Source organism: Phragmites australis, chromosome 1, assembly GCF_958298935.1.
Source record: "Phragmites australis chromosome 1, lpPhrAust1.1, whole genome shotgun sequence".
Taxonomy (NCBI): domain Eukaryota; kingdom Viridiplantae; phylum Streptophyta; class Magnoliopsida; order Poales; family Poaceae; genus Phragmites; species Phragmites australis.
Genome location: NC_084921.1, coordinates 8,726,696 through 8,797,696, shown reverse-complemented (window position 1 = coordinate 8,797,696; position 71,001 = coordinate 8,726,696). Strand labels below are relative to the sequence as shown.

The 71,001-nt window shown below is 39.6% G+C and overlaps 4 protein-coding genes, 1 non-coding gene and 2 pseudogenes across 11 annotated transcripts; 1 reads left to right on the top strand and 6 right to left on the bottom strand.

Moving 5' to 3' along the window:
- Positions 1-16,282: 16,282 nt before the first annotated feature.
- On the top strand, positions 16,283-21,642 carry LOC133908086 (acetyl-CoA acetyltransferase 2-like). The gene is made up of 13 exons (XM_062350232.1): positions 16,283-16,857; positions 17,013-17,186; positions 17,310-17,415; positions 17,512-17,650; positions 17,740-17,817; positions 17,919-17,984; positions 18,166-18,248; positions 19,758-19,857; positions 20,130-20,240; positions 20,326-20,367; positions 20,458-20,544; positions 21,013-21,098; positions 21,375-21,642. Exons 1-13 carry the CDS (start codon positions 16,689-16,691, stop codon positions 21,406-21,408), a joined length of 1,275 nt encoding a protein of 424 aa, XP_062206216.1. The 5' UTR covers positions 16,283-16,688; the 3' UTR covers positions 21,409-21,642.
- Positions 21,643-23,697: 2,055 nt separating this feature from the next.
- On the bottom strand, positions 23,698-27,725 carry LOC133907457 (proline-rich receptor-like protein kinase PERK8). The gene is made up of 8 exons (XM_062349542.1): positions 25,925-27,725; positions 25,445-25,819; positions 25,250-25,336; positions 25,091-25,161; positions 24,933-25,009; positions 24,712-24,859; positions 24,201-24,362; positions 23,698-24,130 (listed from the first exon to the last, which is right to left on the bottom strand). Exons 1-8 carry the CDS (start codon positions 26,889-26,891, stop codon positions 23,918-23,920), a joined length of 2,100 nt encoding a protein of 699 aa, XP_062205526.1. The 5' UTR covers positions 26,892-27,725; the 3' UTR covers positions 23,698-23,917.
- A 6,682-nt stretch (positions 27,726-34,407) lies between these two features.
- On the bottom strand, positions 34,408-43,294 carry LOC133907309 (phosphoenolpyruvate carboxylase 4). Of its 2 annotated transcripts, none has more exons than XM_062349360.1 (19): positions 43,103-43,294; positions 42,738-42,901; positions 41,456-41,570; positions 41,276-41,353; positions 41,044-41,112; positions 40,871-40,949; positions 40,718-40,794; positions 40,528-40,623; positions 40,235-40,376; positions 39,860-39,988; positions 38,962-39,032; positions 38,387-38,623; positions 37,896-38,021; positions 37,528-37,629; positions 37,281-37,427; positions 36,591-36,689; positions 36,229-36,317; positions 35,745-35,871; positions 34,408-35,655 (listed from the first exon to the last, which is right to left on the bottom strand). In XM_062349360.1, the coding sequence occupies exons 1-19, from the start codon at positions 43,256-43,258 to the stop codon at positions 34,621-34,623; spliced, it is 3,138 nt and encodes a 1,045-aa protein (XP_062205344.1). In that variant the 5' UTR covers positions 43,259-43,294; the 3' UTR covers positions 34,408-34,620. The 2 variants fall into 2 exon arrangements, with proteins under 2 accessions (XP_062205344.1, XP_062205417.1); XM_062349433.1 differs by having other exon boundaries at positions 38,971-39,032.
- Positions 43,295-44,466: 1,172 nt separating this feature from the next.
- Positions 44,467-47,375, bottom strand: LOC133907551 (uncharacterized). 6 transcript variants are annotated; one of them, XM_062349922.1, is made up of 3 exons: positions 46,686-47,375; positions 46,317-46,492; positions 44,467-45,969 (listed from the first exon to the last, which is right to left on the bottom strand). In XM_062349922.1, exon 3 carries the CDS (start codon positions 45,917-45,919, stop codon positions 44,672-44,674), a length of 1,248 nt encoding a protein of 415 aa, XP_062205906.1. In that variant the 5' UTR covers positions 45,920-45,969; positions 46,317-46,492; positions 46,686-47,375; the 3' UTR covers positions 44,467-44,671. The 6 variants fall into 6 exon arrangements, with proteins under 6 accessions (XP_062205906.1, XP_062205839.1, XP_062205769.1 ...); XM_062349855.1 differs by having other exon boundaries at positions 46,317-46,499; positions 46,686-47,374; XM_062349785.1 differs by having other exon boundaries at positions 46,648-47,373.
- Positions 47,376-59,812: 12,437 nt separating this feature from the next.
- Positions 59,813-59,884, bottom strand: TRNAT-UGU (transfer RNA threonine (anticodon UGU)). The gene has a single exon. It is a non-coding gene; the product is annotated as a tRNA-Thr (tRNA).
- Positions 59,885-60,431: 547 nt separating this feature from the next.
- On the bottom strand, positions 60,432-61,667 carry LOC133930875 (DEAD-box ATP-dependent RNA helicase 47A-like; annotated as a pseudogene).
- A 661-nt stretch (positions 61,668-62,328) lies between these two features.
- LOC133930868 (F-box/LRR-repeat protein 4-like) lies at positions 62,329-67,234 on the bottom strand (annotated as a pseudogene).
- Between the last annotated feature and the right edge of the window lie 3,767 nt (positions 67,235-71,001).

The following is a 71,001-nucleotide window of genomic DNA, read 5'->3' as shown; positions in this document are numbered from 1 at the left end:
TGATTCTGACGAAAATGAATTAAAGCTGAGAAACTTGTTGAGAGACGCTTTTCAGAAAAGCTATATGCTGAAAAGTTTTAAAAAATATATTATAGAAGCCAACAACCTATTTCAAAAATAACATTTTTAGACAAGCTAAAAAAACAGTTTTTTTAAAAAAACTAAAAACAAAAGCACAAACAAACAAATTCTTACATTACTTTTGTAGATGCAAGATAGCTAGTTCAGCAAGACCACAAGGGCAGAACAATCACCTTTAGTTATTGGTGACCTTTGATCTTTGCCTCATGATAGTCCAAGGTTGGTGCAGATAACCAGCACAGGCCCCAACTATATGCAGTACCGTGTACACTGTGGTCAAGATTGAAAAGATCGTGTACCATACGTAGGATGCAAGATTAGCCTTCATCTAAAAAAATAGGATGCAAGATTAGCTCATCGATCATACTACAGACTAGTACTGATCGCATACATATATTCGTGTGAACGGTTTGTCGGTCGCATGCGCATCCTCGATTCTGACTGCTGGCCGGCTTGGGGCGTGATTAGTGCACGGTTGCTGCAGCGGATCTCCACGGAGGGGACAGACAGACGGTGACTAGAGACCAGCACCATTCGCTAGCTACCTTCTCCGTCTCCAACTAGTTAAGTTGCTTGCATTTTACGATTATGCCAGCGCATATATAAGGATATAAGTGAGTACTCGATAAATAGTTTTAGATCATTACTGAGTTTCTTTTTCTTTTTAACTTAATTGGACATGAGCGAATTTTTAAATTATTTTTTTAATTTTGGATCAACCTAACAATAAAAAAAATACAAAATTTACATCCCTACACACGTGCACACATTACTACACGTACGCACTCCCACATCATATGCTGAAAACCGAAGATGTCTGTGGTAGAGACACATAAGGATTAAACCTAGTGAACAGAAGGTATAAACACCTCCGTTAACCATCCAAATTAAGGTATGAACTAAAATGGTTATTTAATTTCCAGCTCAGGTTACCAACACAAGCTGGCTAAGCGTGTTAGGTCTCTTTGTGGTTTGGTGAAGTAAGGTAACATGTCACTGCTCCCTGCTCGCTTGATCTTCACTCAAGCACTGCACATCGCAAAAGGAATTTCTCATTTAGCTTTTTATGCATATGATGATAATTCCCATCCTCTCATCTCTTTTATGGTAAGGTGACATCTTCTTATGGCCGGCCAGTCGAAGATAACATTTGAACAGTATGATAATTTAACTTTGGGAGTTGCTAATTTTCAATTGAGTGAAAATAAAGAACTAATTCACATGTGAAAAATATTTTTTTATAGTAGAGATATATATAATTTTCTGGTGTATATCAGACAAAAATTCCTGACTGAGTACAGATCAAAAGACAGACTCACGATCGAACGATCGGATGAACAATGCGTCGAGTAAAATAAAACTTTAATTTCAATGGATTGAAATGTAGTAAATTCGTTTAACTTTTGGAAAAATAAAACGTCACATATTAATTACTAGTTAGTTCACGAGTCATGGTTGTTGCTTAGTGCTTTCCTGCCACGTGGCACCTGAGATTGATGGTTCTGGAAACTTCTTAGGCTTTGCAAGCTCTATGGACTGGAGTATGTGTAATTAAGAAGACTCGAAAGGAAGCAAGAGAGACAAACTTTTATTTTTATATTTTTAAATAAAACATGTAATTATATATGTCTGTTTAAAAATTTACAAATCTAGATAAAAATATGACTTGTATAATGAGAAAAGGAATCAAAATCCGAGATTTGCAATTTTTAAAACAAGTGTATGTATTTGCAATTTTTATTTAAAAAATTTATAAAAAATTGAAGAGAGACTGTAATTTGGAAGAGTTCATATCAAAGCCCAGCCCAAACAATTGTACATGGGCTAGCCTGGTCTGGGCTGGAAATCACAATGGTCCAATGTGACTTTTTTATTTTATATTTTTCTAACATTAATATTTAAATAATATTAACACCAGCAGTATGTTCGAGGCTTCAAACTCATAGTGGTAACTAAACACGAAGGTTGTACTTGTTGCGAGACTTAACCTAACACCTTACGGCACAACCTATATCGATTTTTTAAAATAAACAAGAATTTTCTTCTTTTTTATTAACATTAAGAAAAAAGAATATCCACATATAATCAAACTATCGTATGCCTTGGAAGTAGTATGAGGTGCTCGGAAATGGTGGAAGTAATTGAATAGGAGGATCACTATGGCTATAGCTCTTGGTAGAGTTACTAAAGAAGAAATTGATCTATTTGATATTATGGACGACTGGGTGGTTCTTAAACTAGAACCCAAAGGAAAAGGATAGGTGCAGAGATTAAATAGAAGCTGTTCTAAAGAATCGAGGTAATTATGTTGTGTTGGTAGTTAAACTCTCTCTAAATTAGAGAAAGATGGGCTTTATACATCTAATACACACCTATAAATATTGAAATAGCAAACGATTAATCACAGAACCCATATCATAATATAGGTTATTTATTTATTTTTTTAAGAATGAAATTAGGAATGATTATGAAATAGAAATTTCTGAATTTTTTTAAATTGTGGCTGGGATCGCTAACTAATAGAATAGTACTAATAACTAATACTAATATATAGAAATAGATATCTAGAAATAGAAATGAACTAATATATATGCTTAACTAAATGATATTCTTAAATAGGATTATAGAATTTATTGAACTTTATTTTTTTCTCTAATTCATAAATCTATTTTTCTAATAGAATCTATTCCAATTTCTATATTAAATTGGATTTCAGATATTTTCAATTTGATATGGCTCAAACGAATAATCTAATGCATAGAAAAGAATAATATATATGAATAATCTAATACATAGAAAATAATAATATATATGAATAATAAAGAGAAAATTCCAATCTCTTAGCATTTTCATTCGATCATTATATACCATTATATACATTTTTTGAGATATTTTGTTTTTTATTATTTGTTAATAATTTAAGGATTAATATTTCACTAAAGAGAAGATAGAATCATAGCAAATAAAATTTCTAATTCAGATTTTTTTTTAAAAAAAGAATGAATATCAAGCGTTATAGTATGGTTTTGAATACTCTAAAAAAGGAAGGAGGGGTGAGGTGGAGAGAAAACTTTTGGATATATTGATTCTGATTGAATTACAAATATATCAACGATAGAATCAATTCAATTCTAAATTGCAATAAGCGGGGTCTCTCAAAAAGAGACGAGCTGCTAGACTACGTCGAATAATGAATTCAATGCTTGCCGAGATCCTCATCCCTAAAGGTACTTGACAATACTATTATTGGAGTGGATACACAACTCACATCATAGCTACTATCTTAACACCAAAGAAGAGTTCGACCCAATGCTTTATTTCTGTCTTAGTGAATCCCGAAGTGATGAGTAAAAATAAAGTTCTATACATAAGAAAAAATTTGACTTTCTTACACGAAGCTATTTACAACAAATCGCACATTTTCCATTTATACTCTTTTCTTATTCTTAGAAAAAATTTATGTTCTTTTTTTTAAGGATGTCGCGTGAACATCTCGCGGTATTTTTAGGCATGAAAGATTTACATGTTTTTTTTCCTTTTACTTTTTTTATAGTCTGTTCACGTATTATTTTTTCCCCTCTATGGGGTGGAAGATTTATATAAATAGACATCTGATGTTTTCTGAAAGGCCTCCAGCCCTTTCAGGGGACGGTAAGCATGTCATGGTGGCATAGGTACCTCTTACCGCCCTCTCAGAGAGCAGTTAGACCCTACACTCCCCTTACCGCCCTCTGAGAGGGCGGTTAGCCCCCTATCACCCTCTCAAGGGTGGTTAGGCCAGTTTTATTATAAAAATAATAAAAATCCTAGAAGTTATCTAAGATAAAATAACAAAAATCTCAAAAAAAATATTAAAGTGAAGATAGAATAAATACATGTAAGTGAAATGAAAAAACTACATTGAAGGTTACATAGAATGTGTACATGAGATGAGTTCATGGAATTTGAACATTACTAATAGCATGTAGGATATATCTAAGATACATACACAACATAGGTAATAGATTAAAAATGATATATCCACCTTGAATTCAACAAGTACAATATTTAGTAGCATAAATATTACGGATGAAATGACCCTTGAAGTTGTATGTGCCTTATCTCCTGTTCCATCCAATCATAATCATATTCTAAGGATTTTGGCCTACATGGTGCCAGTATATACGGAAAATAATCAAAGTTAGGATCCCAGTCATCTGCCTCATCGTCAGAGAATTCGCAACGACGTGGAGTTCTCGAAGGAGTAAGCACGAAGTCATCATCATCAGAACCAACCCCATCGGTTGTGACGGAAGTGGTAGAAGCGCGTCCTCTTGTGATTGTTGTCGAACAACTACCTCTTTTACGGCGGCTCGAACCATCACCTCTTTCACAATGGCGTGAAGGTCTCGAATGACACTTCTGCGTCTCCAGTTATGTCCATGTAGGTAGTCGTCACCGAAGAGTAGATGCAGCCCTAAAAAAATCTCGATGGGTTTGTTCAGCAACTCTTCATCATGAGGGAATACCTAATATAAAAAAGAGCATACGAAAATATAAACGTATCTTAGAAGTGCAACATAACAATTAACTAGGATATGTAATAATGATGAACGTACCTTAATGTGCTCCTCGTACTGCTGAGGGTACACAAATGTCGTGTGTGCTTGCTTGCTAAAACACTTTGCTATGTCGGCTAGTTCGCACACCCTAATATATCTTCGACAGCACTCTAACAAGTGTATCTTTAGGTCCATGGAGGTCACATAGCTTACCGTTTTCCACCATTCCTCCATGGTGAAACAAGGATAGCGGGTCATGTATGCCATTTCGACAATATTTTGTTTAGGTTCTCCTCCTTTAACACATCGTCACCTTTTGCCTGGGTCTCACTCATAGTCTGTAGGGCTATCATTAGGAATTTGGATGTCCACGAGAAATGTCTGCTTGAGGAGACAACCATGGTTTGGTATTAGGTATCAGATGGTAGTAGTGTTTTGGAAAACTGCGATGTCATGACCTTCTCGTTGTCTTGGCCTCACCTTTTATAAGCTAATATCAATGGTGTATGCACCAAGTGTAGTTATGTAATTTAGAGTCGGTGCATGCATTGGATATCTTCCTTACTAAATGTTGTGCTTGTTGAATTTAAGATGGTTATATTATTTTTAATCCATTACCAAAGTGAAAGTGTATCTAGCCCTTAAGTGTAGTTTTGATAATTAATGATAATACCTATAGACTAACAATATTATTGAAAATTATTGGTAGATTGTTCCATAGGTGATGCATGGAGAAGAGATATGCATCAAGATAAATGAGCTCTAAGTGATGACAATATCTATGGGCTAACAATTATGTTGAGAATTGTTATTAGGATTATTTCATAGGAGATGCATAAGAAATGAAGCATGGATTTGTTGAAGAATGCTATGAGATAAAAAGAAATGCATCGTTGTCATTGAGTTCTTAGTGATGCTCATGAGATGAATGAGAAGCTCAAGAAGATTGATAATAAGCAAAAATGCTAAGTTACTTATGGAGATTAAGTAACTAAATGTATGACATTATCAATTAGGTTTTATGGACTAACCCATGTGCTTTGTGCTTGAGGGTGAGTTGGGGTTAGATTCTACAAGAAGGCATGAGTTGAATTGAGATATTCAATATACCAAGTCGGAAGAGCAAGATCAAGACAAGTTTAGTGGACAACTTGTGTGATTGATGCTTACAGTTCATACCTAAGTGGTGAACCGAATGAAGATGATGAAAAGAGAGAAGTCTTCCATGCTTGGTGCATGAGAAGCAATCAAGTAAACTTCATCAAACTTTCGGAAGATCAAGTGAATATCAAAATGAAAGTGAGGATGATCATCGTCATCAGGAGAAGAGGAGTTGATGATAAGCCTTGAAGAGCTATGAGAAGCATCAGGGCTTGGATGATGTGTTCATCAAGTCTGATGGGATTGCTCAAGACAATGGTATAACTAAAATATGTTTCTAGTTTTACCAGTCTCAAGGATTTTGGTGGGAGACTAGGTTATAGGATCGATGGCCTTACTATAAAGAGGGACTGTCGAAAGTGTTGCACGATTATTGTTTCGAGTGCTCAAACCATGTGCTTAGTGCGGGATGGGTTTGTGTTGAGAGTTTGTTTTAGGAGTCCAGGGTATCTAAAAAGATGTTTTAGATCTAGCCCTTTGTGTTGTCGGCCTTAGTGGCGAAAAGTGGTTGTATCCAAGCCTTAGTGTTATTTGGTATGTTCCATGTAGTTCCTAGTTTAATCTTGGGGGATTAAGCTTTGGACAATGGGTGAAAGTGTCTGAATCAGTATTCAGAGTGTTCCTAGCTTTGATCAAATGTGTTTGAGATCATTAATTCAATAGGAATATGTATCCCTCTGAATAAGCTTTCTGTAGAATCTGAAATCGTCGAAATCAGACTTCGGAATCAAAAGTTATCGTCGTTTTCAGAGTGTTAGCTGTACTAAAATCGGAAGTTCCGATGTCAGTCGGAAATTCCTATGTTTTAGGAATCTGGTGCTCTCGGATTTAGAGTTAGCTTTTAATTGAAAGTTCTGATCTGGGGGATCAGAAGTTCGAATATGTACTGAGAATAGACTGTAATGGCTAGTTTTTGACTGTTGGTTTCTTGAGATCGGAAGTTCCAATTTGGAGGATCAGAAGTTCCGATCTGTGCAGTATGAGTGGGGTATTTATACCCTTTGGCCTCATTTTTTTGGGCTAGTTGCTTAAAGGGCTTTGTGCTGCTCTTGTGAGGTGTTTTGAACTTGGTGTTCCACCTTAAGTGCTCTCCTTCTCTCTCTAACAAGATTTGGTAAAAATCAAGCCTTGGTGGCTTAGTGAGTAGAGAGACAGGTGTGTAATGGGTGTGGTGCTTTGGTAGCCTACGGATTACCGCATAGGTTGTGTGTGTTTGGGAACTCGGTTTGATCATGCACGAGTTTGGAGTTTGTTACCCTTGAAGACCACCGTCTCCTAGATGGCTCGATGGTGGATTGCCGGTGATCTCCTCAAGTGAAGATTGTGAGGAGGCCCAGAAGTGATTGTGGAACTCACTATATCCTGAGTGGAGTAAGAGTTAGCCATCGTGAAGGCGATGAGTGCATGTGTGCAACCTCATGAGAAAAATGATTGAAAAAGATCCGGCTCAAGTGTAATCGAGCTTCCTCAATAGAGACGTAAGATATCAGTGGATATCCGAACTTCGGTAACAAATCATTTGCTTCTGTATTTACTTGCTCTTGTACTTTACTTTAATATCCATGCTTGTATACTTGTTTGTATATGTATAGAGTTAATTTTACAATTCTGAAATCTACTGTTTTGAACTGATCAAAACTTCCGATTTGAAAAATCGGAACTCCTGATGAACAGTAAAATTGGAACTTCTGATGAATAGTAATTTCAGAATTTTAGATTAGAGTTATCTTGCTTGATTTGAATAATTTTTGTCTCACCCTAGGATTGTAAGCTTCGTATTAGTTTATGGTGTTTGTGCACTAATTAAACCTAGTATATTTTGGTTTTTCACTTGTGAAAAATCCGTTAGTTTATTTTCGTTGTAAGTTTAGGCCAAATAGTAAAAGAAGCAAACTTTTGTTAAAACACCTATCACCTCTCTCTAGGCGACATCATTGTATTTTTTATTGGTATCAGAGTCAAATCTCTCCTTTATAGCTTTACCACCTAAGAGTAAAAATATCGACTAGTGGATTAGTGCATATAGAAACACTCCTATTAGATGGCTTAAATTATTTTGAGTGGAGTACTCGTATGCTTCATAATTTTAGGACTATGGATCATCAAAATAGAGCGAGTTGTAGATATGAGCATGTCTCCTCCTAGTGATAAACTCATATCATTTGATGAGGAAGAGAAATGCATACATCTCAATACTCAAGCTACTAATGCTTTACTTAATACTTTGAGTGAAGATGTATTTAAAACGATCATGTCACTTGAAGGTGCCCATCTCATTTGGACAATGCTTAAAGAAAGATACGACAAGCCTAAATAGGATGAAGAAAGTCTTCTTCCTGATATGTCATTTGGAGAGTGCTCTACTTCATTATCACATCATGAAGAGCACCAAATAACCTTCTCTTTTGTTCAAGAGGATTTCACTTTGTCATCCACCTCACCAATTGGTAAAAATCCGAGCAAGGTAATAATATGGTGAGTGAGATTAGTATGTGTCAAATTATCTCTTTGGACTTTAATAACAATTGCAATGAAATTTCTATACCAACTAGTGTTTTTAGCCCTTGCATATCATCTAGTGCAAAAATATATATTTATCCTGATGATATGGTTCTTTGTTCTCATAGCGATGCATCTATTTCCATTAGTACTTGAAATATTAACATTTTAAAGAAAATAGAAGTCTATGAGAAGCAAAGCCCTAGTGGAGAGGCCACAAAAAAAATCAAGAAGAAGGCTCCACCTAGGAGAAGATCGAAGACAAACAAGATGTGGTATACATGTCATCAATATGGACATTATAGCATCGATTGTCTTCAACTTAGAAGTGAAGCATCCACTTCCTCAAGATGCTCATCCCCTTACTCCGATGCACAAATATGTCTTATAGCAAAAGGTAAAAAGAAAGTAATAAGCGAGGTTGATTTTGGTAATGCTAGTAGTGGCGCTAATGATAGTGATGAGTTTGGATTTGATCTTTTGGACAAAAGGTATATACCTAAAATGATCAAAGTCATGAGTATAATAGAAGGCCAAGAGGAAAACCTTGAGAGGCAAGAGGAATTTAGAAGAACTTAAGGCCTTAAATAAGAAATATGAAAAACTTAAAGAATCTCATAGTTCATTATCTAATCTTTATGGGGATCTTAAAGTTAAGCATAATTCTTTAATTGATAAATTAGATGTTATGCCCCTAGTGGATTTAGATATGTAATGTCCTAATTGCAATACTTTATCTAAGGATAAATCCACTATTTCTCCTATTGATGATATTTATGCTATTAACTCTATTTCTCATATAGCATCTTTAGAGAAGGAAAATGTTGATCTAAGGGCTCAAATTGAAAAGCTAACTAGCAAGTATGTGGAACTACAAGAAAATCTTGATGAACTTTTGTGCACTCATAAAAATATTGTAGCTTCTCATACCATGCTATAAATTGCTCATGGGGTAATGATCATAACGGTAAAATCCTATAAAGCTCACATGGACAATAACACACATTCTTTGTATAATGTATATTTTACATGTGCTAGTTCTAGCAATTCATTTAATGTCAGTTCTATATCACATGATGAATTGTCTATTATTCCTTGTTGCTCTAACATTAATATATCCTCTAGTTCCACTTGTGAGTTTAATTTTGTAGAGGAAATAAAGGAGCTCAAGGATCAAGTCACTTCTTTAAAGAAAGATGTGATTATGTGCTTCAAAGGGAAGACCACTCTAGATGAGATGCTTAAAGACTGAAGGCATCCACAAGATAAAATTGGACTTTGATTCAATTCTAACAAGAAAAACAAGTCCAACAATACCAAGAAGAATGATCAAGATCAAAAGAAGATCACCGCAGTCATCACTTGCTTCAAGTGCAAGAAAGTGGGTCATCATGTTAAAGAGTGCCCTTTGAAAAAGAAGAACAACAACAAGAAGAGGAAGAAAAAGAGAATCTTCATCAAGAAACAACAAGACAAGAAGTCTATGAAGGAAGAAGCTCCTTAATCATCAAGAGATTAAGGAAATTCTCATCAAGATGACCAATATCAAAATAAAAGGCTTCAAGCTATTTCAAGATCACATAAGCAAAGGGGTCAAATAAATGGTCATCAAGATGAGAAGTCTCAAGTAAAAAGGCTTGGTGGTAAAATATACTACACATGCCGCAAGAAGGGACATTTATCTTCATCATGTCCCCAAGGTATTCATTCTAAGCCTCCCATTGTCAATAAAAATATTCGTTTAGAAATGATGAAATTGGCAATGTCTTTGCTAAATTTATTGGTACTCAATGTGGCATGAAAAATAAAGAGGTCATTTGGGTAACCAAGCCTATTGTGACTAATATCTTAGCACACAATAATATTGGGGACAAAAAATCTCAAAATTGATCAATAGGTGAAATGGAGAACATTAGAAATTTGACAATTTGTTTAAAGATTTATCTAACTGATTAAAGAACCAAGTTATGTGAAATTATATTTATTATCTATCCAATGTCACTCTATGAAGGTAACTTTTTATCACAATACCTTAAATTCATATTTTTCATCATTGTGTTAGATTCATTATTCTACATAGTTTCTGGAACTTTTCATGTATCAGAATATCCGATCTTTGGATCGAAACATCCGATCTGTTTCGGGCCATAGAATACCTAATGTTTTATACACATCAGAACATCCGATATCAAAATCGGAATATTCGACTAGTCTCGAGTAGCTCTATACTTCTAGTAATTTACATATATAGGAATATCCAGTTTAAGTATCGGAACATCCGATGTTGTCTTTTGAGCGGCTCTGAATATGATATTTTATACAAATCGGAACATCTGATTTAAAATCGGAATTTCCGATGTGCCAAGAAACATTAAAGGTTCCTAGCCCTTTTGCATGTGTAGGTTTTGTATCTATGCTACACTTTAGAGTTTATGCTTATCCTAGTATGTGTAGACTTTATTGCAATCTTTTCATGCTTACTCTTTTCATATCCATGCATTATTGCTTGCTAGTGTGCTATAATTTATTTCTAGCACACCTAGTATTTCTTACCGACTAGTATATTTAGGTCATATAACTAGTATAGGTAGAATGCATTACACATTCATGTGTTAAGTATGGTTCTGGAGCCTTATTTGATTTCAAACGTTTTATTAAATTCTGTGTGGCTCTTTGGAGAAAATAATGGATTATCACATAATAGGGGAGTATTATGTTTTGTGCATCTCAAATACCTATAACATATGAATATTTGAGCAATACCATTTAGAATTGACATAATTGTTTATCTAGCATCTATATGGTATGTTAAGCTCATATAAAGCTTAATATCGCAAAATATCCATTAATTGATCCATATTTGATTTTAAATTGAAACTTGAGATTTGTGGTACTTCTTTAGTGATCTATTTGATCTCAAGATCTTATTTGAATCACCTTCTCATTCGGATCAAATCAACTATTATTTTTATGTGTTTACTTGTCATAGTTGATTTTGTGAAGAATGCTTTTGAAACACGATGCTTAATTTCTAAACATTCTTCACATGCTTCTTTGAAAGAAAGCTGAGCTATGCCATTTTAAAAATACCATCTTGTGATATTCGTATATACCATTGCGTTCTTACAATTAATAGTGATACAAGTGATAATATTTATTGATCATCTTTCTTTCAATTTTTGCTTGTAATGATTTTTTGTGAAAGATTTTCTTTAACTCCAAAATGTAAGGAAATGAGTTTATGAAAGCTTGCTATCTCAATGTTTGAATCATTATCTATATATTTTCTTGAGGTAAGTTTTTGAGCAAATATGCAATTTGTTTGCTCTATGCTTATTATCTTTACTTAGTTCATTTGTTGGATTTTGTGAAGTGATCGTTTGTTGATCTTTTATCTTAGATGTAATTTGGACACCATTTATAATATTTATCTCTAAATTGGTATCTTTATGGCTTATTTGCTATTTTGTCTAAATTGTATCTTTATTGGATCTTGAAAGTGATAAGCATTCTTGTTAAATTTAATTGTTAATATCCATAGAAAGTTTATTTTCTTTGATCCAACATATGTAGTAAACATCTCTCAAGAGCTCTAAATGGCTAAAAGTTGCATAGAGTTTTCATTTGACTTCAATTGATATATGCTTTCAATGTTTTCAATCTATCAATTGATACAAATTTCAATTTGTTTCAATTTCATGTTAATATGCACTGTTTAGTTGAGAGTTTGCTCTATGTGTTGAGATTTTTACTAACCGCTTTGGACCTAATGAGTTTGTAGACCAAATTGTACTTGAATGATTTTAGGTACAATGAGATGCATTAGATGCTTTGGTTAATCATAATGAAGGTTCTTTCAAAAGGAAGATCTTTTTAATTGGAATTCGTGAAAAAGGTCTCCATCCTGTAATAATTATTTATAAAGAAGATCCTCTCATTCAACTTCAATTGGAATCATAAAGAAGTATCATATCAAAGTAAAGACAGGTAAGGATGAATAATGATCTACATCAATCCAATTCTATCTCGGTAACTCGTTCTAAATTCATGCAACCTATACAAGATTCAACCTTACATCATAGCTTTAAAATAACTTGCGAAAATTTATTTTTCATGCATGTGTCTAAAAACTCCTTTATTATAAATATGAGCAATTTGAAGTATCATATTTTTATGTGAACTCTATAATCATGTTTATGGTTCATCCAATCTCAAATATATAAAAGAATTCATTTCAAATGCTTAGTTGCTCCTATATACAATATTGATAAAAAAAATAGCAAACTATTTTGCTTGAGGTTTTTAGTCTGTTTTAAATGGCTTTATTGAACATGTAAGCTTATGAGATATTGACACTTTGTGATAAACAAGATATTCGTTATAATATCAACTATTTTGCTATGTTTAACTTGGAGCCTAATCCAAAACATAAGTACATTCTCTTGAAGGTATCCAATTGATATGTTTTGGATATTTATTTTGGACTCGTACTTAACTTGCCTTCAATTGTTATTTCAATTGATATCTATTTCAATTGGCATATCTTTGATTTGAAAATCCAAATTATACTTAATTGCAAGGTATATCCAATACATCATCTTGTTGACGGGGATTTTTAATTGGTATATCTTGTAGATATTCATTTGATATCTTTTATAATTTTAAATTGGTATCTTTTGAATTCTATTTGATATCTTCTTAAATTGGTATCTCTTTGAAATCTCCTTTAGCATCTCTTTAAACCCCCTTGATCTATTGTATAGCATGATCTCCTCACATAGTTTATAATTGGATAAGTGCATTTGGTTTCACTCAAATTATAAGAAATACACATATCATGAGGAGTTTACACTATATATGGTCATACACTAGCCTTCGATGATTCCTTTTGTGGGATAGAGCTAATGTGTTTTGAAGGAAAATTTATCTTTTTGGCAAAGTCCTCCAATTTTTTTGCCAAGTTGACGTTAATTGGGGGAGAATTCGTTTCGATGATTCTATTTTAGTATTGATATCAATTGGATAAGAATTTGGATTATATGTTATATTTTGTAAGAGAGTTTTGCTTATGGGGGAGAATTTGTAATAGATGTTATGTTTATAAAGAGGATGTCAAATGGGGGAGTGTTTAAAAACAAAACCATGCAACTCTTTTTTGGAAGTTGTTTGCTTCACATTGCATATTCATTTTTGATATATATATTGTCATGCTTGCTTCATATGTATAAAGAAAACTCCATCTAAAATTTAAGATAGATAATATATGCAATCATATTGAAGATTCATTCACACATGCATAGATTGTGGGGAAGTTTACTATATACATATGTTGTTTTTTACTAACATCAAAACTTTTGTGGTGTTTGATGCTAGTAAAGCTAGATTTAGTAACATCAAATATCTGTGTGATGATTGATGTTTCCAAAACATGTTTTTTTTATACATTTGATTTTTAGATTAGATGTATAGTAAGAACTTTTAATTTTAAAATATAACCATCTAGTGAGATTGTTATCAATTACTAAAATGAGGGAGATTGAAAGTGCATCTAGCCCTTAAGTGTGGTTTTGGTAATTAATGACAATACCTATAAACTAACAAATATTGTTGAGAATTGTTGGTAGGTTGTTCCATAGGTGATGCATAGAGGAGAGATATGCATCAAGATGAATGAGCTTTAAGTGATGCTCGGGTAAGTAATGACAATACCTATAGATTAACAATTATGTTGATAATTATTCCTAGATTTGATTAAATGTATTTTAGATTATGAATTTAGTAGCTCTCTAAATAAGCTTTCAGTAGAATCTGACATCATCGAAATCGGACTTCGGAATCAAAAGTTATCGCCGTTTTCAGAGTGTCAGCTGTGCTAAAATCGAAAGCTCCGATGTGTAAGGTCGGAAATCCCTGTGTCAATCGAAAATTCTGATGTTTTAGGAATCCGGTGCTCTCAGGTTTAGAGTTAGCTTTTATCAGAAGTTCCAATCTGAGGGGTCGGAAGTTTCGATATGTGCTGGGAATAGACTGTAACGGTTAGTTTTCGATCGTTGTTTTTTTTAGATCGGAAGTTCTAATCTGGAGGATCTGAAGTTTCGATCTGTGCAGTCTGAGTCCAACGGCTAGTTTTTCAGAATGGGGTATTTATACCCCTTGGCCTTATTTCATGGGGCTGGTTGCTTAGAGAGCTTTGTGCTGCTCTTGTGAGGTGTTTTGAACTTGATATTCCACCTTGAGTACTTCCCTTCCCTCTCTAACAGGATTTGGTGAAAATTTTGGTGGCTTAGTGAATAGAGAGAGAGGTGTGTAAGGGGTGTAGTGTTTTGGTAGCCCACGGATTGTTGTATAGGTTGTGTGTGTTTCAGCACTCGGTGTTGATCGTACGTGAGTTCGATATTTTGTTACTTTTGGAGACCAACATTTTCTAGACGGCTCGGTGATGGATTGCAGACGATCTCCTTAAGTGAAGATTGCGAGGAGGCTCGAAAGTGGTTGCAGAACTCATCATCTGCAGAGTGAAGGAAGAGTTGGCTATAGTGGAGGCGAGGAGTGTATGTGTGCAACCTTGTGAGTAAAAGGGTTGAAAAAGACCCGACTCAAGTGTGATCGAGCTTCCTCAATGAAGACGTAGAATATCGGTGTATATCTGAACTTCGATAACAAATCATTTGCTTCTGTATTTACTTACTCTTGTATTGTACTTTGATATATATGCTTATATGCTTGTTTGTATATGCATAGAGTTAATTTCATTGTTCTGAAATCTGTTGTTTTGAACTTATTGGAACTTCCGATTTGAAAAATCGGAACTTCCGATGAACAGTAAAGTCGAAACTTTCGATGAATAGTAATTTCAGAATTTCATATTAGAGTTATCTCGCTTTTTATCTCACCATAGGATTGTAAGCTTCATGTTGGTTTAGGGTGTTTGTGCACTAGTTAAGCCTAGCATATTTAGATTTTTCACTTATAAAAAATCTGTTAGTTTATTTTCACTGCAAGTTTAAACCAAATAGTAAAAGGGGCAAACTTTTATTAAAACGTCTATTCACCCCCTCTAGATACCATCATTGTCCTTTCACTAAGTTGTGTATGTATTTTAGATACAACCTACATGTTATTACTGATGTTCAAATTCTATATACTCATCTCATGTACATATTATATCTAACCTTCAGTGTGGTTTTTTTAATTTCACTTTTATATATTTATTCTATCTTTACTTTAATATTTTCTGGAACTTTTGTTATTTTTTATCTTAGATAATCTCTGAGATTTTTGTTATCTTATAGAGTGGTAAGGGACGGACACACGAGTGGGCTAACCGCCACTGACACAGGCACTAACTGTCCTTTCAAAAGATGATAAGTGAAGTGTGGAGTCTAACTGCACTTTAAAATAACGGTAAGAGTTACTCATGTCATCATGACATATTTACCACCTCTAAAAAAGATACAACCATTTCAGAGAGCGGTAAGCATCTATTGTACAAATCTTTTTATCAAAAATCTATTATTTAAATATTAATGTTAGAAAATGTAAAAATAAAAAAAGTTGTCCAATGTTTGTGCACCGTGATGGAATCCAGGTCCAAAATGCGGTTGTCATGATCTCCGCTCTAAAATAAAGAATTTGTGTTCGTATATTATAATAAAAATATAAATAGTAAATATAATAATATTAAATATAAATTTAAGATATAAAGGTGCTAGATGCGTCATATGAATGTTACTAAATAAATACGGTAGTAGTGATGTTCATACATAAGCCGGTAACGAAGTGAGAAGGTAAGATAAGAATGAATGATAAAAATAAGTAAATTATTTAAAATTTTAGAGATTTTATTATATAAGAGGAAAGTAAGAAAAGATATGATGTGAGAATCAAATTATTTTTATACTATAGAGATAATTGTGATCTACGTTCAAAAAGGAAATAAAAAAATCTCAAGGTGTTTTATAGCGTAGAGATAATCGTGATCTCGGCTCAAAAAGGAAATAAAAAATCTCATCGTGGTCGTTCGTTCCGTTACGGCTCTTCTCGCGCCGCAGCGTGGGCGAGAGAAGAGGGGAAGGCGTCTCCGTCTCTCCAATCCAATCCACCACCCTCCTCCCACCGCCGCCGCCCGCCAGAGAAGGCAGTGACTAGCCGGAGAGGCGAAGCGGAGCCGGCGCGAAGCCAAGGGAAGAGGGAGGTAGCAGCATATACACCCATCACCCTCTCGGCCCCTTCCCCAGCAACCGACCTGCTATAAACTTGGCGAAATTTCCGCTTCCTCTTCTCGGTTTCTCAGCTCTCTCTCTCTCTCTCTCTCTCTCTCTCTCTCTCTCTCTCGCGGGCGCGCGCGCGCGCGTGGGCTGGGTTCCTCGCCGTCGGCAGCGAGGCATCTCCGTCTCTGACCTCGTCATGGAGTCGTCGAGCGAGGCTGCTAGTACTAGTGCCCGGGAGCACGGCAACCAGGGCCTCGGACCTCGAGATGTCTGCGTCGTCGGCGTCGCCCGCACGCCCATCGGCGCCCTGCTCGGGTCGCTCTCGTCCCTCCCCGCCACCAAACTCGGCTCCGTCGCCATCCAGGGTACGTACCCACCCCGCCCCACCGCGCGGCATCCCGCATCCGTCGCTGTTCTGCACTCGCTTGTCACCAAGGTTCTCTGAAAGCAGTAGCTGCGTCAGTCTTGTTGCCTCTGTGGTGTTCCTCTTGTTGATTCCTCCCAAATTCCAATGTGTCAGGTGCTCTTAGGAGGGCAAACGTCGACCCGGCGCTCGTGCAGGAGGTGTTCATGGGTAACGTGCTGAGCGCCAACCTGGGCCAGGCCCCGGCCAGGCAGGCGGCCCTCGGCGCCGGCTTGCCCAACACTGTCCCCTGCACCACCATCAACAAAGTTTGCTCCTCTGGGATGAAGGGTACTGATTAATTTCGTTGGCTGCCAGCAATCGCCATAGATATTATATTCTTAATTTGATTGTTAATTGATAATTTTCCTTGCAACTTGGAGCCTTATCCTTGTTATCGCCAACTTTTTGCAGCTGTCATGCTTGCGGCACAAACTATTCAGCTGGGGTTCAATGATGTTGTGGTTGCTGGTGGCATGGAAAGCATGTCGAATGCCCCCAAATACGTGGCTGAAGCAAGGTTCATTATCATTCTCAAGTGATGCTATAGGCTAGATTTCATTGAAGCCATACTATGTTGTAGTTTGCTTATAGTGAGCTGTGAAAAAAAATGCAGACGAGGATCGCGGTTTGGACATGATGTCCTGATCGACGGGATGCTCAAGGATGGCCTGTGGGATGTCTATAATGATTTCGCGATGGGGATGTGTGCTGAGTTGTGTGCGGAACAGCACTCGATTACAAGGGAGGAGCAGGTCGCTACCATTTATAAGCTTTATGAACAACGTTTCAAAATTTACTTTTTAAAAGCTAATGTTAGAGAGTAACTTGCTCTTTCCTCTAGGATTCTTATGCTATCCTCAGCAATGAACGTGGAATAGCAGCTCAGGACAGTGGTGCATTTGCTTGGGAGATCACTCCTGTGAGTGCATGATTTCGACAGACCAAAAACATTTTTTTTGTGAGACGAGGCATCGTTACTTCAGTACATGGTACCAATTTCCAACATTTCTTTTTTCTCAGGTTGAAATTTCTTCTGGTAGAGGGAAACCACCGGTAGTTGTTGACAAGGATGAGAGCCTTGCGAAGGTAATCCCTCAATTTAGCAAATAAATGCGTTGATTTTCACCATTTCAGATTCAACGGAATTCCTTGTCAGAAATGAACACAGCAGCACAAACCTAAACCGTTCATGTTAAAGTAGTGACTGTAACAACCATTAACATCATGTCGGATTTGACATACTTTCGTTGGTGTTCTATATGAACAGTTTGATCCAGTAAAGCTGAAGAAACTTCGGCCAACTTTTAAGACAAATGGTTCTGTAACTGCTGGTAACTCTTCTAGTATAAGGTTTGCTTCTTTATTCCTCTGACTAGCTTTGTATTATCTTTATAAATAACATGCAGTCAGAGTCCAGATGATGCCTAAGTAGGTATTCACATGCAACTATATGGAGTTTATAATTGAATACCATACTCTAAATAAGTATCCACACTCAGCTATATGGAGTTTATAATTGAAATTTAGCGATTTAGCACTTCTAACCTGAATGATTTATTTGACATTTATGATACTTTTATCATAGTATTTGTAGCACTACTGGCATGTGATCTAGACCTCCTTTAGGCAGTCAAACCATGTTGCATTCCTTCCCCAGTGAAAATCACAGAACCTATTCTTGTTAATCCTAGAGTACCGAAGCTAGATATTGAGAGAGGCCAAGCTGAGCGCGTGAGTTTCTTGGGGATAGGTGATTCACTGTTCAGTTGAGTAGAAGTGGCTGGGCTCATCGCATAAACTGCGGGAGCTTCAAATTGATGGGCCCGAGGCAATGGAGTTGACCTAGTGTTCCGTACTGGCCTGTCACCGGACTTCTATTTTGTTGGTCCGTAGGTCTTGCTCTAGGTAAGTGTGCCATGTCTGAGCCACACACATGATTCTGAGCCACAGCCTGGAACTTGGAATTCAGGCATGAAAAATGGGTATTTTGTTTGTCTCATGGTCGATTCGAAGTAATACTTTTCGTAGTGTTTGGTTAGAGGAATGATGTAGGATGAGATGGGATGGTCCAATTTATTTGAAATAGTTGCATATTTGCCACTGGTTTGACCTCCAATGTGAGATTTGCCATTGAAAAACTCAAATTGTGTGGTTTTTTTCCGATGAGATGGAGTGGTCTAAATAAGACGCTGCGCCCTAAAGATATTCCATTGTTGTCCTCTGTGAACTACTCTGTTGATAAATCTAACTGACGTCCTAAAAAACAGTGCTTGCATCGTCAAACACCTAGTGCAAGTAACAGAACAGAAGAAGTATATCTGCAAGTGACACTAGCATTGCTTATCTGGCTACTTGTTTATCATCCTTCGTTGTTCAGTTGAAAAAAAATGGTTACAATCTCAGTGCTAGATTTTGCATCCGAGAGACATTGCATTCCAAAACCAGGAAAGGTGGTGCAGGTTCTTGCATCCAGGGGACACTGCATTCCAAGACCAGGAAAGGTAGTGCAAGTTTCCATATTAGAGGGGTATAATGGGGAAAACAGATCCACCTGAGCCTAAACATGGTAAAGTTGGTGCAAGTTCCTGTAGGAGTAGAATCACTGTTGTCCATGCTAAATATCTGACTAATAGCTCATGTAGTATGATCTATGAGAAAGGTTAGCTCATAGTTCTGCTAGGATCCCGATGCGTCGCAGATGGTGGGGATAGATGGTGTACCTGCACACTCGCTCAGCCTTAACTGTTCCTATTTTCAAACTTTGAACTTGAAACATTTTCTATGTTTCCGTTAATTTAGTATGTTGAGATGATGCGTAATTCAATAAGTATAATGCGATTCTTATCTTTTAATGCACAGTGATGGTGCTACTGCAATTGTCCTTGTCAGTGGGGAGAAAGCTAAGAATCTTGGCCTTCAAGTTATTGCAAAGATCAGAGGGTATGCTGATGCTGCTCAGGTAACTCTTGCATGACTTCTGTCACTAATACATTGTCCATAAGTCCCTCTTAAAAAAAAGCATCGTCTGTCAAACAAATCCCACATTTGTAAGATGTGACCCATTGTTTTTCTGCTAATGAGGAAACCTATCCAAGCCTGGCATCAGTATTGTTTTCCATGCAATGACATATCACTAGAGGCTTAGTTATGTTTTAATCTTTCTTTCTTGCCGTTACATATGACACTGAGCATTTTGTGTGTGTGTGTTGTGCAAACTCCTTGCAACTGCAGGCACCTGAGCTGTTTACGACAACTCCGGCTCTTGCTATCCCAAAGGCTATATCAAATGCGGGTCTTCAAACATCACAGATAGACTATTATGAAATAAATGAGGCTTTCTCTGTATGTTCTTGCCTTTTTTTTAATTCAACAGTGCTTGCGCCTGAGGCACAAGCCTAGACTTAACTACACTTCTGGACATTCGCAGGTTGTTGCATTAGCTAATCAGAGGCTTCTTGGTATCCCTTCTGTGAGTCACTAAATTTTACTTGACTATATACTTCAGCAGCTTGGTATTTGTATTTATAAATGATCTAATAAATATCTATATACATTGTAGGGAAAGCTAAACTTAAGTGGTGGCGCTGTTTCTCTGGGCCATCCTCTTGGTTGCAGTGGTGCACGGATTATAGTCACTTTGCTTGGGGTATGGTTCCGGCCCATATATAGTTTTTACGTATTCTTATGTGTCTTGGCTACTGCACATAAAGATTTCTCTTTTTTCTCATTACAGAGTTGCATTATCCCCATTTGACATTTTAATACTTTTATCAGAATGCAAAGAACGTGTGGTATATTGACTGTTTTTTGTTTATCATGTTGAACAACCTTTTTCACTTTATTTGCAGCCTTGCTCATTTCATGTTTCGCTGAGACAAGGCACTGGTAATAGTATTAGTTGAGAACTTGACTAATTGAATATTTTGAGCTTACATTGTGTGAACTGCCCTTTTCATTCTGTGCAGTTTTGTTCAATGGTGTGTATCGTTATCTGCACTTCAAATTATTTTTTAATCACTGTCATTATTTTATCTAAAGCGTGTTTAAATAGTTTGGCATGCAAAATGGTGTAGTTTGTCTCTTTGTTAAACATACAACTTTTTTCGCTCCACAGATTCTTAGGCAGAAAAATGGAAAATTTGGTGTTGCCGGAGTTTGCAATGGTGGCGGTGGTGCTTCAGCCCTCGTTTTAGAGCTCATGTAAGTTCCTCCCGTGTTTGTTCTTCAGACCTTTTTTTCTGTTCCAGAAAGCGAAACTTTTTTGTTTTGACACCAAAAGCAAAAAGTTCAGTTCTTTATTATACTGATGATTTGTGTAAATCTTTGTTTGTGGCACATTAAAGTACACTCATTATCAACTATAATAATTTCCTTGCACTACTTGATTTTCAATCTGCATCCATTAGAAGTGTTGCATTGAATCAAGAACCACTGTGTTATCTGGGTTACCTTCTTATCGTCTCTGACTTGATGCAGGCAACCTTCTTCACATATTCATTCTTCATTGTGAAGTTGTTGTGGGCAAATTAAGAAAAGATGAGATGTAAAATATGTTGCTTTCGCTATATCTTTTGTGAATTGTAAGGGGAATTAATTCATGGTGTATATGTCACTGTCGCATATGATAGAAGAAACAATATAAAATAAGATGACCGTGCGCTACTCAGCACAAGGCTCATCTTGTACCATGTATGTCAAGTATAGCAATAAAAAGTAACAGACGGGCAAAAGAATAATTTACATATCCTTGATAGATCTTCAGATAGTCATCATGTTCCTGAAAAGTGCTGAACAACTGTCACGGTCTAGATTTTGCTTCCCATTGTGTGCGTGCTGACCAGCGACCGCTGAGCTGAAGAAAAAAAAAATCACTTTGCCTCGTGATGGCTCGAAATGTTTTCACCTTGACGAGAGGAATTACTTCTCAGCGCAGAATTGTTCTTGTTCACTTGATTACATATTCAACAGGCCCAGCAAAATTACATTACACATGTAACTTGTACCCCAACTTAAATGAATGATCAGATCTTGACACATTATGCGCTTATTTTCATCTCTATATTAGATTGCTACTTATTTTTTTAAAAAAATAGAATAAAAGCATTCCGGCCTCGGGCTATGTCCCTACTAGAACGGTTGTTTTTAGCAATTGATTGAAAGTTAGAGAAATAGCTCAATAGGTTAGAGTGCTGATCTGTCACGCTCTGCCCTTTTCTACTTAGTTGGACAGATCACTTCAGAAAATCTTGGATGCACAGCTATAGATGAAGCTACTTATCCAAATGAGGATGCACACAGCTATAGATGAAGCTACTTATCAAAATGGGAAAGTGGAAGTGATTATTCAGATGACGGATTAAGATTCTGAGCCATTGAGTACTAAGAACTCCCTGCGATGATTCAGATGAAAAGGAGAGAAAAAAAACTACCTGCAATGATTAAAGTTTAATCATTAAACCCACTTCGCAAATTGGCATAGGCGTGCAACTGAAACGTTCCCGAGTTACATAAGATCTTTAAGAGGCTACGAGCACAAAATCTCTAAAGATCCTACTAGGATCATTTGCTTTATTCGGACGGTAGAAATCTTGCAGAAAATAGTACTTCATCCGTTCAAGAATATATGATGTATTTTATTTTGAAAAGTTATTAAAAATAAATTTTGACCGATAATTTCTCTTAAGATATGTCATCCGCTATAAAGTCAACATCATATTAAAAATATTTTGAAATATAAATCTATTAAAACAAATTTTATATACTAAACATATATATAATTTGACTAATTATCAATTAAAATTTATAAAGTTTGATTTTTTTTCAGAACAAAATACGTTTTACATGGAGTACTAACATGTTGCACATCTCTACTATGACTCTTTTCAGCGTAACCCTGTTTGAAAATTGAAAAGACTCACGAGTTATTCATGACTCTCAGGGCACTAGATTACACATTTACACAACCATTTTGCCGTGTGGTGCGCGCACTGAAATACCTACTGTCCATTACCAATTTCCCATCCATCCCAATCATGTAGTCAGCACTCAGCACTGGTAGTTTGACACACACTGAGGCATCAGCCACTACGTCGCTCATGGCATGCGTCACGAGAAACAAGTGGTGCCCTGGCACATGATTAGTATAGTAATTGGTGGTGTCCAATTAGATCCAATGAGGTGCCAGGAGCATCTTCTCCCCTTCCGGGTCACTGTAACCCTCTTGTAAAGGACATTTAGGTTCTGTTTGTTTTCTGCTTCTGTTTCTGCTACTGGCAAAAGTCAGAAGCTAAAATAAACAGGTTTTGGAGAAGTAGTTTCTGGAAAAGCCAGAAGTCTGAAACCTGCTTCTGATAAAAATGAACTAAACCTGAGAAACTCGCTGAGATGTGATTTTTTGAGAAGTTATGTGCTGAGAAACCAAAAATTTATTGTAAAAATCAATAGCCTATTTCCAAAAACAGCTTTTCAGACAAACCAACAACATAGCTATTTAGAAAAGCTCAAAAATAAAAACTCAAACAAACAGACCCTTAGGACAGCCATTAGGGCCAACCCAATCGCAGATATCCCCTCGTTTCTTTTCTCTTCACTTCCTTTTCAGCTATAATGCACATTTTGCCCGGGACTCCAAACAGATTGGGTACTGAACCGCAGCTTATGCACAGTTTTTTGTTTATATAGGAACCATCAGAAAAGGCAGATAATTGAAGAAACTTTGCGCAAAGCCTAACTTGGATTAATTGTTTCCGGTCGAAATTCACAATTTCTGAGGCATTGGTGAATACAAGAATATTGTAAAATCTGCAAACTCAATTGAGCAATTGCACAAGTTAACAAGTTTTTGTTTGTCAGAGGAGCCAAATTTGCACAATCAAGCAGACCTCAGCAGATGATATATGTTAGTGGTAGACAGAGATGGCCAAAAAAATACTACTTGATTGATCCACTCAAAGAATAACATGAGAAAAAAACCGATACAAGATGCCCTAGCTAATCAGATTAAGAATTTACAAAGATGATTACAATTGCCTTGAACCAGAGCCATCGAGACCTCTACTCTGGCTGTTCCAGCTAGACTGGCTGAAATCAGTCGTGAAATCTTGGCTGCCAAATGCCATCCGCTGAAACAGCCTGATCTCTGACGTATTCGCACCGTTGAACATCTCGCTCTTACCGGGCTGGACACCGTTGGTTAGATCGACATCAGCTAAGCTATCAAGAGCTCGCACCACCTGAGAGAAGTGACAAAATGTCAAGTTCTGGTCTAATCAGATGTGCATGTAATCTTCTTTAATCTTATACCTGACTCATTCTGGGTCTATGAGATGCTGAATGTCGAATACAAGCTGCAGCAGCTTCAATCATGCGGAAAATTTCAACTTCGTTATACTTCTTATCGAGCCTGGCGTCCATCAGCTCCCCTACATTGCCAGTCTCAAGTGCTTGCACGAGCAATGGCCTAGCCTGCAGATAACTATGCTGTCAACAAATGTTTGTTTGTAGTAAGTTACGAAAGATTACTTTTCTATGGGGTTACAAAAGATTTTATCAGAATGTGTTCTCAAAATGGCTGGTCCACAGTTTACCAGTACGTTTTGGCTGACTACATGGATTACCTTCTGAAAAACCACAAATCAAGAATGGATTTGAAGAGGTCAACAGTATATTAAATTGAACGTTATCAGTGAGCGAGTCTGCTTAACAGTTCAAATGTGGAAATAAACTTAGGGAATAGTTTTTAGTTTTCCTTTGCTAGTGTAGGGGTGATAGACTGGAAACATCTTTATGAATCAAATTTACTGCTATAGCTTACCCACTCAACAAGGCTCTCATCACCCAATGGCTTTGATGCATCGACAGGCTTTCTACCAGTAATAAGCTCCAAGAGAACAACACCGAAAGAGAATACATCAGATCTCTCAGTCAACTTGCCACTCGCCGCGTACTCTGGGGCCATGTATCTAAATAAGAAACAACTGTCAGATTATAAGCAAATGTGAGCTGTTGTCTTGGACTTGTCACTGTTTTACTTACCCAAAAGTTCCCATCACCCGTGTAGTTACATGCGTGCAAGCATCCAGAGCTAACCTTGCGAGGCCAAAATCAGCGACCTAGCAAATGGGCACCTATCCAGTTAGTAACAACAATTGTATCATAAGATATCATTTAAGTTATGTAAAAAGCATAGGTACCTGGGCTTCAAAGTAATTATCCAGTAAAATATTAGAGGACTTTATATCTCGGTGGATTATACGGGGATGGCCTGCCAAGGAAAATATCAAGTAACAAAAAATGAAATTAGTGCAAATTATCACCGGAATAAAGGTGAAGGGGAAAAGAAATGACATTACAATCTTCGTGAAGGTAGGCTATTCCCCGAGCTGAGCCAGCAGCGATTTTAACCCTAGCTGGCCAATCCAAAACCGGCACTCCACGTCCTACGATGACAGACAATACAAGTATACAGCAGTTATTTAGTCTGGACAGAGAACAATGAAAATGCTCCTGTGCAATACTACATAAAAGAATAAAAGATTACAACATACCATGAATATGATAGTGCAGTGTGTTGTTAGGCACAAAATCATAGACAAGCAATCTCTGGTCATCTGAGATGCAATATCCTACAAGAGAAACTAGATGGCGATGATGAACGCGACTGATAATCTCCACCTCAGCATGGAACTCGCGTTCCCCCTGCCCGCTACCATCTTTCAGTTTCTTAACTGCAACCTCTCTTCCATCAGCCAAGCAACCCTTGTACACTGATCCAAACCCACCTTCCCCTAGCAGGCTCTGAGCTGAGAAACCATTTGTGATCTGATACAATTCCTGATAAGTGAAGAACCGACAGTTGCCCATGCTGAACTCTGGCATTGATTCTTTTGATTCAGGACTCCCGGCACTGTAGTTAGTTTTAGCTGAATACCCAGGACAAAAATGAGTTGTAGTTGCTCAGTTCATAGCTCAGGAATATATAAAGACTAACCTTACTTTTAAGGTGTGTATGCACTTGACTAAATTACCTAACACCTGTGTAGGAGACGAGGCAGGTGAAGGCATCACGAACCCAGCATGGTAACCATGCACTCTCCTCCGTTTCTTCTTGTACCAAAATGCAGCTCCAAACAAGCTAAGCACAATAATGGCAAAGACTACACCAATGCCTGCCTTTGCACCAGAAGTCATTCCACCACTGCTTTGTGAGTTGCTGCTGCCCTTCGTGATGGGATTTGATGACTTGTTGGAACTAGGGCTGCTGATGGTTGCCGGGCTGGTTGGATCAGCTGCCGTGGCTGGGGCTGGCACCGACGGAGAACTAGAGCCTGGCGTGGATGGTGGCGCCCCGGGAGGCGAGGGGCTAGTGGGAGTAGGGATCAAAGGATCTCCGGAGGTTGGCGAAGGACTAGTCGGGGAAGGTTTGACAGGAATTCCAGAAGGTGGTGGCGCCAGGGGTGGAGGTTCTGGCTGACTTGTAGGCGTTCTTGGTGGCCTGCGACGCCGTGGTGGTGGAGGTGACTGCACTACCGTCGGTGGCGTTGGGTCCGATGGCGGGTTGGGCGCTGGCAAATTGGATGGGGGTGGCGATGCTGCCGCAGGGGGGATCAATTGCGAAGCCTTTGGAGGGGCAGCAGGTGTAGATGGGGGCGGCATTGCAGCCGGTGGCGAGGGTGGCGGCACTACTACTGGGGCGGGTGGTGGAGAAGCAACAACTACTAGCGGTGGCGGCACGGTGGCCGGAGGAGGCGGGGATGAGGGCGGTGGGGAAGCGGGTTGTGGGGGCGGCGTGGCTGCGGGGGGAAGGGGAGGGGGCGCAGCCGGCGGCGTGGAGGGGGGGTCGGCCGGGGTGGCATTGGGCTGCGTCACCGGAGCCAGGGAGGCCGGTGTGGGAGTGGAAGGTGACGGTGTGGTGGATGCCTGTGATGGGGTTGCAGTGGACGGCGGCAAGGTGGCCTTGATGTTGCCCGGGGAGGGAGAAGGCGAGGACGCCATTGGAGCCCACTAGGCTAGCACTACAGTGTCGTCGCAGCTGCTGTCGTCTTGGTGGAAATGGATGAGAAAATCATGTCACACGCCGAAATTCAAGGGAGAATTGAGCCTCCTCGCGAGAAAATATCGCAGATTGGCGCAGCAACCAAACGGAATTTCGCTTCTGTCCTTTCTTCTCCCTTTCCTTCTCTCTTGGCGGTGCAAGAACGCGGAGGAGGTGAAATCTCACCTGTAGCACCGGAAGAAAAGCTTCTCACTCAAATCAGCACGCACATCACTGCATTCCCAAAAAGAGGCTGCGTCTCTTCAAAACCAAAAGCCGAGGGAGAAGATAAAAAAATCAAACCTTCCGGAAACTTAGCCAAGATCCCACCTTTATCACGGATGTGGCAAAGAAGCAGCAACGGAAGACGGGATTCCGAAAGAAAAACAGAATCTTGGGGAAGCAGGAGTCAAGAACTCAAGAACTCAAGATTAGCTTCAAGGCAGAGGCAGACGCGATGGGTCTCTCAGATCCAGCAGTAACGCGGTAGCATTGAAGGCGGAGCGGGGCGGGGCAGCCGCAAGAACAACAAAGCAAGCAAGCGAGACGAGAATGGCCTCTCCTTCCTCTCGCTTCCTTCTCTTTTTCTCTCTCTCTCTCTCTCTCACTCTGTGTCGCCTCTTGCCCTCAAAATCCAACGCATGTGACTCTTTACTTTGGGGAAGAAATCTCTCCCGCAACCGCAAGGTCACCCACCCTGCCTGAGCCTCCTCTCACAGCAGAGTGGGAATGGATTCCAATTTCCACTCGTCTTTCCAGAGAGAGAGAGAGAGCGGGGCTGAAGTGCAGGGTCACTGTTCCTGCGTTGGAAAAAGATGTCCATTTTAACTTTGGCCCCTTACTATTATGGATTTCACACTTCCGCTGTGACTTCATTTTTTTAGGAACTTTTTAGCGTTACCTTGATCTTCATATTCCTAGTTAAAGCAAGAAACAACGCTACCTATTTCAAGATTAAAGGTGTACTAGATTGAATCAAAAGGAATTTCTTAGCAAGCAAGTATTACTAGTAATTAGCTATGAGCGGGGCCATGTACTGTTTGCTTAAATCACATGTATTAACTTAAAAGAGTGGGGAGGAAATACAAATTCACATGGTCCTTCTCTTCTCCTTCTACCATGGTATTTTCTTTGGAACAGTTACAGAGCAAAAGTTGAAAAGGTTCTTCCTATGCTCCCTTTTTTTGTGTAAGAATATCTAAGCAATAGAGAAGACACATACTTTGGATTTTAGTTGTGTCGAACAGGTGTGTGCACATGGCTTCGCTATGGATTTGGCCTGCATGCATGCTTAGAACTTGACCCTAAATGCTCTTGCAAGTTTTAGGACATGTTTAGAACACAAGAATTTTACAATAAACAATACAAATTTTACAAAATTCCTATAGAAATCCTCCATTTCAAACAGGTCGGTGCAGCCAAAATGCTCACAATGTCCAGCAACCCAAAACTCTATAATTAAACACTGTTGCATTGTCGTCTCTCTAGTGTCGAGTACATGCATTCCTTATTTAATAACTCTTCGTACTTGCTAAAGACAAAAGCCATGTTTAAAATGTCTCTTTTTTGAAAATTTTGTTGATGTGTTTTATAGAGAAATGGTAAATGAGGCCATTTTTCGCACGACCAATGGAACGTTACAAGCTAAACTCTTATTCGTCGTTTTTTGTATGGCCGTCTGTTCATAATCACTCGTCACATTATTGTTTGAAGAGCATGCGTAGAAAGATCACATTTTCTCTTTTCCTTTTTGTTTCATTTCAGTACTACAATTGAGTTGGGGACCCAGGATGCACCTCCTCTAGTAATTGTAAAAATACTCCCTCTGTTCTATTTTTTTGTCTTTTTAGAATATGTATAGTCAAACTTTTAAAAGTTTGTCCATTAATATGTTTAAAATGATCAAGATTGGCTATATAAAAAATATACTATTGTATTTGTCTTTACAAATGCCCAGAATTGAATTCCTTTTTCTCAATCTACTAAATTTTTCTTTGATCTATATATATCTCACGTTAAGTTATAAAAAGTAGTAGTCGAAGCTACATCTTGAAGACTGTGAAAGACTAATAAGTACAAATAAAAAAGAACAAAAATATTATGAGTAGTATAATATAAAAATAATAAGTACTTAAGTGTGTATATATATGTGAATAGTATATATACAAATAATAAGTACTTAATTATGAGTAGTACTGTGCGTGTGTATAAGTTGAACAGTTCAAGTTTCATCGGAGTTGAAGTTGAACATCTGCAAGTCCTCCATGAGGGTTTCTTAAAGTGATTCAAAAGTCAATCCTCTTGTAGGCAATTTAGCCTCGGTTTAAGTGCTTTGACTCGGCAACGAATGACCTTCATTTACTCTGGCCATTGTTTTCAGTAAATGAAATAATGCAATTGATATTATAGCCACATGTGCAAAAGAATTATACAGGTTTTATTATAGGGATAAATGCAAAAAAAACCCAAAAGTCACTTGGATTTTGACTTCCCCCCCAAAAGTTGTTTTGTTGCAACCCCCCAAGGTTTGATTTAGTTGCAAAAACACCCCCAAAAATTCAAAACAAATTTTAAAAAATTCTAAAAAAAACTAGAGATAATTATAAGACCTTTTGTGAAATTGTTTTCAAAAATAATATCCTTTGCATCATATTTCATGGAGAGTAAGTTTGAAAAAAAAGAAAACGTGCAACTCATTTATTAATTCGAGTTAAATGCATAGTTAATTATTTAATAATCCAAAAATCATGAAACAAAGTTTTTTAGTCTTCTTACATGATCCTATATCTTGTAAAAATACATGAAATCTTGAAATAGTTATTGTAACGTGCAGGATTGAGTAAATGTGTTGCAGATAGATTAATTCATAACTAATCTATAACACCTCCAAAATTAGTGAAACCACTTTTATTAGTTTACTTAAACAATTATTTGTGTAGGAAAAATAATAGTAGACATGACAAAGTTAAAATAACATGAGTTAATAAATGAGCTGCACATTTTCTTTTTTTTCCAAACTTCCTCTCCATGAAATATGATGCAAAGGATATTATTTTAAAAAAAAAATCACAGAAGGTCTTATAATTGTCTCTAGTTTTTTTTAGAATTTTGTTTTATGATTTTTTATTTTATTTTTTTTGAATTTTTAGGGGTCTTTTGCAACAAAATCAAACTTTTAGGGGTTTTTTTTGCAACAAAACAATTTTTGGGGGGAAAATTAAAATCCAAGTGACTTTGGGGGGGGGGGGTTTGCAGTTTTCCCTTTATTATATGTAATGTTTGGGATTTATCGTGATTAATTTATCATATTTAAGCAGGGAAACTCAAAACGTTGCTGATTTTCTTCAAAGTTTCCAACCTTTTGACATCTGTCTTAGACCCCTCGTCAAATCTGGTAAATTTGGTTACGGTTATGTTTTGTAAAACTTTCTACAATAAACATAAAATGTGTTACCGATCAAGAATTAATCGTGGGTTTGTCCGAACCATAAAACATGTGGCATTTACAATTCTCTCTTCTGTTTACAAGCTAAAATATCAGTACCAAACTGACATTTTTCGGTGGTACTAATTCCTTCCATAAGTAGCACGACACTACAGTTATCAAGTCTTCATAAGAGGCAGCCATGCATGCATGGCAGCTCATGTCAGTGTGTGACACTCCGCACCGTCACTGTATTTTTCGTTGACCCTGGCTTCACTAAAGTATTTTTGTTTCTGTCCACATGCAACTGATTGAGCCCCAATTTCAGCATCTTTCGCTTACAAACTAACGACAAAGTTGGTATTCGAAACTCGAGAACCTGGCAAAATCGACGCAACCAATGGCGGATCTAAAAAAAAAAAATCTCATCGGTGAGTCTACCAGAACAATTGACATGGACATAAGTTTGCAGATAAGTTATACATCACTTTAAACAGGACCGTAAGCCTACATACGTCCTGCTACATCTCTAGTGCAGGCATTGTGGCATCCTGAAAGTTCATAATTGTAAAGGGATAGATACAAATGGCTGCTACTCTAACTCTTGAAAATTCGGCTAAGAAAATTGGCAGCGTGAAAATTCAGAATCAAGGAAGAAAAAAATCGAACATTTCAAGTCTAGGGACGTCACATAAGTTTGGGGCTGATTCAGTTTGTGCCGAATCCTGTCTACACAGATCCAGATCATCTGACATCGACATCACGATGACTTTATCACTAACACGTAAGGTTGAACCCACAAGTCAGCGACGACACGTGACATCAGGGGATCCTCATCCTGCCTACACTGCCTCCACCATCTACGCCTCCTTCCGCCGTATTGTCACTGACCGCTCCATCTTCCGTCACTCCTGTGCTCTCCACATGCCTCCCCATCTCGGCTTCATTTCCTACTCCACCCCCTCACAGCCACCCATCCCTCTGCGCCTCTCGCCCGCGTCCTCACTCACGCCATTGACTTCTCACATACTAGCATACCCGCGACCTTCGCCAAGGTTGTGTCCATCTCGAGTGTAGACCCAAATGGGACTTGAAATCTCACTACTACGACGTCATATTTCTGAGGGACGTCTAGCTCGTGGTGCATGATCCCTTACACTGACGATACTTGCTGCTCCCTCGCATGACCGATGAGGCAATAGCTCAACACTAGGGCCTTGTTGATTTCAAGAGCTTCATTGCTCCCACTGGCGAGGATGAGGAGAAGACATTGTTTAGGTGATATGCACGGCATGGACAAAGGTCGTGTTTGTTTTTTCTTCCATCACTAGATAATGGCAGATCGTTGTATCTCTCGGCTGGAGTTCTTCCATCACTTGATTTTTTTTTTTGTGTGTGCTTGTGCACACCCGGTGATATGTCCGGACCCACTCTTGGATAATAAATCTATGAATAAAACAATCAGGATTTAGAGGTCAGAGATCAGAGTATGTATGTGTCGGTGCCACGTGTTAAAAAAAATACAATCTATGCTTAGCAAGGAACTTTTAAAAAAATACAATCTACACTCAGCGAGAAACCCGGTGCCTATCTTTTATTTTTTTTTTTTAAAAGAGAAATTTCAGGTGCCACGTTAGTCAAGGGGTATTGATTTTGAATTAAAAAAATGAGATATTGTACTTGAGACGACCCGGTCAATCCAGAAGCCCGCCGCGCCGATGGTGGCGCGCCATTTAAAGATGGGGACGCGACGCGAAGGTGCTGCGGCGCATCGCGTCGCGCCACCGCCAGCCAGTCGTCCGGAATCGAGGGGTCACGAAACCGCGTCCTCCTACGTCGCCATCGGCAGCGGTGGCGCGCGAGATCTGTGGCAATCAACCGGACCGATCCATGGGCGTGTCGGCGCTCATCAGCTCACGCCACGCGCGATCATTCTCCAGTCTCCACGCGAGACAGAGTGATCGAGATCGAGAAAGCAAATCATTGTTGCGCGAAAAATTGCGACCACGGTTCATCTGAAATAGATTGATTAAAACATGTCCTCGGTCGAGCGAAGAGTTTGAAATCAAAATCCGGGAGAGCTTGATCAAACAAGTCCCCCATTCTGCAACAGTAGACTACGACTGTGTTGGTACACAAAAATTGCATAGGGCGATGCACAAACCTCCAATGGATAAAAGGTCAAAAGTATATAGATTGCTATATTTATATAGTAGCACATGGTTGATTTATAAGTTAATCAACAAATAGTATCTCGTTTACTTAGAGATGCATGACGGTTTAGGAGCAAACTGACTATGAAGATAGATGGGATAAATGCAACCCCCCCCCCCCCCCCCAAAAGTCACTTGGATTTTGACTTTCCCCCTCAAAAGTTGTTTTGTTGCAAAAAACCTCCCCAAAGGTTTGATTTTGTTGCAAAAACACCCCCAAAAATTCAATTTTTTTTAAAAAAAATCACAAAAAATTCTTAAAAAAACTAGAGACAATTATAAGACCTTTTGTGAAATTTGTTTTTAAAAATAATATCCTTTGCATCATATTTCATGGAGAGTAAGTTTGAAAAAAAAGAAAAACGTGCAACTCATTTATTAATTCGAGTTAAATGCATAGTTAATTATTTACTAATCCAAAAATCATGAAACAAAATTTTTTAGTCTTATTACATGATCCTCTATCTTGTAAAAATACATGAAATCTTGAAATAGTTATTGTAACGTGCAGGATTGAGTAAATGTGTTGCAGATAGATTAATTCATAACTAATCCATAACACCCCCAAAATTAGTGAAACCCCTTTTATTAGTTTACTTAAACAATTATTTGTGTAGGAAAAATAATGGTAGACATGACAAAGTTAAAATAGCATGAGTTATTAAATGAGCTGCACATTTTTCTTTTTTTTCCAAACTTCCTCTCCATGAAATATGATACAAAGGATATTATTTTTGAAAACAAATTTCACAGAAGGTCTTAGAATTGTCTCTAGTTTTTTTTAGAATTTTTTTAATGATTTTTTTATTTTTTTTGAATTTTTAGGGGGTTTTTTGCAACAAAGTCAAACTTTTGGGGGGTTTTTTGCAACAAAACAACTTTTGGGGGGGAAAGTCAAAATCCAAGTGACTTTTGGGGGGGTTTTTGCAGTTTTCCCAAGATAGATAGCTAAATTAAACTAAACCCTAAGAACAAGAAAATGGTTGAATTTTTTTCCTTTTTTTGAATCGGCCACCCCAGATATTTAAATGTGAAGTCTGGTCTCTGCTTGTAGTCGGCTAAGACTCTTCCAAATCTTATTTTGGTACTTTTCATTTAGAAATAGTAGGTGTATTTTTTTTATCCTTTTCGAAGTTAGATTTTGATTACGATTTTCTTATAAAATATATCATTTATAATTACAAAACATATATATAGCGTGAAATTACTTTGAATTATGAATCTAGTTGCATAATTTTTACACACTCGATATTTTTATAATTTGATTAAATTTTAGTCAAAGTACACAAAAATAACAAGTGGATGTGGGTTCGGTGACCCATGCGCGAATGGCCTAGATGCTGTTCTGAAGTAGCTCCATGTATGAGCTTATTGAGCAACCACTAACACCACATTCTTCCTCATAGTCGGTTACATGTGCTCGTTGCTTCCTTCTTCCGTAGGGGCTCGGCCTCGTTCCACAACAGTGGAGGCAAGAGGGTTCCCGGTAAGGAAATAAGAGGCGGTGGCATGGGTAAGAGGGTGGTCTGGGAGGAGGAGCATGAGGATGGTCTCGGAGGAGGAGCAGCAAGAGGCTAGCGGGAAAGAGCACATGAGCGGTGGCTTGGGAAGGGGCAGATAGGTGGTGGCGATTGGAGCATATTGAAGGCAGCAGATTGAAGGCGGTTGAAAATTTTTATTTTGTGTCATCGTCTTGTGGCAAAAAAAAATCAGGTTAAAGTCAAAACCGTAACCATATCAATAAAAACCGCTTTGGGCAAGCTTGAAGTACAAATTGAACCGAAATTGATAGTTATTGGTTAGAGTTGCATGATTTTGTAGTTTGAGGTCAAAATCAGATGAGGAGCCAAAATGGACTTTTTTTTCCCTTTATAGATCGGCTAGCTCTGGACTGTAACCAATAGAATATTAACCAACCAGCAATAACATCCGGAATCAAGCTAATTACCATCAGGTAATGCTTGATTAATGATTTCGGTTTATTCTTAAAGCCGAATATACATCAAACTTAATAGCTTGCCATTTTTGGCGATCAACAGACTGGTCGAGCGGTCAGCCGGTGTTGCGCATCCCGGCGGCGATTCCGTTGATGGTGATGAGCAGCGCATCGCGGAGCTTGCGGTTGTCCTTGTCGCGGCGCAGCCTGCGCAGCACCTCCACCTGCAGCATGTTTATCGGGTTGAGGTACGCCAGCCTGCTCTCGATCAGCCGCCTCAGGCTCCGGTTGTGCGCCGACAGCTTGCTGTGCCCGCTTACCGCCAGCACGCATCGCTCCGTGCGCGCCAGCTCCCGCCGCAGCTCCGCGCCCACCGCCCGCCGCCTTCCCTCCGGCACCAGAATCTCCTCGTAGTGCCGCGCCATGGACGCGTCCGCCTTCGCCGTCACCATCTCGATCAGGTCCACCGTGCTCTGGAAGAAGGGCCAGTCCGCGTACATGGCGCGGAGCTCCTCGCCGTGGCCGCGGTCCAGTGCGTCCTGGAGCCCCGTGCCGACGCCCAGCCACGCGGGGAGCACCAGCCGCGTCTGTGTCCACGCGAACACCCACGGGATCGCGCGGAGGCTCGAGATGCCCCCCGCGGGCTTCCGCTTCGCCGGGCGGCTGCCGATGTTGAGGAAGCCCAGCTCCGCCTGCGGCGTCGCCTCCTGGAAGTAGGTGACGAACTCCGGGTCCTCGTACACCGTGCGCCGGTAGTGCGCGCAGCTCACGCGGGATATATCCTCCATCACGTGGCGCCAGTTCGCGTCGCGCGGCGGCTGCGGCGGCCGCAGTGTCGCCAGTAGCACCGCCGTCGTGTAGATCTCCAGCTGACGCACGGCGGTCTGCGGTAGCCCGAACTTGGCCTGCACCATCTCGCCTTGCTCCGTCGACCGGAGAGTGCCCATTACTGAGCCAGGAGGCTGCGACTGGATGGCCAGGTACGTTGGCCCGCCGCCGCGGCCGATGCTCCCGCCACGGCCGTGGAAGAGCGTCACCTTGATCCCGAACTCGTTGCACGCGGCGACCACGTCTTCCTGAGCCTTGTACAGCTCCCATGCTGCCGTGAAGCGACCAGCGTCCTTGCCGGAGTCCGAGTAGCCCACCATGACCTGCAATAGTTGACAAACTCTCGAGTTTCAGACAAAAATGGGAATGAAAACTGAAGATTCTGCTTGCTAGCAGTCCATTTCTTCTGTACCTCTTGGTGGCCGCTGTGGTTCTTGATGATATGATCCCTGTACCAGTCAATGGATAGTAACTTCCTGATTGCTGAGCCGGCTTCCCGCAAATCTTTCACGGTCTCAAACAATGGAACAACTCTTAACCTGTTCACCATGGATCAATCGAAGACTAATCAACCGACGTCATCACGGTAAATAAGATGATGTACCGGTGGAAAAAGCAGGCATAATCGGTTTTGTCACAGTCAAGTTCTTATGAATTTAGTTCTCACAGCAAGAGTTCAGATGAATTTGTAAATGATGCCCCTGTTCTTGGGTTGGATTAAGTTCAGTTTAAAAACTAATTTGTTCTCAAATTAGCCTCTATCTCTCAATCAAACTGATCAGGAAATTGATCTCAGCTTCGAAGCTCAACGATTTAGTTGATCGTTAGCAAGTCAATATTTAAATCACTAGACTGTACCAATTCGTAGAGAAATCAATCTGGGAAATCATGCTTACGTTCCACCAGGACATGGCCTTCCTAGGTCCCCGCTAACTGTAAGTCTTGCATCCTTCTGCAACAGCTCAACAGCGAGGACATCACTTGCCTGCAAGGAAGAGTAAATGTAAATGATCTTCTATAACAAGAACGCCAAGTAAAATGACTTGTGAACACAAATAATTCCTAAGTTGCGCTAACCAAATACAATTTGTCATGACATATGGCATTGGGGTGTTAATGAGCACGACATGAAATCTACTGCATTATACTCCACTTGGTAAATGCAGGCGAGGATCAGTCAGAACTGTAAAAGACTGACTGCGGATATTAAGATTTTATTTATCTTTTACTGCATTATAGAAATGGTGTCTCCACATACATTTGAGGCCATTGAAATCACATACGCTCCAAGTGAGTCGCTCCCTAATTCTGCAGCAACTCGGAAGGTGTTGAGAACTTCTTTCACATCAGCAGCAACCTGAACACAAGCAAATAAATGCAAATGTAAGTGGTTTCAGCCAGTAATAGAAGAATCCCCTTTTTACTCCTTTTGAAGAATATGCTGTTAGACAGTTAGAAACTAGTGGTGCGAAAATTTCATCCACTGGTCCACTCCTATATTTTTATCTGAAAAAGAATACTTATATATTGGAATTTGAAATCCATGTTGATAGATCCAGGGATGTTAGAACTGGTGCTGATAACTTGGTACGCGATATCTCATCAAACACTGCTCAAATCCCTGCAGCAGTTACTTCACCATGACCTACTATACAGTATTATCAGCTGATTTACAACAAAACTGGAGAACAATATCTCTCATTTTCGTAACCATATTCTAACATAGTGTTCCCACATAAGAATATGTGAAACTCAACCATGAGTCTGAAGTCTGCACCTTCCATTAAAAAAATTACCTAACCCAGAATAACTTGATGAAACGAACAAGCTTTTAGTCTGGAATGCAATCTTTTATTTAAATAGTATGATTAGGTATTGCTGGATAACATCTAACAGACGATTTTATATCTAAGATTGGAAATTTTGGTTTACACATGCAACTACTAACCTCTATGTTTGGGGGGACTAAAGGACGCTTCCCTTTCAGCTCTCTTGTCAAGAAATCCAACTTCTTTTCTTCATCCCACTCACTATAAACACCAAGATCCAAGTAAGACGTGACGGCATCAAGTGCTTCTGTGTGTCGGCCAGATTCCTGCAGTAATAAACGACTTCACCAAAGCTTTTCTGAAGTTACCAATATGAAAATTAGAAAGTGAACAAGCACAAGAAACAGTAGTAATCATTGTAAACACCTGGCGCACATCGAGCTTTATTAGAACCATACCAAAGGTTGCAACCCTTCGTATCAAATCTGCTAACCGGCCATCAGCAAGCACGCTAGATCCACATGATTGCTTCACAAAGTAATGGCAGGCGTGAGCAGTACTCAATGCAAGATGAATCTTATAATAGAAGAGTAAGATTCCTTAGCTACCTTTGCTGTTTCCGATAACCTAACAGTCCAATTTTAAGAATTTAATTGCAGTTAAGTTTCCTATTTTTTTGAAAGAAAAAATTCACTATTTCTTATTTCCACCCTCTCCATAAAATTTAGTAAAACCTGACATTATACATTGACTAACGCTGCATTCTGCAACCATAGCTATTGAAGAGAACTAACCAGTGATTGATAGCACAAGAGCAAGGGCTCCAAAAGTTGATATGGTGTTTCACAATATTCTTCAGTGTCATAGTCACATGGCAGATCCTCAAGAAGAAGCTCCAGCCTTCTGCGTGTTTTCATCAGCTGACAACAGAAATATATGATAAGCACAATCGAGGGGGGGGGGGGGTCAGGGGCAGCCATAATGTAAAATATACCATATACACCTACCATCTTTGGTTTAATTTAGGCTTCAATTTCACCTTTCTGTCAATTTTGAGTATATTGGGTCCTCCATTCTGAGTGTGCATATTTTTCAGTCAGAGAGGGTCAAAAGCACTCTATTTACCAGGTATTTGGATTTCTAGATTTCTATAGTGGAGCAAATTATGATAATTTCTAGATTTATAGAAGATAATTTTTTATCATCACAAACATGGGATCAATTTGGTAATCAAACATTCCTTAAATTAACGATATTCTAATATATGAGAAATTATGATTCTAACCTTTTCTTTCACATTACCAAGGACAACCCTGTAAGGAGTAATTCCTGGTATCTCCGATAGGCTTGGCTCAAGAAGCTTTCGGAAGCTTGACCGACCTATGTGAGCTTCTTTGAACAACTTCCTTAGTTGACCGCCACTTGGAGTTCGACCCATTTGTGATGATCCTACCACAGATTGACGACCAGTAGGAGACGACAATGGACTGTCTTCAAAAATTTCTGTTGAATTTATAACCATCTAGAAAACAAAAACCGTAAATTAATTATAATTGTAAAAATAGGAATCACATTAATCTATATGTACAGCAAGTGCTTACTGCCTTTATAGGAAAAAAAACATAATTAACTGGATAAAACAGTTGCCAAAATCACATTTTTGCTACTGCACTTGTGATTTTTTTCGTATTTAAGGTGTGAATGCTAATACTAGGTGACGCCAACTTTATCTAACAAACATGTGTATGCCAGTTGGATGATTGGACCAGATGTATCATTGTAAATTTGATGGATCGCTAACTGTTGCTCAATGACCTTCGGATAAAAATACAGGACATATGATATGTAGCAAAAATTTACTTGCTTAACCTGACGACTTGAGTTCCTTGGAAGATTTATGATCCTGAATTGAGATTCTCCATCACTGCATTCTGCATCAAGTAAATTGCTCAAGGTTATAAAGTCATGTCGAGATATAGACATGCATCAATAGAAGCCACTGCAAAATTTAAATAGAAGCTATCGGAGGAAACCCAGATTGTATTAGAGATGAGGCAGATGGTACACAATGTTAAACCCTTGTTACACGGGTGTTTCAATACCTAAAGATTATAATTGAACAGATACATATGATGACTGGCGTTCTAAATAACTTGTCAAGTATTTTTTTTTGTCTCGCACAGATTTGCATAAATCCAGGTTGAGGTGCAGAGGAGGATGTTGCATATTGCTTCAGGCAGCAGATGCTGATACAGCTTATACAGCTTATTATTTATTCTCGGAATTGCTGACGCGGGTGTTACCAATGTTGCAAGCACACAAATATGTTGTATTTGTATGAGTGCGTTGGCTCACCAATTTATTTTCAACATTACCAACATGTCATCATGAATGTGCATATGGGAAAAGGTAGATAAGCTGGTATACATTTCCAGCTTATAACTTAAGTGTACTTGTTTAAAAAAATAATAATGATGAGAATGAGGAAAAATCTAACCAATTGATAGAAATATTTTTAGAAACCACAGACTATATTTCCTCAGGCAAAAAAATAGATACTTTTAGAAGATAATGTTAAATCTTTAGAAAATCCAACATTCCCTGAAGTTGCAAACACATTCCAAACACCAATACGCCCTCTGATAGAAATGTTGAAGTAACCTAGTCTATATGAACAACCAAAAAATGCAAACTTCAGAGATGTACTTCTTATATGGAGCAGAACATAAAGTTAGCTACTCCAAACAGAGAAATCTACCTGTGCATGAAGGAAGATCAGCACCAGAAGGAAGTTGCGCGGGCAGCGTCAAGCTAAGATGAAGCTTTGCGCTGTTCTGAGGTACTGTTTGGTTCCAGGTATTGGCCTTTAGGTCCTCAGATGCTGACTCTGTAGAATTCGCTTGAAAATATCAACACAAAATTACCCAATGCACTTTCTATGAAATATGCACACCATGTGTGGAATAAGGTGCTAGAAAAGGCCAGAATCATTTCTACACCATGTAGATGTGTTACCGTTTACTAGTAACATTCCAACAGCTGTCACAATTGGTGACAACTAGCCAACTCCTGGTGAAACTGGAATTAATCTAGATTTGATAAATCAGGTAGAGTAAAAAAGCATGAAAGTGACCTTTGAGCAAGATTTCATTAGCTAAGCTTGCAAGCTTGTCACTGCATCTCTTGATTGATAGCTCAAAGCTGAGACTATCTAATTCCCGGATGTATAAGTCGATTGCCATCCACCGGGACAACAAGGAAACATCCCTAGTCACCTGCATCGCAGAAATGACAAAAAAAAAAAAAGATGTGTTCCTGATTGCATCAAAACTTACAGAAGTGAAAACTCCATCACACCCTTAGAATCGTACAAGATTAGTGAAAAGGCATCATCAAGCCATTGATATCTTATTATATAGATCTTACTTTTGCTGTAACATTAGGATTCCCGTCTCGGTCACCACCCATCCATGAACCAAATTTGATTGGCGTGCAGGTTAGTGGAAGTGGGCTGCCAGTGTGCTATATGCGAAGTATGACGAGGAAAGTCTTAGATTTTCTCGTGAAGGAATCAAACGGAAGTAAAATATAACAGTAACAATCATTGTATTTGTACCTTCTTTAGAGCATTGCTAACACGGCGAAGATAGTGTGGCACCGCTTTCCAGAGGGATTGCTCCACAATATGAAGGCCTACAAGGTAAAAAAAGAAATTCATAAAATACAGTACCAATGACAAGCAAGAATCCAGAATGCTTAAATTTCCTACCAGCCCTAGCTTCATCAACTGGTGTAGGTTTATGGCGCCTCAACTCATCCGTCTGCCATATTGCCGTTATTTCCCTCACCTGCATAATCAAAGTTAGTGGTGGTTTAGAATAGATAAGGAAACGGAATCAATGAAAGAATCACTATGCAAATCCTCTTCATTACAAAGTATACCAGATCTTCAATTAGCATTTCTTTATCCTCATGGCTAAGATCAGGGCGTTCATTGAACTCCAAAAGATGCTGCAGCGCAGTTCCATCAGTAATTAAAGCAGCAGAAGTAGTAAGATTTTTTTTTTTAAAAAAAAGAGAGTATCATTAGTGTTCTGTGAAACAGAACTCCGCAACCAACCAATGAAGGGAATGGAGAAAGTTTTTTTTAATAAATCATAGGTATTAAACTCACAGCTATTCTAAGGTGCTTGTATTGCAAAGTTCGCCGATTTATTTGAGTGGGGTGAGCTGTCAAAACAATTTCAACCTCCTGCACAAGGAAAGATGTCAAAAGTCAACTAAAAGCTTGATGATGCATGGCATTCCTACAAACCAAAATGTAGAAAAAAGCTGTGCTTCATGTGAAAAGTACCTGTTTGCATACAGTGTCATAGAGTTCTTCCGGAGGGACACCACTTTGAATCAACTTGTCGAATATATCATCACATGATTTTGACAGTTGTTCTACATTGCGTGCTTTACGAAGCCTGCATACAAAATATAATATGCATGTTCAATGCTTAATAATAACCAGTTCATAATAAACTGTTCATTTTAGCTTATATGCCAAATTAGGTAAAGAAAATGCCCATTATTTAGAAGTCACATTTAGTCGAAATAGACAGGATATACTGCTAGTCTGTAACACGCGTGATAAATGCGACCCCCATCCGCAAAACATGTCACCGATGGTAAGTTTTTTTCTTGAGTGTTTGCACAGACTCTCGACAGTTGCTAAATCTGTCAAGCGATTAGATCATTAATTAACACAACAAGTAGCACACGGAATTGTGCCGTTAGATTCCACAAACAATCTATCACTTCATGACAAAGTATTCTCGATGACGATAACCAATCAAGCTAGCATGTGCAAGCCTAACTACAGTTAAATGTGTCTGAGGAGGGTCACATGGAAACAACTAACTATGGCCCGACATTCCATTGTTGCACGCATCATACGTACGGATGTTCTTGGATTCTAGGCTGCAAAAAGGAACAGAGGTTTCTGATCTCTAAGGTTGCTGCAATGCAATGAGGCATCCCTACCACCATATACTCTGAACGAAAAAGTCTATCAGAGAGCCCGCTTACTTATCTGTAGTGGTTTCCTACTCAAAATGCAGTCCCAAATTGAGTGAATCAAAATTTGAGTATCAAATTGGGTGAGATGAACCTTTGAAATTGAGTGAATCAAAGTTTCAGTATCAAATTTAGTGAGATGAACCTTTGAAATTGAGTGAATTTACTCAAATTGGGTGAGACGAACCTTTGAAATTGAGTGAATCAAAGTTTCAGTATCAAATTTGGTGAGATGAACCTTAGAAATTGAGTGAATAAAAATTTGAGTATCAAATTGGGTGAGACGAGCCTTTCCAACCGTAAATTTAGGATCAAATTGGTGAGATGAGCATTGAAATTGTTCGCATCAAATATTACTTCGCACTACTAGCTCGTTGTAATGCATTCCACGTTGAAAAAATATAGTAGGATGTATCATTTCTTAATTGTGCACACGAGAATGTATTAGCACCAGGAATCTGTTCCATTGCGCGAGAACGTGCATACACACACACACACACACACACAAACATGTGTGTGTGTGTGTGTGTGTGTGTGTGTGTGTGTGTGAGTGAGTTCGTGTACGGGAAAAATACCTGTGGTGAGTCTCGGCGATGCCCACGAGGTTGAGGTAGTGGGAGAAGGCGCGGGCGAGGCAGAGCGCGTCCTCGAGGGACATGGCGGCCAGGTCATCCTCCAGCTGGCGCTCGACGACGACCGCCGTGTCCTCCATCCCCGCCGCACGCATCGAGACGGCGCTCTGGTCGATCACCGACGGGCCGGTGGACGATCATGCAGCGATCGAACGATTGTTACGATCACATTCGTCATCACGCGTGCGGCGCATAACAGTGCGGTGAGCGGGATGAGATCGACGCGGCGCGTGCAGATGCAATGCAATGCGTGATCGATCGGGTGGAATGGGAACACTCCGATGAGGGGATTCAGGTATTTAGGGTACCTGCGCGAGGATCCGGTTGCGCTCGAGGATGTGGATGAAGCGGGGCCCGAGCTCGCGGAGGAGGACGTCGTGGAGGAGGCTGCCGAGGAGGCGGCAGTCGTCCTCGAACGCCTGGAACGATATCCCCTCCGCGATGTCGTCCGTCGTGTCCGTCATCCTCGAGATCGATCGATCGGTTTGAGAGAGAGAGAGAGAGAGAGATGGATGGAGGAACTGAATAGATGTGTGTGTTTGTGTTGTGCGATGGAGAGGAGAGGAGAGGAGAGGAGGGAGGGGAGGGGAGGGGAGGGGAGGGAAAGAAGGAGGGCGCGGACAACTGGGAGGAAGGTAATCAAGGGTGCTTTGCCGCGAGTCTGGATGGGAGATGCCGTCATATTCTTTTAGGCGTTTGGTCGAAGGATGAATGAGTAGGTCCGTTCAGCTTTTAGAAATATTTTTTACAGATGTGGGATAGATTGAACTAATATTTTTTATTGGATGAGGCTATCACCTTATCTAATTATAATGATTAGTATTATAGCATATTCTGTTGCTAATTACTATTTATTATTATAAGATTATGGTTGATAAGTGTTAGTGTATTTATTAGTATACTAATGATGTGTCGATTAGAATACGATTGTGATAATTAGTATGTTTTGTTCTTAATTAGTAATTACCATAACAAGATTAAAGTGTTAGTGTATGTTCATTAGTGTATGGTTAACTTTTATTATTTTAAATTAAGATATATAATTTAGTTAATTATTCTTATCTCATAAGTCCTGATCTCTCCAACCAAATACTCCCTCCATTCTCAATTAACTGACACTATTGACCAAAATATTCGTTTGCAAATACTTGTCACCACACGCTTTTCAATGCAAAGTTTCCAATTTTACCCCTCTATCCCCCACCAGATATTTTTAGGGACCCAAGCCTATTTTGTTACTCACATGTCATACTATATTTCTTGAATTTTCTCACTCACAACAGATGCCAAAGATGGATGTCAACCTCCCATCGTCGCGTCCCTGTCGTGCCAAAGGACGGAGCCAAGGCTGCTAATAAGGACTGTGACGCTTATGAATATTTCTTCATTCATGCTCATATATGTAGCCGATGTGTTTGGCAAAATGTCTGTACAAGTATGCTCTTGTCAAGTTGCATGTAATCAAGGCTTAAGTGCCAAAATTGCATGGAATTGATGACCAAAGGATACTCCTATCTCTGCGTTTAGTTTTTATGATACAATTTTCTTGGAATGTTGTAATATAAGTATAGTGGTCTTTATACGTTCTGATACTCTCACATAGATGTCAGCTTTCCCAATGCAATAGATCAGACCAATTTACTATACAGAGAACTACATTGATCAAGATATTTTCTCTATATAGAGGACTGTACAATACATATTTACATAGACCAAAAGACTACACATATTTATGGTGACAAAGGACTTCTCTATACATATCTACATCGATCAAAAGAGACTTGCATATGGATATTCCAGCAAAGTAAGTTGACAAGGGACATCCTTAAGCAAAATATGGACATCTGAACTTCACATGAACCAGCAGCTCCATTTAATTAATCAATTTTCCTACATACCTCCTGAACCAAATTGAGATCACACTTCATCTGGGTTGGAAGGTTGTATTCTCTTTCTAATGAAGCTTTGTTGATATAGGGGATCTTATAGTTATTACCGCCTCCTACTTTCATCGCCTCTATCATGACAAGCTGCAATGTCGAGAACATCCGATTTGACAATATTGGCGAATACTCTTGGAATGCCTGTTCAACAGCAGCAACAAGCTCAGGTACTGTTCTAGCAGCCTTTTTATATTGGATGGACTGAATAGCAGAGAAGAAGCCCAAATCAAGGATATTAAAGTCCGGCGAATTTGGCGGTTGACAAACTAGTTGAATATTGAGTCCATATTGTTGTGCTGCTTCACAAAATAAAGGATCACCAGGATCAACATGAGTGCGAGCATTATCTTGTTGGATATATATTGGTTTCCCAATGTCCTCGGATGGCCACTTTGCTCGAATTGCAGGGAGAACTTTCTCAATAATAAAGGACCGCATCACTTCTTTCGTAATTGACATAATAGGTTTCATCTCTAATGTTCCCGCCACCCGATTTTTACTTAACCTTCTAGCAACTTCATATGTAACCATAGGAAAACACCCAATTTTCCCATCAAATGTGCAATTTCCTTCACTAGCCATCCTTGGACGAGCAACAGCACAGAGGAACATTACCTTTGGGATGAAATTCTTACTTTTACATGTCCGAATAGGCTCCTCTTCATCTGAAAGAAGATAATATCTCTCAGTCTTCCTTGTAAGATAAAACCATTTTTCATCTATATACACAATATCAGAGAAGTCCTTGAAAATTGGGTCACAATTTATGCTACTTGGATCAAGCATGGAAATACACCACCTGAGTCTTTCTTTCTTGTTCTCATCCTTTAACAAGGGCTTTATTGTGTTTGAGTGTCTCTTTATCTGACCTTGTTGTTTAAGCTTCCAAAGTTTGGTTTTGCTAACATGCAAGTGTCTTGACAGATCATCCAATGTTGTCTTCTTGGAAACAGGGATATCTTGCATCTTGCTTAGATCAACCAGGAGATCCTTACGACCACAGTTATACCTCTTTTTAGTGACATCTATGTTCTCACCCTGCTTGAAACATTGACTTGCACGCCACCAAATACGCCAAACTGTTCGAGGACTAACTAAGAATGATGCTGCAATGTCTCTGACAATTTCCTGTGATACCTTTCCTTTTGTACTTCTCAAAGCAAGAGCTTTATACACTTCCATTCGCTGATCATTAGTGAGTCCCTTCTTGCAAGAATATTTAATAATATGACCTGAAGAAAAGATCAAATAGGATAAGAAAATGACAGAGTGCAATAGGAACATGTGCTGCAGGGGACTGAAACTAAAATAAAACTGATTGTGCCTTGCAACGTTCCACAACAGAACCACAATGTACATAAGCACAATTACATTAATAACTGAGAATTAGACTTTGCAAGACCAAGTCATGATCCTAGATTGCATAGGCCCATTAGTTGACAAGCTCGTAGGGGATGCAATTTTCTGTGTCGATATGCCTCTACTTCGCCGTATGCATAAGGCAGGCTGGTAGGCTGTCAAAACTCCACCCGGGGAAGAGCAATGTATTTAGAGGACAAGCTAGAAAAATAGAGCTTACCATTGGAAGCTGCTGAACCTTGGTAGGGACGCTCCACCTCTATTTCCTGCTGGGGTACGAGGTTCAAATCGAAATCTCTCAGAACCAGTTGATAGGTATAGTCTTGGTGGGGTATTTGTTCTTCAGGGTATCTGTTCAAATCAAAGTCTTGTAGAACCTCGCTCCTTCCTTGCCCACTGTGATCTTCATCAAGGCATTTGTTTAAGTCAAAGAAAGCCATGGCTGAGAAGGGAATATGAGGAGGAGAAGAAAAGCTAGGAAAATAGAGAAAATGAGCACGCAAGAATTGGCCGCCAGTTCTGAAATTTGAACAGCCCGCCAATTTGCTCACTTCGATTGTGTGGTGCTCGCTTGCACACGTGTGCTCACTTCTTGCGTCGATGCCAGCCGATTAAAAAAGGGAGAAAGTGAGAGGCAGGCAGGCAGTGTTCCTGCAACCCTCCCCTCCCCTCCACCCCCTTCGCTGTCGTCGACGCGGCGGCGACGCTGCTCGCCGACGCAGGCTGCACGCTCCTCGTCCCGCTGCACCTGCCCCCGTCCCTCCCATCGCCGCACTCCTTCGCGCGCGTGCTTGCTGCGAACCCCGCCAACCTCCCGGCGTGCCTCCTCACGGGCCTCGCCGCCTTAGCCGCGTCCTCCCCAGCGCGGCTCCTCCAGCTCCTCCTCCCTACTACCCACACGCGCTGAACCTCGCACGCGCGCTCCTTCCTATTACACCAGATCAGCTAGAGAGAAGTGGTAGGGAGCCCAGATCTGAGAGAAGGGAACTCGATTTTTTTTGGAGACCGAGAGATTGATGGGATTTGGGGATTTTGCTGGGGCTCAGGACGACGGGAAGAAGGGGATTTTTATCGCTCGAAGGAAACATTGGTTGAGGAAGAGGAACCAAAGCCACACACTGCAGTCTAAGAGTCCGATGCCAATTTTTCCACTATGGGGCCCAATTTTTTTCATCTGTAGTGTCACACCGTGGAGGGCCTGGCTAGGGGCAATTTGGTCACAAAATTATAAACAAATGATTGCCTAGTTCTTTACGCTAAGGTTATGGGTGTCAATTAATTGAAAACGGGGGGAGTATAAAATTGAATAATCTCATCCACCTAACAAAACAAACAACTTGGATGACAACGCCACTAAAAACAAAGATGGTAATAATTCATCCATTGTTACCCTACATCCAAACGCACTCCAAGTAGAGGGATCAGAGATGCAATCCAGATCGTCCTTCGAATCATCGCGTCTTAAAATTCAAATTTCAAAATGAGTGCTACCTTCTTCAACAAATTTAGATTTCGAGTAAGTTCTACAAAAGCTACATGTGTTGTCAAAGGTTGTCAGAATCTACACATTGAAGATACCATTTCAAAAATACATCTTTCTTTTTATCATCTCACTATAAATTCATGGTAATAACATGCACTACTAAATTACTAAATTAGTTCCTTAGACAAACTTAGCATTTCTTACTAGGTTACTCCAATGTTTCTTGCTTCTTTCTCAGCAAGTATGATGCTTGACTGCTTGTACACCAAGTAGCAAAGCAATGCGTCGGATTGCATCGCTCTTGTTGTGCATGACCATATCACACAGTAATACAGTTGTACCACTCTGAAGACCATCACAAGCCCAGAGTGCTACTAACCTACCTACAAATATGCTGAACTAGAAAATTTCAACAACACATCACTATAAAAATAGGTTTAATTGACGCATCACCACATAGATAGATATATAACAATATCGCACTAACAATACATCTAATCCTAGCAAAGAGAGACATTCATCCCACATAGATAAGCAACACAATGCTACACTCATACATAAAAAGTGACTAAAGGTGGCTAAACTGGCATCACAACATAACTAAGCCAAAGGCGGGGGTGATCGTCCAAGAGTCATGCTCCTATCCATCATGCATGCTCGTCACCATCTCAAGGCACACTTGGAAAGATATCAATGATGAGATTGAAACAAATTCAACAAACAAACTGCTATAACAAGCTATTTAAATTATAAGTCGGTTAAACATCATCTCAAACATATCTTTGTTTCATTATCATTATGAACATCATATAAACATCAAGTTAAAGATTGCAGCACCTACACAAGCATCATGCTAAAGCGATACAAGATTTAAGACTAAGCATGAGTAATTTATAGACTTCATATTGCAATTATCAAAAACTACTCCTATGATGAAAAAGTGGGTATCATCATCACCACAACTATAAAGTATGCTACACCATTATATTAAATTTTATCTTAGCACAACATGGATCGTAAGGAATCATAACCAAAGTAAAATCTCCATGAGATCACTGGACCAGCTCCACAAGTTTACACAATGCATAGCCACATACCGAACAAGTAAAAATAATTATTCAAACCACTATGCGATATACCTCATCCACTATTCCACTACATAAATACCATTGTCTTACAAAGATACATTTAGTCCACAATTCCAACACAACACTACCGTTGCATTGCAAGGATGCATTCATTCCATAATTCCAATGTAAAAATGCCGCTGCATTGCAAAGATGCATATGAATGCATAAGATTGTACATGTCATGCTCTTTCTCATCCTTACCCCTTCTCGAGAACATAAAGGTGTACGTTGTACCCCTCCACGTGCAACATACGATGATGTACCAGTACGATCGCAAACACTATATGACATAACTTCCAATGCAATGCATGAGACGCATGTGGCATGCTTCATACAAAATTAAACAACACAACTTACAACATACTTACATACTTTATGAATATTCATATGAAGAATCATATAAACTTGAGACAATGCATGCACGTGTTGTGATTAAAAGGTGGAGGTAGTAAGACAAAGCATAGCATAACCACTAGGTTCAATTGCATAAGAAGAGCTAATCAAGTGCATAAAACATACTTTATGTTTAAGGGTTTTTTATTTATGCCATTATAAATATCACGGTTTTGAAATATACCACTACAATTTTGGTATTTGTAAAAATGTCAATATAAATCTCCTAAAATTAGATCCATGACAATTTGAATCTTTTGAAATTGGATTCATGCTATTACGAATTTCTTGAAATTGAATCCATGCTATTACATTTTTTCTAAAATTGGATCCATGCCATTACGAAATGTGCCTGGAGACTAAGGTAATGCCACGATCCAATTTCATTATATTTGTAATTTCATCTTTCCATACCAAAAGTCTAGTGGCATATTTCAAAACTATGATATTTATACTAACATAAATCTAAAACCCCCTATTATTAATAGTACTCTGTAATTCAATTCTAACTTCATCTCTTCTATGAGAATGAAATTACATGCAACTATCCTCATCTAGGCAAAACGTCCTAACGGAACAGATCTCATATGTAAAAGCTATGCATATGGCATGTCGTATACGACCACCATAACTATCACATTACTTGAACTTCAATTTCATATGTAAGACATACAATTAAATGTCGTACTTTATGGAAAGGCACACTAATGAGAAGTACTTCACTCACTTTAACTTAATGAACATCATTTAACTTAGTAATCATGCTAGACTAGAACAAAAACTCATAATTGTACGTCTATTAAGATCATCAAGTGTGCTTCATTTTAAGAGTGCAGGTAGTAAAAATTACAAATCACACCTGTTGCAACCATCACTATGTTTACTTGCCTTTTAGAAAAGATGATGAACAAAACCCACTTAAGCACGATCGGATGCACTACCACATGTACAAGCATACTATCAACACCAAAACACAACAACACCGCACAAAACAAATACACGCTTCCTATGCCCGATAACCCCACATGCACGACATATGAAGCCTAAAAAAAGCATCTACCACTTTGCTTGCATGACACTGGGCGGGAACCTCCCCTAGCTAGGTCAAAGACTTAATAATAATAAATTGCCCGGACTAAAATACATCGAACAACAACCCCTCTTTAATGATTACTCATAAACCGCTCATCCAAAACGAATGAGACTAACACTATCACAAAGATATAGATGAGACCTACAACCTTCATGTCGATGATTGGTGAACCGCTGATCTTAAGAACTTGTAGAAAAGATGGAGGATGCTTCGAGTAGACGAATCAAAGGAACACATAAAGAGGATTTTATACAGGTTATTTTTTCCCTTAAGATATAGCCTTACGTCATGTTTATCTTTGTATTATTCTCCGAGACTGTTACAAGGAGGTGTGTGGCTTTATATAGTTTAGATCTATCTAAACTAGTCGGATGGCCTCCTTGCGAATAGTCGAGGGAAGATGCTAATATTGATCTAGAACTACATAAGGCTTGGAGGATCAGAGCTTCCACAAGCTTCAATGGTGTATGATAGCTTGTGTCGAATTGTAAGCGATTGTCCTCACTTCTCCTCTGTAGTGTCCCCTGGCTCCGTATATATAGGGGGGTCGTCGTATGACCTCTGGAGTCTTTCCTTCATGTTCTTGAAGATAAACTTCTCTGTTTACGAGATATTAGGCTCCTGCAGGTAGCTTCCATACATCTAGGGATTCTCTTCCCAGACATAGAGATATGCTCCGAGAATATAAGAAACCATAGGGGATCCTGATTTGGTAGTTTTATACTACCATCGTCAATCCACCACCAGTACGTGAAATGAGGCTATGACGAATCAAGAAACTTAGCCTAGCAAAGGAAGACATCTCGACAAGCTACCTCTTCAAGTGATAACTCGGGCTTCCAGGCAAGATGTACATCTATCCAGGTTCCTAGTTGTTATCGGGTCATCTAGTCAGAATATTGTGAACCTTAGGGTAGGGACCTCATCCGAGTAGGAAATCCAGGTCAACTGATAAGCATCGTCCCAACTTCTCGGGATTCTGAGAAGGTTGGGGAAAATCTATCTCTCCGTCTAGTGGGTTTTTCAAAAGTTGAACCGTCGTGGCATAGATTTCGCTTGGTGGTGAAATAATATTTCCTCCTTTTCTAACAAAAGATCACTATAAGGTTTGAAAACTGAGCACATTTGTCAGTATCGTGAGCCAGCTCTGCTAGTATTTCATATTAACAGCCCCCGCATGCGTTAGAAGGGATCCCGAACATAAAATGCGGTGGGACCCTGGCACAGAAGATCATAGTCCGAGTAATACATGGAACTGCCACAATGGCTAGTTGGAGAATCGCCGAGTCCATTTAGGCCTTTTCTATATCCTATGCTTGGGGACAAAAACTTATTCTTTTGTTAGTAAAAACAAAAAAAAAGAATATAAAGGAAAATGGTGGGGCTTCTTGGGAACTGAATACTGAGGAGATATCGACAACCTAACATGGCTAGTGCTACTTGTTTCCTCCTTCGACTAGGGTAGGATAACTTTGTAACTAATTGAGGAGCTTAATTAGATCAGCCGTAGGTCCAACGTGAGTGGGAGGCACTGTAGCCCTCAGGCACTCGAGGATGTGATAGGGAACCTTTTGTCACATCCCGTAAAGTCGTAACTTAGAACATTATCTCTACACGAAGGAAGTCGCTTGGGCATACGTACAATATATTGTTGTTAGCTCTTGGTATATAGTATTCATCCAGCTCTGACTTGTTCATCGTCATATGTGATTATAACCTCCCTCCTCCAAGACCATAATTTGACATTCCTTTTGTAATATCAAACACGGAGGTGCAATATCTAAAGGAAACTCAGATATACATAATGTTGTCATTAGCTCTTGGTATATTGTATTCGTCTAGCCCTGATTGGTTATCTAGGAAGAAAACTTAGATAGACAGTCAAAGATAATAAGATAAAAACTGTCGATCGAACACTATGAATTAGTCAGCTAGGGTAAGGGAAAAGAATTGAACGCACATACTTCCCCTTTGATCTTAGAAAGTCTTGTTTCCTAAAGTCAATTCTTGTGTGACCTTGTTCGGGCTTAGCCGGGTGCACGCGATAGGTAGAGGTACCCGGATTGTGGCTTATTGCTGGTGTACCTATCTTACGGGTGTGACATTGAGTTTAGGGAAGTCAAAAAAGGACACAACAAGATTTAAGAGATCTTACAGGAAATATGAATATTTACTAGTGTAAACTTACTCTTAGTATTTACAAATAAAACTTTTGGAGCTGGTCCATGTTCTAAGAATTATTGAAGACTCATCCATCCTCCATTGCTAAGAGACCTAGGGCGAGTTGACTTGACCACCGTGTAGAGATCCTCCCACTTCGGGGATAGCTTGTTGCTGTTATGTTGGCTCTAAGCAGGTCATAAAACCAGGTTCCTAGCTTGGAGGGCTCGTTGTCGGATATCTCGGTTGTAGTAGCTCCAAAGAGATTTGATATTCGTTTGATCATATCAACACTTGAGTCCTTTCTTGATAGAGATATCGAATGAGATGAAAAGTAACTTGAAACCCCCGAGCGCTGATAGGAAGGGGCCTCAAAATATCCATACCCTAGGTCACAAACGTCCACGATAAGGGGGTCATCTGTAGAACTTGAGCGGGTTGATGGACGTGTCTGCTATGAAATTGGCACTTGACAAATCTTATTACCATCTTGCTCACATCATGGAGAACCATAGGTCAGTAGGAACCTTGTCTGAAAGCCTTTTCGACCAGGTTCAAAAGGAAGCGCGGGCTTCGCACACCCCTCCATGGATTTCCTTGAGTAGTTCACTACTCTATTTCCAAGAGATGCACATCATGAGCACTCCGTGAGCACCTTTGCGATAGAGGACGCTGTCCACCAGGGTACATATCCTAGATCGACAGGAAATATGCTCGAATAGTGCATCATCTTCAGGCATAATTAGATCTTAAAGGTACTTGCAAATAGGATCCATCCACGAAACTTCGCTTTTGAGCTGAGCCACGAGTTCCCCCCTGACTCCTTTTGGGGCGTCAATCCCTGATGAGCCCCTAAGCTGATTATAGGTCTCGTAGACCACCACTCCTTCATTTATGTTATCTGATGATTCCACAGACGGTTTCGAGAGATTCTATATGAAAATCCCAGTTTGTCCTGGAGATGTGAGGATTCTAGGAGGGCAAGACTATCAGCGAAATAATTATCCGTCCTTGGGATATATTTGACCTCGAGTCCGACGAATTTTCTTTCCAGCTTCCACACCTCCATGAGGTAGTCCATCATAGACTTATCCGAGGTTTGATACTTCTTACTGACTTGCTTCACCACCAATTGTGAATTTTCTTTCACGAGAAGGCGGCAAATATCAAGAGCAGAAACTACTCGAAGACCGGAGAGCAGACCCTCATATTCAGCTACATTGCTTGTGGTCAGGAAGTCAATCTGTAAAGCGTATTGGAGGCTTTCACCTATGGGAGAGGCAAGTATAATTCCAGCTCCCGAGCCTTAGAGCGGGGTCCTGCAAATTTACGAAATCATCATCATGAGTGGACAGACCAAGGCCCCCATCTTCGACGATGAAGACTTCTCAGGGGTAATCTTCAGTGGAGGAGTTCAGATCCATCATGAATTTGTCATCAGAGGAAATCTCTAGGTAGGTATCTCGATAATCCATGTTGTCATAAGCTACAAGGGAGGATCCCGACTTGTGATGAATATCACATTTTGCGATTGTCTTGGTAGTCGACTGGTTCAAACTCGATGTCATAGTCCTTGGCGCATTGATCCATGAAGCGACTCACCTCGACGCTAGAATTGTCGCTAGATAGTTCTTCATTGAAATTCACCCGATCAATCGATGGTTCATCGGTGGGAGGGGTGAGGTTATAGTAGAACCCTCACCCAAAAAACTGGTCCTCAGTGCAGGCTTAGACGAAGTCAATGGCATGTCGTGTGTAGAATCTTCAATGCCTATTGTCATAATCCCCACATATGACGCCAACTATCTACGAGTGGTGAACCGCCAATCTTACGATCTTGTAGAAAAGATGGGGGTGCTTTGAGTAGACGAATCAAAGGAACACATAGAGAGGCTTTTATACAGGTTCAGGCCTCCCTTAGGACAATAGCCATATACTATGTTTATCATTGTATTATTCTCTAAGACTGTTACAAAGGGGTGCGTGGCTAGCCTAAATGGATTTAAACCTAGTTGGATGGCCTCCTTGTGAGTAGTCAAGGGGAGACGCTAATACAGATCTAGAACTGCAGAAGGCTTAGAGGGTTAGAGCTTCCACAAGCTTCAATGGTGTGTGATGACTTGTGTAGAATTGTAAGCACTTGTCCTCACTTTCCCTCCGCAAGATCCCCTAGCTCCGTATATATGGGGGGTCATCGTATGACTCCTAGGGTCTTTTTTTCTTGTTCTTAAAGATAAACTTCCATGTTTATGAGATATCCAAACTCCTGCAGGCAGTTTCCATATGTCTAGGGATTCTCCTTCCAGGCATAGAGATATACCCTGAGAATATAGAAAATCCTAGGAGATCCTGATGTGGTAGTTTTATACTACGCATCGTTACTTCATTTTAAGCTTATGGTCGAATTTGACACCAATTAAACCTCAATTTCAAATTAAGTTGCAGCACTAATAGATCGACCAAACACCACTCTGTTGATGAAATTGATCATTCTCACTTATCTACAAGCATCTATAGAATAATTAGAGGTCGCCTTCACAGCGAGGAAGTCAAATCGATTATGAAATCGACGATTCCCATGAAATCCCCCTTTTCCCTTCCTCTTCTCCTCCTCTTCTTCCTCATCCCTCTTCCTCCTTCTTCTTCCTTCTTTTGTTTCCCTCTTCTTCCTACTTTCTCCCTTTCTTCTTCTTCTTCTTCTTCTTCTTTCTTTCTTTCTTTCTTTCTTTCTTTCTTTCTTTCTTCCTCCTTCCCTCTCCCTTTCCTCTTGCCTTCGGTTACCCACCCAACCTTGGCTGGCCAACGAGCAGTTGGGAACGGCACTGGCGGCGGCCAAGTGGCGAGAGCAGCAGCGAGAGATGACACGTGGGAGATAGTGGCATTCGGCGCGGGCGGTGTTGAGGTGATCGGGGGCGATCTGAATGGGATCAGGGTGATGACTGATCTCGTTGACCCTTATATGTTCATTTTTTAATCAACCAACAGTCTAGATGTATTGGGCTCGCTATAGGTTTTTCGGGTATCCAAATGGGACATGTAGATAGTAAAACAGAATTGTTTTGATGAGATCTACACATCTGCGATCTCCGATCATCCATCCGATTTGTAGATCTCGTCGGATTTACCACAGACGGAGATCACAAACACTTAAGGTTACTTCACATATGAAGTACCATTAAGGTTATTTAACATGGTTCTAAAGACATAAGATACAAGTTCCGTGCCTCAATGGTAGGTCAAAGTTCTCATCCCATCTCAGTTTATCCCTTAATCTTCTGGTTGGACCTCGTAGTACTCCTCCACGATCTGGGTCTCGTATTTAGCTCCATCTCTAGGGTTTTCGGCTTCCGGCTCGACTCCTTCATCTTCGTCTTGAGTTTGGAAAGAGTTAAGATCGAAACATTGCCCATCTATATAACAAAGAGATAGAAAATATGAGTACGAACATACTCAACAAACCCCATAATAGCAATCACACACTCATGATGGTGAAAGAGAGTCCACAATGTTATCATTGTATTTTCAAGGTTATTCGAGGGATAACACAATGCACTTTGAAAGAGTGTAATTTGAAAGATCAAGTTTTCAGGTGGGACTACTCATTGAATCACCACAGGGTAGTACCAAGTAGCAGTTCCTTTCCTACCGTGAGCATAGCTTCTTAACCTAGAAGTTGGGAGTGACATAGGTGCATTATTGTACCCACATAACGACAATTGATTCTCTATGTCTCACATCCCATATGTGTCTGACCTGATCAATGCTAATATGATGTTTCTCGCACTATTGGTAGGTTGCTCCAAAACCGGATTAGCTAAACCAACACTAGGGCAGATCAGCGATCGTACCCTCTTGTCCCTTAGAGACAAAGGGAGTAAGTCTACCCACCACCAACTCGTGAATTGATAACCATGTTCACAGTATTTATTAAGCGACAATATATATCTATGACTTTCATGAATAGGTCGTACTGGGTTAAGCCTAACTCAATCAGATATGTCATTAATGTGTAATTATGGCGATAGGTGATCAACTTAGGGGGTTGACTACTTGTCTACTTATCACACACGAGATACTAGTGAGGCATTCAGGGCAAGCAGGACAAGTATCGCCTCACAAGTACTAATTCTAGGTCCAAAGGCCTCACGTTCCACAGTCATGTCAGGTTTAACCAGATTTAGATTGATCACACAGGTGATCTCTTTGTAGTATTGGCTTGACAAATCTCACGCAAAATAGCTCATCAACATGAACAAGGATTAAGACTTGTCTAAGACAACAAAATTGTTGAAGTGCTGAAAATCAAACAAAGTTTGATACTTCGTGGCTTGTCCAATGCCTAAAAAATTAAATAGGAGGATTCGATGAGACAGTTTTCTTAAGGTATTTCTTAAGGAACAAGCAATTATGTCTTAAGTCTATAACCTTCAACCCTGAGTAAGTCATATACCGACTTTAGAAGGCTTCCTAAGCTTATAGGAATTTTGTATTATTATTAGAACTCGAGTTGAGAACATAATACAATATATCTTATTTTCCCCCTATTTTTCTAAACATTTATTCCTATTTAGAAAATTAGTTCCATATTTTATTCAACTTTAAAGAATTTTTTGGAATTAAAAAATTAATTGTGTATTTTTAATGTGCCTATTCTCAAAGCAGAAGTTAAAACTGATAAAAAAAATAAAGAAAACCTAATATTTTGAAGAAAAAAAGTTAGTTTGGGTTTTAGGCCAAAAGCCAGCCCATAGCCCAATAGGGCTCAAGCCCAACTATGGCCTTTTGGGCCCAACCTAAGTTGGTCCGTATGCCTTAACTCTGTTTCGCCCTTCGGATTGGATTGGATTGGATTGGCTTGCTAACGCTCAGCAACAATGGACCTCGGTCCCAACTTGGATTGGTCCATAGGGCCCAATCCAATTGACCCTGATCGGATCGGGTCGGCCGGCTAAAGGCCTAGCTCCCCATCATCTTAACTCCATCATCTTGACTAGTCCTCTCTCTCAACTCTCTCTCTCTCTCTCTCTAATATCTTATGAATTTCTAAATATCTTATTAAAAATATGCAAACCGAAATATTTCAGTAGGTTCTTATTTGGAACCGATTGTATTAGTCCAATTATTATAGTCAGTTTGTAACATGAACCGTTTGTAATGTATTATAGTCGGTTCTTATTATAAACCAGCTGTAATAGGCCATTGGTTCGACGACCAATTTCAGTCAGTCTGAGATATGGAACCAACTGTAATAGCTTTATTACGATCAATTCCAAAAATTGGATTGTAATTTGCCACTGAAAAATCATTCTTGTAGTAGTGATAGAGCATAATCCAATTGATCCCACACCGAGCCAGCCAGCTAAAGGCCTGGCTCCACGGCATTTTAACCCAACCATCTTAACCAATCTTTCGTCTCCCGTCTCTTGGTTTGTATGCAATGATGGGAGCAAACAAACACAATGAACCAAACAGAGTATTTCTGATAGTTTTCACTTAGGTTTAGATCCTGTTTGTTTAGACTTTTACCAGCTGTGGTTTTTTCAGAATCTGCTTCTAGTACATGCACATCCAGATTTGCTTCTGACTTATCAGATTTTTGTAGTAGTAAAGATTGTTTTTCTTTCTTAGAAATCACGACTAGAAGCTAGCAAAAACATGCTGGTTCTTTCAGCTTCTAGATTCTGAGAAGTATAAGTTTAAATAAATAGGACCTTAGTTAACAGTGAAAAGTAGTAAAGCTAAAGCATATTTAGCATTTTTTTTTTTGAAAAAAGTATTCAAGTATGAATCATTGGTCGTGGGAAAGGATCTTCAACTGCTGGTTTTGTGCAGCAACATGTGTGGATACAGTGCGGATTTCTGTCAAGGAATCTCCTAATGTTGATAACGGTGTCTCTCCATCACCACTCTTCACATAATGCTCATGATTTCCAGATGACAACAAATGTTCTCTTGTCCACTCGGCTGCCTTTCTCAGCAAAAATGTATCAATTGAGAGGGCATGAGCGCAGGCTTTCGCAAGGCTGCAAGACCATTGCGAACGCTTTGCTTCCTACTTGCTACGAGAAGGAATGCAGAATTGCGGTATGCTGCTGCTGCCACAGCTGCCTTCGTACTAACAGTCATCGCCTTATCAAGCAAACCTCTACCCTTTCTGGCTGTCTGAACTGTGTCACGGGCTGCAGAGCTAGTTCCCCTGCATTTGAGATGTGGAATTTGTTTTGATTTGCGTTTCGAGTGATACCGTCCCCTGCATTTGAACTGTGTCACTCAACGAAAATTGATGAGATTTTCTGAGCGAAACCGGGCGAGACGGGCGGCGCTGCCGCCGTCCGGTCATCTCCTCGATGTAAACTAGCTGAAGGCTACGTCGCCAACGCAGTTTTCCAAGGGGCCTGATGCGAGCTTGTTTGCCGTTCTGCGGATGGCTAAATTGAAATCTGATGGGTTTCAACCTATAATTGAGACGGGTCTTAGAGCATCTCTAAGAGATATCTAATATAATTTTCTATAATTATCTTTAGAGATTTTGAGACTAAAATACCTCTTCACCAGCTTTCCTATCTTGTTCCTAATTTTTAGCAATTCCTAAAAACCCCCTCCATCCTAGCTATTTTTTGGGAGCAGCTCTCCTTCCCTATCCGCCCGGTCCTATCGCTCGCAAGCTATAGGAAAAAAGCGCGGTCAAATCCGCCGGTGACCGCTGGTGCGCGTTAATGTTAGCTCTGGAAGCTAATCAAAGACGGTTTCGTTCTTATTTCCCGTGCTATACTGTCATCCTCGGGAACACTGTTGCTGCCAGAGAGTACGCAAGCTGTCTCGATCCCCAGCCCAAATTGAATCCGCCTGCCATGGCTGCTGGGCCGGAAAGGGAGGCGGTGAGGCTCCTGCCGGTTTCTCCTGTATTCGGACGCCGAAGAAATGGGCGGCGACCGTCGGAGACCTGGTCGTGAGCAAACTGCTAGGTCTGACAACATGCCTTGCGGTGCTCCAAGAGGACCTAGCGGCAATCGAGAAGACGACGACCATGGCCGCAGATCTCACGCCCTGACTGCTTCAGATCAGGGACGCGGCCCACCGCCTCTACGACATCCTTGACGAACTCGAGTACGACTGGCTCAACGTTCGCCTAGCCGAGGACTTAGAGGTCAGGCACACGGCGGCGCAGGACTTGAAGGAGCTCACCAGGCTGAGCAGGAAGGAGATGAGCTGACGGATGGGGTACATTCGTCGATGAGATATGAGAGGGAGCCGTTAGAATATAAGGATTAGAGTACATGTAGTCCGTTAGAGAGTATAGTAATATAGAGAAGAAATCTTTTAGGTATGGCTTTTTATATGAGAATATAGTAAATAAGGTTTAGGAGTCTCTAAAGATACTTTAAATAACATATAATTGAGATTCATTATGTAAATAGCAAAAGCAAAACATGTGAAATTTAAAGTATAAAAAAATTTGCCCCCATGCAGGATCGAACTACAGACCTTCAGTTTACAAGACTGACGCTCTACCACTGAGCTATAGGGGCAGTACTTGTTTACTGTGTAAGAAGATAATTTATTTTATGAAGTAAATTACAAGTACCAGTCAGTAAATTATAGGGCCGAGGTGTACCGATTAACCGAGCTTTCCATGCCACGATCAAATGAAATGCTTTGGAAACAAATAGAGATATCAAAGTTCACGGCCTTGCACACGCAGGAAATAACAGGAACGAAAGTTAACAAGGTTCCAGGTGGTGGTGATAGTTTTCAGTAGATAAATACGGAAGCATCAAAGAATCGCTCGGTTCAATTTACACCCACAAGACGAGTGTTTCCCACGTATTTCGTCTGCTGCCAGGTATATAAGATTGCCTGTTCAACCATTCGTAGAAAACTGCTCCCTGCAAGGGTAACTAAGACTTTAACTTTGTTGCAGCCTGGTGTTTCAAATATTTTAACCCAGGCAATATGAACATCCAGCAGGTCAAGCAAAGGTTATTTTAAAGTGATAATAGTATAATTTACAAGAATCATATATTACAAAACGCTAGAAGTAAACAAAGGAAAGTAGTCATGTGCACAATGAAGAGTTTATTCCACATCTTCCTCCTTGTGAACAACAAGCTCGCCTTCAGTGACTTCGCATGCATGGCTTGATGGGCACAGCCAAGTAGCTACCTGCTTGCGCATTTTTCTTACAACAAATGCCTCGGTTTCTTCGCATATTGTGACCACAGTCCCTTTCCGCCCGAGACGTCCACTTCTTCCAGCTCTGTGGGCGTAATGTGTAGAGTCGGTTGGAAGATCCAGATTAACCACAAGGTCACATTCTGGCACATCCAGTCCTCTGGCAGACAACTCATTCGTAACTAGAACCCTGAATTCACCATCCTTGAACTTTTTCAAGACTGCAGACCTTGCTAGCTTTCCAAGATCACCATGTAGCTCAGTAGCTTTGATCCCACGGGCCTCCAACTTAAATACAAGAGCTGATCGACTTTATCCAGTACAAGAAAGCGGCAGCCATGGGTGTGTAGCTTACCTGCTGCTGAAATTTCAGAAACACGGCTAGGTGTTCCAACAACAATAATTGTCTTGTTCTTCTTTAATGCTTCTTCTTGCCTGGAACGATTAGCACCGCCAACAAGTTGCTGGACAAGTTTCTTATCATTAGGACCCAAAATCTTCTCCGCTTCTCTCACAATCTGCATTCCTAATTCCCTGGAAGGAGCAACAATAACTGCTTCTACACATGATCTTTTTCTCAGAATCATCTTGTTCCATAGGTCCCTTCAGGGGGGCGATTTCAGAAAGAATTGGGAGAAGGTAAGCAAGTGTTTTCCCTGAGCCAGTATACAATTGGATCACCACATCACGCCTTTGAGCTATTATAGGAGTACCAGCGGATTGGACCTCAGTTGGAGCAGTCAGGCCTTCCTTGTTCAACCGATCAATAAGCAAAGGCGGCAAACCAAGCTCTTCAAATGACTTTGCAGAAACCAGAGCCTTTATCACAGCTGACTTCGGTAAGGCACTCTTGGCTGGTTTGACATTAAGAGAAGAAACCTTCGGTTTCACATTGATGGAAGACACTCTTGAACTTGATTTCGAACCACCAACGAGCAAAGCAACGGAAGCGCTGGGAAGCGTATCCTCTGCCTTTCCGCCTGCTAAGGCAAACTTTGCCTTACTCAGTCCAAGCCGCCCATCTTGGAACCAACGGCGGCCACGCGAGAACGCAGTTTTTCCTCCACTCCCAAATGCATTGCCGTCAAACTCCGTTTGAGTTTTGAGGTGCGTTGGGTGATTCAAATAGAAGAAGATCATCGATTTCACGAGAACTTTGTTGAGACGTCTATTCACCTCTCTCTGATCGCCAATCTCGTTTCTACCATTTGTTTGTCAAAACGTGGAGCAATACTTGCACTCTTAAAATAGAGTTCTTCAGCACCAGTTTTCAGTTAAAACAGAGCACCATCAAACTGCAAGGATTTGGCGGCAATGCATTTGGGAGTGGTGGAGGAAAGACTGCGTTCTCGCGTGGCCGCCGTTGGTTCCAAGATGGGCGGCTTGGATTGAGTAAGACAAAGTTTGCCTTAGCAGGCGGAAAGGCAGAGGATACGCTTCCAAAGTGCTGACGTACCGTTGCTATGGGCGACGTATGCGGAAGGCGGAAGGCAGAAGGCAGAAACCGAGACCGAGAGTGCCGCCAATATAGGATATAAATAGGATAATACGCTTGGTGGAGAAGAGCGCCCTGACCTTTACATTGGCTACAAACAAGCTAACGTGTCTAAGTATTCCTCTAGTAAAAAATGCTTGATGTTTCAAAAAATATTATGTTAAACTTTTAAAATATTTATCTAAAAAATATAGAAATTATATGTATAGGTTTTTTATCACTATTTTTTCGACGGCTCATTGGGGAAGGGTGATGGAGGCCGCAAGAGGTAGGAGAAAGCCAATATGAAGAGGTTGGCTGCATTCATTAGAGAGGGTGGCAGCTGCCGGAAGTGAGGAGGCGGTCGGCGGAGGGGTCTAGCAGGTGGAGGCCGACGTCCTTTGCTTGTGTGTGCGAGTGGGCAGAGGTGATTGAGGGAAAAGGCTGAAAGATAGGGATGAGGTTTAGGGGACAGAGTTGAGGATTTTTAGAATTGGATCTATCTATCAGGGAGATCAAAATTGATAAAATATAGTGAATGGGGTTACAGGTGGAGATTACTCGTCCCCTACCCGTTAACCCATCATCCGGCAAAGTTTTTCTCCCATCACTACTTAGAGATATAAGTTATGTATTTTTTAGTCATTAGATCGATTTAAAACTAAAAAATAAAATAAATATTCACTCTCACCTAATTAAACTAAAAAATAACAAAAAAATAACAAAAAACTATCAATTAGAAACCCACTTACATCTCTAATCGTCACCCACCACATCTGGAAACGAGCCGCTTTTATCGCACCAATTCGTCCAAGCGGTGTTAGCATGAGGCAACAAACCCAACACCACAACAACGCACCAAACAAAGATCCGAAAGCGACCCAGAGGAAAACAGACTGAGATCCATTTCCTTCCCTGTCCTGAAATGCTGCATCCGTTATCTGGTCACAGCACCCCGCATCGATAGCCACAAGAAGTTTACAGTTAGACTGCAGACTTTGCAACGATGCGTCTGTCATTTTCAAGCACCAGTTCATTCTTAGGATCCTTAAGCTGCTGGCTTCACCAAGAACAAGAGCCTCCAGGTTATGGCAGAACATAGATAATGAATAGATGGACTGATCTCCCACTTTGCTGCAGTCTAACAGCTTTAATGACACCAAGAATGATGAAGAAACCTCGGCGATTTTACAGACTCCAGGATCACCAACTTTATTGCATTTACTTATGTCTAGTGATTTTTTTTCCAAAATAGGTTATTCCCGAATTTCATTACTTAGAAGCAACAAAATTACAATCTACCTCAACATTCGAACCTACACATTTACAAGACAGAAGCTAGAGCAGAGATACCAGCATCTGGTATGCTGCTACATCCTGCAGCTCCAAGCTCTTCCAGTTGTAAACAGCTCTTTGATAGAGCAAGAAATAAATTATCAGTTATTAATCTGCAACCTGTAATGTGCAGTTGCCTCAATTTTTGGCATCTCAGTGCAACCGCCTTCAAACCTTTGTCACTCAGCTTTATGCAGCGCAAAACATCAAGGGACTGTAGAGATGGCAATCCATCTCCCAATTTGGCCACTCCAACATCAGAGATACCAATGAGACACATGAACAGTGCAACTGTAATGCTCAAAGATTATTTAAAGAAATAGCAGGAAATTTTCACATAAACTAACAATAGAAGTTCCAAGCATAGTCATCATACAGCTATGGGTATGCAAGTTGTCAAACACAATGCGGAAACATAAATTACAGGTCACAGGATGCATTTCTTAAACTAACTTTTAGGTTCACAAATATATCACTAAAAGCAAACACAACAATTCATGATTAACTAGAAGTTCGGTGCAGCATTGCCACGCCTGATGGCCCGTGGCCACACCGGGTGCCCTACAGTTGCCGTATTCTGTTGATATTAGTCGGACTAGTAAGATCTTGAGTTCATGCATTGGGTCTTCCATCAGTATATAAAGTAAAAAATTTATTTCGAAACGGATATGCAAGCTGTGTGGCCCTAGGGCTGAGAAAGCATGGGAAGTGGCATGACATAACTAAAGTATACAGTGATCGAACACGAATAACTAAATAGTAAAGGCATATTCATACGTTTCAAACACATCGATAACTAGCCTTCAGAAACTACATGTATCAAATATACGCTTGCCATGTCTATGGTCACAGATTCTCTTGGAACCTTTGACTCATGCGCCCCTGACAGCGTGGCAATGTAGTATCAAAGTAGTGCAGTGCTCATTTTGGTTTTGGTTTTATGTTGCGTTCCAAACAGGTAACTTTGCACATATTCGTTGACCATGCATTATTACAGGGCTATGCAGAATGATTCATATTCTCTGTTGTGGATATAGAACATGCACCATTATACAAAAAGAATCAAATAAGAAGTATTGCTACAGAAGATATTAACAGGTGCATGTATCTAGTTCTATCATTTGCATGTCTCCAGTTCTATCATTTGCATCGCTCAATGAATATATCTTCTTTGGTTTGGTAGCCATCTCTGTTTCTTTAAGATCCAGCTTCATATAGCACTTCATTTTGCAGATACGTCTTTTTCATTCTTCAATTTTTTCATTCTTCAGATACGTCTTTTCATTCTCAAGGCTGAGGAGACGGAGGTGGAGGCAGGGGTGGGCGAAGCGGCCGTCGGGCCGAGGGGATCGATTTGAGGAGTTGGAGGGCGTTGGAATAGGGGAGGACCAATTGCAAAGGTCTGTGATTATACTTTTCTCAAAGGACCTGGACGCAAATGTCCGAGGAGGAGATCCAACGGACAGTATTTCAAGTTGGAGAGACCGGACGGCTCAAGTTTTGAAGATGACGTGGATGGTGTCTTTGCAAAAAGAACCAGCATCTTTTACTATATATAGATTATACACCTAAAGCCACCAAAATGGCACTGCAACTTCAGTTCACAGTTGCATTAGTGCACCAAAACGAAGATCCACAACCTTCCGAGACAATCATAACTTTACAGGATAACAAATTAGAAAAAATGTTGGAGACTTGGAGATCATCGAAGGAGAACATAACCTGGGTAAGAAAACTATTTACCCATGGTATGGCAGAGTTATTAGCTTTACCTAGCCAAACTAAACAAATGGAATCAAAGTCGTAAAAAAAAAGGTGAGCATCAGAACAATAAAAGCTAAGGAGAAATATTTGAGAACTGTACTGAAGGGTCATTATAATAAGAAAAATGTTGCACATAAATTTTCATTTTTTTATAAACAAGTCCCTTTTAACGTTACTGAAAAAGAAAACACGCCCTAATTTCTAAAAAAGGTTCATTTCTGGAGATAAGTTAGTAAGGGTTTATTTTTATAATGCTGTTAAAAAGTTTTAGTCAATAAAAGGTTATAACTTGATCTCTAAGCTGTAAAGTAGTACAAATAGGATTCCCCTTCACAAAGACCAGAAAGTTCTTTCACAAACAGGGAGTGGAACATTTCATAGATTGAAATGTGAACTCGAAATAGCATAATTAGGACTACAATATACTACTGGCGTATTTGGTTACCTGCATTAGGGGTATTTTAATTTTGTTTGTGCGTATATTCACGGAGAAGGTTATTTGATTGTCTGTATATATTGTTCCTTCATGCATCCGTGGATGCAATTATACGGTTGGAGTCTAGCTCAGTGGATACATCTGAATCGAGTTTCTATACGAAGCATGACCCGATAGATATATTGTACCTGCTTTATTGCTACAAGGAGTCTACTCGTTAATTTTAGATACAAAATTACTGCACACGTCCATACGAAACATGGCCCGATAGATATATTGTACCTGCTTTATTGCTACAAGGAGTCTACTCGTTAGTTTTAGATACAAAATTACTGCACACGTCCATACAACTATACAAACACCTTCAAATATGCATAGTATTCATAAGTCTACGGTCACTGTATCTATTCATACAGATAATCAAACATGTTCAGATATAAACTGCAGCTTAAAAAATCTATATAGATAATCAAACATACTCTGCAAGTATCTGATGCTACGTGAGGCAAACATCTTCGAATAGAATAGAATCAGTTTCTCAATGTGTACTATAAAGCACTCACAAAATTGTCATGTCCACCTAATATCCTCCACTAAAAGCGACTGAGAGAGGTCGAGCTCGAGGACACCCGTGAAGCGCACGGCGAGGCGACGCAGCATATCCGGGCCGGCGTGAGCGCGCAGGTGCCCAAGGACGGAGATGGGATTAGGCCATCTTTAACCATATTTTCTTCATTTCGTTTCCTTCTCGATTTCTTTCCCCGTTCTCATTCCTTTTATTTTCTCTTATCTCCAATAGCTTCCCTTTGAGGAGAATCGCGAAAGGAATGACTCTGAGAATCCCGTCGTGAAGTAAACCGTGAAGGGAAATCATTGGAACGCTGAAAGGAATGAAAATCCCTTCACGACAGGATTTTTGTTCCCGAAGGGAATCTGTTGGACTCAGCCTTAGATGATAGGAGTCTAGAGAGGTAAATTTGAATTTGTTTTAGAAGCTATTAAATTGATCTTTATAATAAAGTATAATTTTCTCTTAATATTAGTTAATATATTTTTCTATCTTTTTAGAAAAATAATAAAAGTGTTCTGACGAGTCAATATTCTATAATCAGTTTAAAACATATTTTTTATTCATATACAAATTTATTTATAGTAACAAATGTATGATCTTTTCTATAATAGATAATGATATTTATCTATTTAACCTCTCGATATTATTTTTCTAATTTGATATCGAATTACTGTAGAAATTAAAAAAACATCTATAACTAAGTCTGTATACTAATTAGTTTATATATCAATTAGCTCTTAAGTTATTTAGTTTTTATATATTATTAATTATATATATACACTGTGGAACAACTTAAGCACAAGGGGCTGGCCCCTGGCCGCCCCTGCAGCGCCGCCGCTCGGAGTTCTGGATATATATACACGAGCCCGAACGCGTGGCGCTCCGCCTCAGGCCCTGCGCGGAGCTCATTGTCGGTGAGCGCCTCGTTGATGAGGGCGCTGCCGCCGCCGACGGTGGCGTCGACATGGCTGGAGTTAGGAGGTACCTCTTTTTCTCCTATATTCTCGTGAAGCTGAAGAGGTTACGCTGTAGCTATGGAGAGTGAAAGACCGCTACTTCATCGTGGGACAACAAAAATGTCAGGCCATCAAGCGTGAGTGTCCAGGACGGCTCACAAGATCCTCCATGTAAAGACGCGGCCTAACATGCAGAGAGAAATCTTCTAGAAGGTCCAATAAAAAAATTTATTAAAGCTGGGTACTGTGAAGTCTAGAACAGCCGAACTTCCAAGTCAAATCTGGAGTCCTAAACGTGCTCAAATACCCAAACTTAAAATACCAAAGTTATAGACCTATTATAGACTTGCAATATCTAAGTGTATTTATCTTCTTTCAGCGTTATCATCACCATCGGTCGTGGAGAGAATAGTCAAGTTCCTCCTCGACAAAGCCTTGGCAAATAATTGAGAAGATGCTTCAATAGTCCTATGTGATCTGCCTCTCGAAGTATGGGCGGCAAAAATTTAGGTAATTTTTTTGAGCTTTTGGCAAAATAGAAAAGATATAGTTTTTCTTGAGTTTCAGATGTGTCTTGTACGCAGAGATGTGAATGCGGCTACTGGCTTAGTATGTTCAACGGAAATGCTCCCCTTCAATGTTCAATGAATTGGACGCACGACCCTTTCAGTCTACAGTATTATTAGCCTGATCTAAAAATATTTTTTATATATAATATTTTAGACGTTTAAATTTAATGTTTTAGATGTTATGAAAATTTGTTGCCGTAGTTATTTTCATATGTTGTATCTAGAAATCTCTTGCGTATAGATTCGGATCTGAAAAAATTATCTATTTGAGTTAATTCCTATATCTCTAATATTTCGGATGTTTAAATTTAATGTTTCAGATGTTATGAAAATTTGTTGCAGAAGTTCGTCGAGAATGTTGCATCCTAGAATCTCTTATGTACAGATCCGGACAAAAAAATTATCCATTCGAGTTAATTCTTATATTTTCGCATCTCCAATGTTTCAAACGTTCAAATTGAATATTTCAGACGTTATAGAATTTTATTGCAGAAGTTATTTTCGTATGTTGCATCTCGAAATATAGGTATTAACTCAAATAGATAAAAAAAATTTCCGAATCTGTGTGTTTTTTTTTGTATTTTTTTATATTGCGAACGTTAATTTCAAATGTTGCAAACATTAATCTTCAATGTTACGATAATAGTTATGTCGTCCGATATATCGGACCTCCGGGCACTAGCTTTGCCAGTATGCTCAAGCCACGCCTCTCTGAGTAAGCAACGTGGTCGGAGAATGCTCTGTTTTTTCTCTGTACATACTTACTGGAAGACCTTAATCCTGCTACACCGAATAAAATCAAAGATTTATTTGTAAAAGAGTATATAAAATAGAGGGAAAAAGGCAGCTTGATTTTACCATCCAATATTGTTTCGTTCTATCTGTTTGTGCCCTCTCATCATTTGCGCCGATGCATCCAAATATAAAGTATCGTGAGGAGGCCTTGATTACGAACACATACTAGGAGCTAGGAGTTCTGTTTCTTTCCTTTATACTTGTAGAGCTGAGAAGGAAGCCACGAAAAATACTATTTTCTTAGTGGTGCTGAACCCCTGTCTCACACAAACGTATATATTTACGGGGTTTCTCTGTAATTTATTTAATTTTCACTCGATGCATGGAACCATTGTATCCGGATCGAACAGTTGTTGTCAACGCTCTCTCTCTCTCTGTATCTCCCTCCCTCTTGCCCTCGCACCTTGGGCGCGTTGATGGTGCCACTCGGTCGACCTCCTCACCGGCACGTCCTCTTGGTGATTCTGAAAAAATAAAATTGAAATATGTCTTAATTTATATAGATAAGTGATCGATAAGTTTATCGATTTGATTTGTTATCGATTTGATTTGTTAAGTTTTGGATTGTTTAAGTTTGGTTTGAGTATTTCGATTATTGACTAATTGGAGTTAGAGTTAGAGAAATATATTTACTTGTCTCATGGTATGCAGGCGATGGATGTAACTTAGAGGTCGACGACAGGTAATCGGGGCTAAGCGGGTGCTTGGTGTCAGATGATCAAGGAGGCTGGGTAGAGTCAAGAGTAATCCTAGTTGTACATATGGAGGTCAAGCAAAGTTTGAAACGGATGATGAATACGATGTGTTGACAAAGTCAAGTGGAAGGGGTGATTGTACAAGTGACAAGGAGGTTTGAGGAATCGGAAACGGGAGAGACTTGCTGGCAGTTAGGATCGTAAGACGGAGTACACGTATCGGCATCAGAATACTTGCTTAAGGTGTAAGCAAGTGGCAAGTTACGCTTTGAGAAGTGTAAAGACGGTTTTACGATTGGACCTCAAAAACATGGGAGGATTGGAGGAGTATGTGGCACCATTGTGAAGCTTACGTCGAGGCGAAGCTAACTCGTAAAGACATCACGACCGTTCGATGTATAGAGCAAGAAATAGATCAAATTATCTTAGTGGTAGGTACGAGTGTACTATAAAAAACAGTATTTTGGCAACAAGCTAGGAAATTTAGGGGTTAAGTTTTCTAGATCTATAAATAGAGGGGTAGAGTTATGAGAGAGTTTGGATCAGCCACTTGTGTTACCTATTTGAGAGTGTAGTGCTAGTATTTTAGAGGAGAGAAAGATAAGTGTTTATCCTATGTAATATGTGAGAATTTTTGAGGGAAAAATTATTGTAATCTGTCTAAAATAGGGCTGACATCTTTGAGTAATAAAGTTAATATTTTTTCATATGCTTGAATTCCCCTCATTCTATTTTATATCTATTGGTTTCATTGCAAGTTTGTAAGTTTTTCATTTTCGATTTGATTTTTTTCTTCTTTTTGAGCTGCAGTTTTTTTCACCTTTGTGAAGTAATTCTTCTTGTTGCTAGAGGCATAAATATTCATATACTCCTGTATTTAAGAGGGTCTTGAATCCCTTTATCTTTAAAACACCAACTTAGAGAGTTGCTTCTTTCGGTTACTGTCTTTTTGCTTTATTATTAATCTAAGTTTCAAGCTTTTGTGTATAAAGAGAGATGAAATAGTCTTGAATAGAACCTATAGTTCATATTCTATATGTAGAGTCATGTTGCTTTAGAACTTTCTTTCTCACTTTGTCTCTCTAAAGTTTATGCTTCCGTTTGTACCTTTTCTAGGGAGGTTGGGTGAATAAAGAGTAGGTTATCTATTTGCAAAAAAATTTGTAAGACATCTATTCACCCCCCTCTAGTCACCTATCTCAGTCCTACAGATTCTCCACCATGAATTTGCCTAGATTGGCCCTTCTCTCTCTTGAGTCAACCCCACAGCTAGCTAGGATTAAACCCTAGCATTTTTGGCACACGCATGTCTGCAAATTGCACAGCAACATACAGTACAAACTCTGTAGGATCGAACAAAGAAATTTTTGGCACAAGCAGGTTGTGTATGTAAGACGATGGTGAATTGAGCACACGCGCTTCTCTCCCCGAACCTCCTCGACTGTGGTGGAGCTCGGCCTTAGGGCCTTGCTATATTGCGGCACCAGTGATGGCTCAGCTATCTCAACGACGATGACGAGACGGTGAGGACTCGGCCATGTGTCACTCCGACAACCATGGTGGTCGTCAGCCATGCCTTTGTTATACTCTAACATGAGATTAATCTAGATGCTAATCTAGCCCCAAACTAGCTTAATTGCACTAAAATGATGCACATGCTAATCTAGATGCCTTTGTTATGCTTGGTGATGCTGGTGATGTGATGATGTACTCGATGATGCTTGCATGATCTTAGGTGAAATCACGTTAGATTGATGTTTGATTCTTAATTTAGCTAAGAGTAACTATTACATGTTACTTGCCATGAAGATCATGTTGAACTATGCAATAATATGTCATGCACTTGTTAAATTGACAACTAGTTGTGATCATTATGTTG

Excerpts from the sequence above, each read along its gene's own strand:
- LOC133908086 (XM_062350232.1), top strand. The coding sequence starts at position 16,689 with ATGGAGTCGTCGAGCGAGGCTGCTAGTACTAGTGCCCGGGAGCACGGC. Across the intron at positions 17,416-17,511 it reads AAATACGTGGCTGAAGCAAG|ACGAGGATCGCGGTTTGGAC; the intron begins GTTCATTATCAT and ends AAAAAAATGCAG. Across the intron at positions 17,818-17,918 it reads TTGCTTGGGAGATCACTCCT|GTTGAAATTTCTTCTGGTAG; the intron begins GTGAGTGCATGA and ends CTTTTTTCTCAG.
- LOC133907457 (XM_062349542.1), bottom strand. The coding sequence starts at position 26,891 with ATGGCGTCCTCGCCTTCTCCCTCCCCGGGCAACATCAAGGCCACCTTG. Across the intron at positions 25,010-25,090 it reads ATAATTACTTTGAAGCCCAG|GTCGCTGATTTTGGCCTCGC; the intron begins GTACCTATGCTT and ends CCCATTTGCTAG. Across the intron at positions 24,131-24,200 it reads ATAGACCCAGAATGAGTCAG|GTGGTGCGAGCTCTTGATAG; the intron begins GTATAAGATTAA and ends CACTTCTCTCAG.
- LOC133907309 (XM_062349360.1), bottom strand. The coding sequence starts at position 43,258 with ATGACGGACACGACGGACGACATCGCGGAGGGGATATCGTTCCAGGCG. Across the intron at positions 41,354-41,455 it reads ATGACACTGTATGCAAACAG|GAGGTTGAAATTGTTTTGAC; the intron begins GTACTTTTCACA and ends TTCCTTGTGCAG. Across the intron at positions 38,624-38,961 it reads CAAGTCGTCAGGTTAAGCAA|ATGGTTATAAATTCAACAGA; the intron begins GTAAATTTTTGC and ends TTTGTTTTCTAG.
- LOC133907551 (XM_062349651.1), bottom strand. The coding sequence starts at position 46,536 with ATGGCTTTCTTTGACTTAAACAAATGCCTTGATGAAGATCACAGTGGG. Across the intron at positions 45,970-46,316 it reads AGGTTCAGCAGCTTCCAATG|GTCATATTATTAAATATTCT; the intron begins GTAAGCTCTATT and ends TCTTTTCTTCAG.